The sequence below is a fragment of the Ruditapes philippinarum genome, unplaced genomic scaffold, assembly GCF_026571515.1.
Source record: "Ruditapes philippinarum isolate M1 unplaced genomic scaffold, ASM2657151v2 ctg2659_1_1_1_1, whole genome shotgun sequence".
NCBI classification, from domain to species: Eukaryota; Metazoa; Mollusca; class Bivalvia; order Venerida; family Veneridae; genus Ruditapes; species Ruditapes philippinarum.
Genome location: NW_026852469.1, coordinates 108,058 through 169,005, shown reverse-complemented (window position 1 = coordinate 169,005; position 60,948 = coordinate 108,058). Strand labels below are relative to the sequence as shown.

Genomic DNA, 60,948 nt, shown 5'->3' with positions numbered 1-60,948 from the left:
GAATAGTCAATTTCTAGTCTTGTCTTGCCTCGGTCAATAAGACAAATGTACTGCCTGTAAGTTTCCTATTGCTTTATAATTTCTAAACTTAAAGATTTTATGTCGGGACTTCACTTTTAAATAAATCATATGCTTTGTTATACTTGTAACAGATATCACTAAATTACCGTAACTTGATCTATTGGGTGTACTACACATAAGATATACCTGCACTGTTTTTGTATATCTAACGGTTATATCATTTGTTTATTTTATCTGTGTATTTTTCTATTTTATTGTTCAGTATCTGGACTATGTTAATGAGATATAACATGCGAATAGTTAAAGTGTTTAAACAATGCCTGAATAATATATATGTGATTAAATAATGGGTTTCTATAAGACATGCGGAACGTTATTTTGTGGATTAAAACATGACATGCTTAATTATGCACCTTGCCCACCCCCAATGATGGAGTATATTAACTTTTACGAACATGCATTGAAAAGAAATCTGAGTCACGTGGAAGTTTGTGACATATCCAGACGGTGCCGTTTGAATGAAACTCTTGTCGACCAAAAATGTATCACAACAACAACAGGGACAACAAATGAATGCAATGTCGTGTGTTTGATAATAATTTTGATACTTGTGTTCGTTCCCATTATAATACGGATTATAATGTAAGTAACATAATATAGAGAAGTGCCTATACAGCGTGATATATTTTCCAACTGTAGTAAATAAAAGTTATCAAACATTCTTAATGGTTCGTTAAAGAAAAAAAACGTTTACATGACCATGTTCAAGCCTGCATTAAAAAGTGTGAATTTAGAAAGCCCTCGTAAAAGAACTTCTCAATAACACCTTAATCAGAAATGTAAAGACATAGGTTAGGTAGGAAAAAAACCCACAAATTTTGAAAATATTCAATACATAAATGAATTTAGAAGTACATTTTTGCATGGGAAACATCTTACGTTTTGTAGATTGATCGCAATATGATTTGACAAGTACTGATTTCATCAAATTATACAATGTCAACATTTTCTATTATAGGATATTAAGGAGAACAAAATGTAGAAATGAGGTAAGTAAATTGTCATAATTAATATCATATGAATGTTGGCACTGTACTAGACTTTAGCTTGACTACTCGAAAAATTCGGAGAGCTATTGTTCTCACACTTGCGCCAGTGTAACATTAAATTTTGACCCTTAGAACTCGATCCTTGTAATTTTGCGCAATAAGCCTATGGCCATACAAATGAAATATACTTGTTTTGTTGTTTTCATGCGCACCACGTTCTAATAACACTTCTTATAACGTGCCATGCAGTATACACCGCTTATATGCTGTTTACGTAAATAACGTTTCATATTACATTGAATCTTTTTAAATACTGTCCGTTTGAGCAAAAGTAAAAATATTTAATCTTCTTCTTCTGTTATCACTAGAGCGGAATCAAGGAAGGAGGCAGGGCACCATGGGTGCTGCCCCCTCAATGACTACGACCATACATATCAATTTACACGAATTTAACGTACAAGTATAAAACGTTCTGATTTAAATCCTATTTTGTGACCTTTAATTAACTGGCGTGAAAAAAACAACATTTTCAAGTATCTATGAATTATGGAAATCGTTGAACTTTGGGGCACTGACACGATCTTTATAATCTCACTCTGCGTGATTGTGCATTCTATCAATTTTGGCGTAGCTACATCACTTATTAAAATCTATGACTTTTTTCTAGCACCAACCCCTGAATGATTAAATGATGTATATATCAATTTAATTTATTACACAAGTCAGAAAAAAGATCTGTAAAATCGAATCTGACGTACTACAGCAGGGATACATTTCAGTCTAGCCCAACATTTCAATGTGTTTAATAATTAATAAATTCCCTATTTTGGTTGTGAATTAGAGTAGCAATACTTGTCCCGTTGTTCAATACAAATATTTTGATCATTCTTGCATCAGCTAAAAACACGAATCCGTCAAAATCATGAAACTTATGTTACTTATAGTACTACATTGGAACTTGATGGTTAACGTGTTTTTTTTTAAAATTCATGTGGAAATTACTTATGACCGTGACAGATGTTTTGCTCGTGTTAAAGTAACAGGGAATTAACAAGGTCGGGTGAAGGTTAGGTCAGCGTCTGACACCAAGTGATTTTGTACAAACACGTTTGTCAGAAATCATTGTGTTGAACTTCCGTTAAATGTACCCTTTCCAACATATAGATTATCTTATAACCTATCTCGGCGCAGTTGTCCGTTCGGCTCGGCCTCTTGAAATGTATTAATGAAGCCAGTACATAGTGTATATCCAGTAACGCCGGAATGTAAAAATAATGCAATATTCGTGCAATAAGTAACACAGAATTTGTGCAATGAATGGAGGATACCTGGCAGGATTTCCAACGCGGTAAATAACCTGGACAATATATTCTTTATTTAACCAAAATGAAAAAGGAATAGCCACATAAGGCCGCGAGGACATTATTGTTATTTCCACGAAATTGCTTAGTTTTTGAGATAATTAGTAAAAAAGTTGGCTTCACGACCGTCTTGGGTGTGATTTGGGCTTTTTGTCGACTATAATTAGTACAACAATGCATACGATATCGTATAATTTCGATTTTCGGTAAGCAAGTTACATTTACTAAACTTTTGGTGACATAGAAAATTTAAAATAAGCTGATAAAATGTGATCAAGCCGTTTTTATGAGGTAACGCAGATGTACGTGAATAAAGTTTCCTTGTAACGGCGAAAAGTGCGATTTGATACATTAAATATCTAAGAAATTTTCACAAATTCTGCGTCACTTAATTAACGAATCGTGCGTTATGTTCACAATCCGGCGTTACTGGATATACACGGTGCTGTAGGAGATTCTGATTTTTTCTATGTGTTTCTCTATTATAGACAGATCATTCAGAACGTTTAACTTGAAAAATTCCACAAACCATTAAAATGCACCTGTTTTTATCGAGTCAACAACTGATAAGATTTTAATGACTTTTTCATCATATTTTAATGTCAAAATGTTGGCATGGTCAATTTTCAACGTTCAAAATGACCCATGGGGTCACATTTCAACAGGGTCAACATTTAATGTTACACCGTCGTCACACTTTGGTGCAAGTTTGTATCTTCTATAACTTTTGAATAATGGCACCTTTTGAACTAAGAAAAATTCTTCATTATCCTTCCTCTTGTTTTACTAACAAGCACTGAGATTAGGCTAGCTCGCCGTCTTACTAACAGCTCATGTTATGTTTTTTAAAAGTTATATTTTTACTAGAAATGCGAATACTTATGCCCCACACCCCAGCGGAATATGTGCAGACTTCTTGATTGGACAAGTTTTTAATTTACTGCGACCTTGACCTAATGACCTCATATCTGATCTTAAAATCTATAGTGGTTTTCTTCTAGTCAATACAAACATCCAAACCAAGTCTAATGATTTTAGGCCAAAGCTCTCTCTAGATTTTGGCCGGACAAGGTTTGAGCGGCACAAGCCATGGTGACTTTGACAGTTGACGTTTTAATCACAAAATCAATAGTGGTCTAGTAATGGCCAACATCAACATCAAATCTAATGACTGTCGGCAAAGCTTTTTTAAGTTATAACTATACTTTACTGTTGTTATATTTTAAGACGTCAATTCCATAGTGGCCTTGACCTTTATCCTCATGATCTATAAATCAATGTGTCATCTATCAGTCATAACCAACCTCCACACTAAACTTCGGACTGTACGCAAAATGTTTCATAGTTACTGACGACAAGCGATTATATCTATGGTGACCTTCAAACCATAAAATGAATAGGGGTCAGCTACAGGTCATGGCCATACCAAGTCCTAGGACTGTAGGCCTAAGCCTTCTTTAGTTACTGGTTGGACAAGGAATATATGACGTACGCACCCCATCTCATTATGTTTATCTATTCCCTTTATCCTTTTAGGGGCATAAACAAAATCCATATGATATTAACACACCTATTTCTTGATATTAGCTATACGTTCAAAGACACATTCCTCTATTTTACTTTAAACCGTTCATTGGAAAACAGCTTAACAATAAATTAAAAATGATACGCAGATATACGTAATATTCCGCCCTTTGTCCATTTAAGCGTACAATTGTAAGAGATTCATATTTACACATAAACTTATATCATCAGTTTAAGCCATCTTGGCCTATTTGTATAAAGCTGTCACATTTTTTTTTAAAATTAGAATATATCAAGAAATCAACCGGAGCGACGATGTAAGAATGTCGGTACAACCGACAGCAGGTACGAAGGTGACAAAGACTTGCATGAATACACAAACCCTGTTTGCCAAAATGAATTTGAAGCAGATTTCATGACAACAACATCATCTTCTAGAGAACACACAGATAAACCAGATGAGGTCGAACATAAGCCAGGGCAACAGAATTTATTTACATTTGAAATTGAAGATGATAAACATATGTTTATCACTCATCTTTGACATTTACTTTCAAAAAAAAAAAAAAAAAAAACTGTACCAGGGTAGGCCAATATATTTTTTATTTAACTCTTTATTTTTATGTTTGTATAAACTATGTTATGCTTCAAACTATCTGTTTTTCAATGATATTAATACCACGTGTGTAGTCAACCGATTAAGAATTTCATTTACATTAAGAATACCTTTCACGAGTAATTTAGTGTGAAATATGGCCTGTAAAACGGCAAGATAAAGGAGATGAAATTAGGGACTTTTTAAAGCTCGAGCAAAGGTTGGAAAATCTGCTATAAATGTTTATAACGATGCTTGTAGTTAATGACAGCAATGAGATATCTTATGGAACTATTTCGGGTTGGATGCATATATGAAAAAATGGACACTAGTCAGTTAAAGTTGCTTGTTAGTCTTGTAGAAGACCCTTCATAGTTACTGACAAAATTTTCATAAATTCAAGTCTATAATTCACAAGGATTTTCAACTACGCAGATAGCCCATATCACAGGGATATCAAAAGGTCGACTCATACGATTCTATATAATCACTTGAAATTTTGGCGAATAAGTGTCATATGAATACTCTATTTGGTAACATCCGACCAGAAAAAGTAGCAGGTTAAATCCGCAGAAAAACCAGTAGCTGCATTTTACAATATTCTCCAGATTTGGCACCCTGTGACTTTTTCCTCTTTCCTAGACTGAAAAAGCATCTTGCAAGTCATCGTGTGAACTCAGGTCGGTCATTTTTCAGTAAGTGATAGGGAATGTATGTATGTATGTATGTATGTATGTATGTATGTATGTATGTATGTATGTATGTATGTATGTATGTATGTATGTATGTATGTGTGTGTGTGTGTGTGTGTGTGTGTGCGTGCGTGCGTGCGTGCGTGCGTGTACGAGTGTGCGTGTGTGTTATTTTTTGCGTGCGTGCGTGTATTTTTATTATTTGGTGTGAAAGTTTATCATAAATATTAATGTATTTCTATCAAGTATAAGACTATGACATATCAAAACAAAAGCTTTTTTTGCTGCTGATTTTTTACTTATTTGTTATGAATTATACAATCATTTTTTTACTTGATTGAAAACATAATATTTAATCCCTTCAAGATATACGTACTATGCTTATATTTGAGTAAAATATTCTTATCACAGAAATTTATTGCAATCCATGAGATCCTTACTGTTTTTAATTTGAGTAAAAGAGTGTTCAAATTTTGTATTGAAAGTTGAATTCCCTATTAAAGGTCAAGTGAAGTTGGTCTTTTCTTAAAAAAAGACCAAAAAAAAAACTAACAGTTTTTAAATGACACTATATATTCATATTGCGACCACTTATATGGTATAGAGTTTAAAACATAACATATCTACATTGAATGAATCTGAGTCATGTTTATTTTATATTTACAAATAGGCTGTGTAGTAGTTATAAAACTAATATTTTCAACCATCAAATTTGAGCATAGTTTATCTTTAAGAAATATGGCAGTTTATATTAGATCATTTATCATTTTACAAAGGTAAAGCAGAACAAATGAGATTGTTATTTCCATACAAAGGAAACTGCCTTGACACTCTTTTAGTTTTATCAGACTGACTGAAATAGTGGTTTTTTTGCAGTTTCTGTAATTATTACAATAATTTGATTATTTCATTCTATCATTTATTCCTTTTTCTTAAAATTTGATACTTAGAACACATAATTCAAAAGCCAAAAATAACTTTAAATGGAACACTATTGACTTTTGAAACTTAAACTCTATACATTTAAATATTTAAATAACTTAATTTAATCATTCTTAGTATCATAATTTTATTATATTGCTTATTTATATTTCTATTTTTTTTATATATTTTTTTTCTCTCAACTAATTTCTATTTCGATTTATTTATATTTACTTTACCTCAGGGAAGGGCCTACTATACTGTTATTAGAACTTTTGGCCCAACCCTTTTGTATGTTCTGTAAAATTATGAAATTGTATACTGTGTGTACATTTATACAATAAAATATTATCTTTAAACTGAAATAGTAGTGGAGGAGCAGTCAATTTTCAAGAGGATATGTTTGTCTGGAGAGGTTATTTTTATCATACTTACTAACTCTCTTAACAAATTCAACCCTATCCCTTTTTTTTGTGTGGGTCACTGTTGGTTAAGCTTGAATACAGTCTCTACATATTTAATGAGAGTCTGTTACGGTTACAGTTTTATTTGAAGGACTCGTAATCATATCATTGATTGTTCCAAAGTTTATAGTATTTCGGTTCTTAAAATTAAGGGTTATGCCAAATTATAGTTTAGAATATTAATTAATTCTTCATGTTATTCTTCTAATTTTACAATGGCCAATCAGATTCCGAGATTTCAGATTGAAATTTTGACCAGTGAAATGTTAACATATATTCAGTTCTTCATTGTAAATTTTACAGGAAGTCCAACCGAAAACAGACGGTTTTAGTTGATCGTGATATAACGATTGCAGAATGAAATTGCCTACGGAGTGGTTAATATAACACCAAAACAAGGACAATTAAATGTATAAATGTTTCCTACATAGTATAAACTGCTGTAATATCTATATATACTTAGCAGGAATTATTCGTACATTTTTTTATATACTGGAATTCAAAATCAAAATCATTGATAACATACAATTAAATATCTAACAATGAGAAACGTCATTATTGTTATAATGATTTATAATATATTTCAAAATGAAGTTTTGATGATGTGTATTTTCATTTCCATATCTCCACTGTAAAATTTATTATCAAATATCTTTATAAAATTACGAACGTGTTAATTGTGTTCTTCTTCTCAACAAAAGATGTATTTCTAGCAAACCCCATAGAATATCGGATTAGAGTGAAACTGGTTTGCTTTGATCTAAAGCAGGTGTTTGCTTTGAACATGTGGTTAAGATTTTAGAATTAAAACTTCAAAGGAAAACGAAAACGGCAAGCACGTGTGTATACAAAGTTTTTATCAGCTTACTTTACTTTAAAATGAATGTTTATAATTAAACGAAACTTTACGATAAACACGAACGTATAAAAGAAAATTTCTTAGACGTTTTTAATAAGTTCCTTTCAGAGAGGAATGTTAGAAAAGTAACGAAGACAATCTGCAACTGGCATATAGTAACTTAATATCTCAAAATAGAAGAAGGCAGACGGAGCGATTCTGTTGATCAAAAAAACAGAGAACAATTGAACTCGAACAAAACAAAGCATTCAGGAAAGTTCAGAAATATAGATATAGGGTTGGCTATCTTTTAATTTATTTTTTACTTACACATAACACACTGTTTTTAAGGCATAACACTCAAATGCATTACCTTATGTTTGAATAATATGAAAAAGGCAAGAAATACTACAACTGCGTTGAAACAGTTGGTCGTAGATTTAAAACCCAAAGAGTCAACTTTTTTCTTCTTTTTTTCTAACAATAATTATCTATCTTTTTCGGATCCCTTTCGGATTAAAAATTTTTTAATCTAAATAATATAACTAATTTAGGTATTTATCGGCTACATAATTCTGAACTTTATAACAAAAAATGCTACCTGATATTTTGAAAGGCTAACTAAGTCAAAACTACACTGTAGTAGAGTTTAATATTTCACCAAAGGATCAACCAAAATACTTCTGGAAAAAAAACTTTAAAAATAGCCTGTCATTGTTGTTAAGCGTAAATGATATTTAAGTAGGAAATGGTCAAAAAAGTGTTTAAAAATACGAAGGGTAACATTTTTATCTATACATATTTCAAACATTTTGAACAGAAACGATCATTTTGCTTATGTGTTTTGTTAGCTGAATGCTGATCTTTGTTTCTTAGCAATATTCCATATGATATCTTCTTTCTTAAAGATGATGATATTAAAGATCATTTAGAATTTCCTCATTTCTGAAAAAGAGCTTTTCAAATATCCAAGCTTTAGTTTAGAAAAGTGTCTATAACTTGTAAACCGTAGACACTGCTCAGAGGAGTTTCCCGCCTGATGAATAAAATACGCGAAAGAAGTATCAACTGATACAACATACAAAATTAAAAGGAATCACAAATTAATTATATTTGTTTTTCTAATCATTATAAAAATGCATAGACTTGTTACACAATTAAACGAAGAAGACAATTTACACGAAAAACAAAAATTGTTAAATATTTATTTCATTTCTCTAGGGCCCGTGAATCGAATTAATGGCAAAGTCAATAATCTACAAAAGAAAATTGATATACACGAAATCCTACTCAAGAAACAAAATGCTCTTTTTTATAAGCATATGAATATTGAAACATAGGCTCAAAATAAATTTATTTCGTCAAACTTTAAGGACATAATACATATTTATTTTAAATACATTTATGAATCCATCTCCGTAAGCTCAGATGGTTATATTTGACTTCAGGGGAAAAGAAACAACAAAAGTCAGTTGAATTGAAAAGTGTCATTTTAATGATAAAATGACGGGTAAAGTGAAAATATAATATTGCATAAAACATATATAATGTGACTAGAAAGAATTCAACTGTAAAATGTTTTCCTTGAAAGACAAAGTTGGGGGAAAGAACCGCCATGTTAAATATATAGTATCAATGAAACAAACTTATGAAAACTAATCTAAACAAATTCACCAATAATGAATGTACCTTGCAGATTGGCATAACAATGTAACATTGTAAAAGGCAAAATTATACTAAAAATTGGGTAGGAGGGTGGGAAAACTTCTTTACTTTTAGTTTTTGTTGCATAAATTAGTGCAATGTAATATATATACATTGTGAATTTTACACTATGGTCAAACAACACTAATTATACTATGGTCAGACAACGCTAAATATGTAGACACGGAAATTATCCCTACCGAGATGCCTGACTGCAAGATTCATAAAGCTATTTATTCTTCAAATAAATGCCACCCCCGTAAGCTCAGATGGTTATAATTACTTGAGGGGAAAAGAGACAACAAAAGTCAGTTGAATTGAAAATTGTCATTTTAATGATAAAATTACATATTTATTTTAAATACATTTATTCATTATTTTTCATTTAGATATTTTTTAAAGGAAGATGTAAATTATTGTTCTATCTATATTCTTGTAGATTCTGACGGTACAACAAATGAAGTGTTGTTTAGAGCTAGAAACGTAAAGAACACATCTCCGTCGTCAGGAGAGGTGATCATATTTCAAACGGTGTTGACGAATATTGGATCTGCATATGACCACCAGTCCGGAATGTTCACAGCACCTGTTGCAGGACTTTATATTTTTACTCTTCAACTTTGTATAGCAGATGAGCAATATATATACTTTGAAATTGTTGTTGATGATGAGCCGATATTAAAGAGTGTGGGTGTTGATGATTATAATAAATGGAGCACTGGAGATTCGTTCTCTACTGCCGCAATCTTGGAGGCCGGAGCAAAGGTTTGGGTGAAGTATCATTCTGGATCTAAGAAATGTATTTGTACCAATACAGACCACTGGAATATGTTTCATGGATTTTTGGTTCGACAGAATTAGGAAAATGATTAGATGTACATTAGTCAGTGTAGTTTTCAGCATGTTCATATTTCAAGCACAAGTTATGGTGTTTATATCTTATAAAACGATTTTATTATGTTGCACTGTGTAAATATCAATAATAGCAAAAGTGTCCATAAAAATACTAGACATCTCATTTATTGTTGGCATGGAATTATGTTGAAGATCGAAAAATCTTCTAAAACCTACGTTTGCCTAAATGATATCTGTGCTAGGAATAGCAAACAACCGTTTATTAATGTTATGGAACCTGTCGGTAATGTTTATAACGAAATTATTATGCAGAAAACTTCTTCTATTATTGAAGAAGATATTTGCTTTTAAACTTAAAGCATTCGTGTATATAGTATACATGTAAATATAAACGTCACCATTATCCAATGAAAACGATGTGGCAAACATACAGTGGCAAACATAAAGTAAAAAATTTTTTTTATAAATAACCTCAAAATTTCACACGAAGTTTTGAGACGTATGTCTAAGTGCATTATCAAGGAAATGTTACTTTTTGTAAAGCTATAATTATATAGATCTCTAGAATAATTGTGTTTATCTTATTTAAAAAAGATTAAATAAATTAGCACAATGTAAGATGATACATATATTTTGTTTGCTGTTTGAAAATAAACTTTTATCAAGCTGAAAAACAATAATTCGACATTATAACATGTCTAAAGTTATATGATAATTTACAGCAACTCACGTGAGATCCAACGTTTTGTGTTTTAGAAGACCAGGTTGCGTTGTATTGGTCAATAAACAGGAGTGAGCCGAACATATTGAATTTCATTTTTGGTTAGATTTATAGCCAAAAATATTCTAAAACAAGTATGACATAGTTGTTATTGAATGTCCATTAGTTTTCATTAAGTATATTTATATTTGTCATAGTTGGAGAAAATGTGTAGTGAAACTAAGTTTTTTTTTAAAATTGGTTTCGAGTTATTTTAATGAACAAGATAACATGATGAAACAATAAAATGAATGGAATGATGAAATCTAAAATCATTACATGGAATAATTCAAGCTGGAAGCACAATAATGATTTAAACTGTTTACTCCTTGAAATTAGTTCAATTTGGGAAGGTAATAACTAATATTAAAGGCAGCACCGACAGGAATTTTCAGTTTTATTTTAAAGGATTTGTGTTTATTATGTATTTTAGGTGCCTTTTTACCACAATTTCAGCATTTTTGAATAATGATTTATGGAAACACATAACGACAGTTTCCGAATTTCGACATACAGAACATTCACAGTCGTATCTTCTTTATAATCATAGTATACATCATTTAGTCAATAAATAAGAAGTACTTTTGATATTTGAATGAAAATGGAAAAGACACTGTAGAATAAGATGTTCCTTTCATTTATTTATGTCTTAAACAGATTTATACATTTTGGAAGTTTAAGTTTATTGATGCTGATCCGGTCTTTCTTTTTAGATTTTTCTTTTCTATAAAAATAAAAATGGCAACAATGACATAAATGCTATTACTTACGAAAATGCATACTTACTGTCTTATTTACGGTGGCATAGAGGGGACATCAACAATAGTTTATCTATCAAGTGCGCACGCGATGGGGGACATCAGAAATATTTTATCTATCACGTGCTCACGGGATGTGGACATCAGACATATTATTTCTATCACGTTCGCACGCGAAAACTACTACGTGCGCACGCGATAGCTACTACGTGCGTGTGGAAGTGGTTTCGTATATTGGAAGTAATAATACAAAGGCGTTGTGTAGGTTCGATTTGTATTGACTCTCGATTCAATGTGTACAAAATCTCAACAGTAATATATAAACAATAACAACATACGTCAGAAGTGACGTTGACGTCAAATAGCGCGGTAAGACGTAACGTAGATAATAGCGTAAATATATGTAGTTTTCTTGCGGACATACTGGGGGCCGCGAAATGTTTAACACTTATTACACAAAGATTTAAGAATATTTAAGCAGTATGTTCAGAAATAACTTATCAGCAATATCAAAGAGTAATTTAAATAAGTAAGTATCGTCTCTAAGCATTCATTTGTCAAAATATTATGGTTATTATCGTTATTAATACAGTCTTTTGAAGTGTCACTATGCATGAATATTATTTCATAGTTAAAGTTCTGTAACTTCCAAAGGAAAAAGTTTCACTATCGGTCTATTGGTAACACCACTGTCTGTTCTAATTTTCGCCGACCGAACGAGTCCATCTCTCCCGTGCACGAGTTGTTCAACGACCGCCAATTTCCATTGTGCACGTGGAATGTCATCGTGAACTTGTACTACGTCACCAACTGATATGGATTGTTTATTTTTTCCGGATGTACGATGTTGTTCACGAAGAGCAGTTAGGTAATCATGTCTCCATCTCTTACGGAAGTCTTCTATGATTTTAATCTGAACTCTGGCACGTTGTGTAATGTTCTGTTGTTTCCCAAGGCTCAAACTTAGGTCCGTTTCATCAACAGTGTCATGATACGGTAATGTGGTAATGCGTCTACCATATAAAAGATGGGCTGGTGTTAATGGTTCTGGTTCTGGGCGATTGCCGGACGAGACATATGTTAACGGACGGTCATTCATAACGGCTTCTATCTCGGTTATGACAGTCTGCAAAGAGTCGTATGTAACGTAGGTACGGCCTAGGGTTTTCTTGAGAGCTGTCTTTGTGAGTCCAATTAACCTTTCCCACCACCCTCCATACCAAGGTGCACGCTTAGGTATGAATTTCCACGTGGTACCATGACTTGAAAGTGTGTCATGTACATGTCGGGACTCGAACAAACGTGTTATATGGTTGGATGCAGCCATAAATGTTGAAGCATTATCAGAGATCATGACATGTGGTAAAGATTTTCGGCTGCTGAATCTTCTAAATGCTTGTAGAAAGGAGTCTTCTGTCAAATCTGGCACGAGTTCTAAGTGCACCGCTCGTGTGGAGGCACACGTAAATAAACAAATATATGCTTTTGTTTCAATTCCGTCTTTAGTTCTGACATAAAGTGCGCCTGTAAAGTCTACACCTGTCACTGTAAATGGAACGGTATCTTGTACTCGATATCTGGGAAACGGAGGAGGATCTGGGGGTGAGTATGCTTGGCCAACGACTTTCCGGCAAATGACACATTTTCGAAGAATTGTCTTTACACATTGACGAATAGCAGGTATCCAAAACTTCTGTCGTATATAAGTAATTGTAGAATTTACTCCAGCATGTAGTATTTTTTGATGGTAATGAAGTACAATCAAACGGGTCAACTTATGTTTTGATGGTAACAGGTAAGGGAATTTCGAACTCTCGACCAATGGGGCATTGTGAATTCGACCTCCGCAACGGATTCCGCCATCGTTATCTAAAAATAGTCGAAGTTGTTTGACAAGCTGTGAGCGGGATTTACTTGATCTCATGTTGCTGATCTCTGCTGGATAAGTACTGGACTGACAGTCTATTAGCCATAATTTCTCAGCTTGAAGTAATTCATTGGGGGACAGGGGTTCGAGTCTCTTTTTAGAACTTTTGCTGTTTTGTATGAATCTCATCACATATGCAGTAACACGTAATAGTTTCTGGTATGAACCGAATCTGTCAATATCAATAACTCTATGAATGCCTTGCTCGCTAGTTGTGGTAACAGTACTGATAGTGCTAGGGTCTGGACTGGAAGTGTTGGTTTCATGACCGGAAGTGTCATATAAGGAAGCTGTAAGTACTGTTGCATCTTTTGGATTCCATGTAGGTCATTTTGATTGATTGTTGATCCAGGATGGTCCATATTGCCAAAGGCTGTTATTGACTAACTGGATCGCTGTTATACCACGGGTAAGTAAATCTGCTGGGTTAAAGTTGGTTGGACAGTATTTCCATTTCCGGTCCCCGGTCAGTTTTTGTATTTCTTCGACTCTGTTCCTCACGAAGCGGGGTAAAGTTTTAGCTGTTTCTAACCAATGTAAAACAATCTGACTGTCTGACCAAAGATAGAAATTTGTGTGTTTTAATGTCTTCTTTATGTGGCTTAAAAGTCGAGCACCTATTACAGCTGCCATTAATTCTAGTCGGGGTAACGTAAGTTTTTTAAGAGGTGCCACACGATTCTTTGCCATAATTAGTGATGTATTTTGACCATTGGAAAGGTAAGCTGCAGCTCCATATGATGACTGACTAGCATCTACAAACACGTGTAAGGTAGTATGTGAATGGTCGTCTGCTTGTCTAATTTTCTCGTCTGCTCCGGGAAAATAGCAACGTCTGTATTGAGTGGTGGATAGTGTAGTCAAATCTGTAGCAAGATTTTTCCACCTCTTTTGTATATTTGCTGGAAGTGGAGTATCCCAATCGAACTTCCCAAATTTGTTGCAATATAATCTTAGCACGTACCGTAACCGACTAAGTAGACCAAGAGGATCGAACATTTTTGACGTATGTCGCAAGATTTCTCGTTTCGTTGTAGTATCTGTGACTGGTATATAGGTTTGTTGGAAAGTCAACATATCTGTTTCTGTATTCCATCGCATTCCAAGTATCTTTGTGATTTTATCTCTATCTTGTAAGTCGTAGTTTAAGGCTAAATTTCGTAGTTTCTGGCTATTTTAATTCCAAGAGCGTAAGTTAAAGTTTGCAGACGACATAAGCTTTCGTGAATCATGGAAGTAAGCAAGTGCCTGGTTTCCATCTTCAAAGCTTGACAAAACGTTGTCCACGTACAAATCTCTTCTTAAAATACTACTGACCCATACATCACTGTTACTTGCTAGATGTTTTAAAATCGTTGCATTAAGAATGAACGGGGAACATGTTGCACCAAACAGAACTGCTTTAAACCTGTAGGTGATCAAAGTACTGTCGGGATTTTTGGAGTCACTTAACCAAAGAAATCTTGTAACATCTCTGTCTTCTTCTGCAAGCTGTATTTGTAGAAAAGCCTTCTCTATGTCGGTAGTAACAGCATATCTGTGTAACCGAAAACGGATAAGAATTTGAGTGAGATCGTTTAGCTCTGGTGGCGTAGACTTCAAACAGTCATTTAAGCTTGGTTGGTTACGTGACTGATGACAACTACAATCATATACGATGCGTATCGGTGTTGTGACTGAGTCTTTCTTGACGCCGTGGTGGGGAATGTAATGTATCTTGTGTTGGGGTGTGATACCTTCGTCTACCTTCTCAATAAAACCTCTCTTTTCTTGATCATTGATTATTTCTCCATACGTTTGTAGACTACTAGGATCTTGACGTAAACGTCTGATTACGTTTTCAGTGCGTTTCTTGGTGATATCATAATTCGTTGGTAAGATAGCGTGATCTTCTTTCCAAGGCAGTTTGGCTGTGTAACGTCCGTTATTGTAGGTGATTGAATCACGCTGGTAGTTTTCTAGGTATGTAGCCTCAGGGTTCTCTTCTTCTTGAGATATACCAAGAGACTCAAGCTTCCAAAATCTCTCAATATCAAAGGAATCTGGGGAGGACGTTAGAATGTTCAACAAATGGGTGGACGTTTCTTGTGCGGGAACTGGAGGCTGTTGGGATGTGGACGCTGTAAGTGTAGAAACCGGAAGTTGGTGTTGTATTGACGCTGGAAAGTTGGAAACCGGAAGTGGACCGGATAAAAGATATCCAAGTCTCGACTGCACCGCTGTTGGACCATTCCCTCGGACAACCTTATCTTGAACAATTTTCCAATATGAATCTGCTCCAATCAGTAACGATATCTCAAAATCTCTGTCATTTGTAACTGGATGAGCTAGCTTTAAACCATGCAAGTATGGGAGGGCTAATATATTCTGATTAATATTTCGCAGCGGTACGGCTATCTTTGGAACAATCAAAACATCAATGCATATTTTCTCATTGTCGTCTGTAATAAGTTGTATACAACATTACCTCATGTGTCGTACTCTTTGGCTAGTATCACCAAACGATGCTAAATGAACGACTTCACTTCCGGTCTGCTTAATTTGTAGTTTCTCCGCTAATTCTTCAGTGATAAAAGAACGCTGAGCTCCCTCATCAAAAAGAATATTTGTTTCCAATGAAACGCTGTTAAAACATATCTGTGCAACGGCTGTCTTCAGAAGAACGTCATGTCTTAGCTCAGTGGTAGAGTGTAGAATTGCAGCCTCGGGTTGATTTGAAACACCGGAAGTAGCTGGTATGGTGAAACTTGCGGCATTGGGATTCAGCTTTGAGTTTGATTGCTTAGCAGATTTGTCACAGATACTTGAATGATGTTTGCGCTGACAGTGACGACATCTATTTGTGGAACGACATGCCGATACTTGATGTTTCCGTAAACAGTTAAACACAAATGTTCTCTTTTTACAATGTCTATACGCGATTCATAAGATGTAACCTTTCTGCACTCGTTTGGGGAATGTTCATCACTACAAAAAGGACAAACTTTCTTGAAAGTTTCCCGAAAATTGACGTCTTTCTTACGTTCATTTTTACATTCATTTGTACTTTGTCTAGTTCCAGTAAAGAATGATGCTGTGGGAATATGAACATCAGGTTCACGGTTGATAATATCACTAGTAGAAATACGTGCTTCCGTGAAAGAAATTTCTTTACAGATAGCTGACCTTTACTCTTGTAATTCCCAGTTTACACTGCGATGTTCACGTGCCATATTTTGCTTCATTATGCCTGGTAACTTCTCTAAAATTATTGGTATTAATAAGCTACCGTAAGATTCCTGTGACTGCCCAAGTGATTCTAAACCTCTGATAAAAGTTTCCATTTTATCATAAAAACATTGTAAACTTACTACATTGTTGCTAGGTCTTGGAAGTTCAAGCAAGGACTGCATGTATCTATAAATTATCGTCTGTGGTTGTCCGAAGCGCTCCCTTAGAAGACTCACTGCCTTTGAATAGTTCGCATTCGTCAACGGAAACCCGCCTATACACCGTGCTGCTATACCTTGAACCAGAGATCGCAAGAAGTTGAACTTCTGAACGTCCGATAACGTAGAATTCAGATGAATAGATGACTCATAAGAGTCCCAGAAAGTCTGCCAGTTGGTAAGATCTCCGTCAAAATTAGGTATGGTAAGTTTTGGGAGTTTATGTTGCGCAAATGTACTCGAACTCGTATGTCTAGGTTCCTTAGGGTTTTTTTCTTGATCAACGGAACTATTGTTTGTTAAGTCTTGAGTATGCTTCCGGTAAGTCTCGCTTAATTTTTGAATCCTCAGATCCAAATCGTATGAATATTCTTCACTTTCCACGATTTCTGTTTCAATATCGTCACATGATTTTTTCATTCAATCCTTTAATTATCGTAGCTTTCTCTGTCAGATAATCTATGAGTGATGAAATTTCTAGAGATGACATTTCCTCATTTTGATCAATTGCTGCTAATTTTCTCTGAACAATTCTGCGATGACCTTCTCTTGTTGAAATAAGCTTCTGTAGATTCATGATTAGTCAATAGCTATACAAACGGCACCAATGTGGAAGTGGTTTCGTATATTGGAAGTAATAATACAAAGGCGTTGTGTAGGTTCGATCTGTATTGACTCTCGATTCAATGTGTACAAAATCTCAACAGTAATATATAAACAATAACAACATACGTCAGAAGTGACGTTGACGTCAAATAGCGCGGTAAGACGTAACGTAGATAATAGCGTAAATATATGTAGTTTTCTTGCGGACAGTGCGTACGCTACTACTAATACGTGCGCACGCGACAGCTACTACGTGCGCACGCGATAGCTACTACGTGCGCACGCGATAACTACTACGTGCGCACGTAATACCTTCCATTTCTCAAATGGACAGGGAAGTGCTTATTCATTAATTGTTTGAAATTAAAAGCTTTCGCGTGCGCACGTTATAAATTGTACGTGCGCACATAGTAGCTATCGTGTGCGCACGTAGTAGTCATAGCGTGCGCATGTGGTAGCTATCGCGTGCGCACGTGGTACTTTAATATTTTCCGATGTTCCCCATCGCGTGCGCACGTGACAGATAAAATATTTCTGATGTCCTCTATCGCGTGCGCACGTGATAGATAAAATATCTCTGATGTCCCCCATCGCGTGCGCACGTGATAGATAAAAATTTCCGACGTCCCCCATCGCGTGCGCACTTGATAGATAAAATATTTTTGATGTCCCCCATCGCGTGCGCACGTGATAGATGTCCCCTCTATGCCACCGTACTTATTGATACAATTTATCCACGTTTTTTCTCATTGATGCTTGATCAATAACTTGACATAGTAGCATTGCCTTAAATATGAAATAAGTTATTATAATGGACGATCTTTTAACATCGTTGGTAGACTGGAGACAGATCGTTGAATTGTGTCATTCCACAGTAAATCACGCGTCTTGTTCAATGGCAGCTTTGCAACTGAAAAAGGAATTTTCATATGCATGAGTTCGATATGTTAAGTCTATAATCTAATGTTTTTGCCAGGAAAGAAAAAAAAGACAATAAGTAAGATCAACAAGACAAAGGCAACATTCACAGGATGCAGCGCCCGACACACCAAAGTAGGGCACCCAGAAGGCACCAACCAAAACCTGGAAAGTTCGGCAATTTACTCAAATTAAACCCAAACTATTATCATTAAAATAACTTGATCATTTTATGTGTATATGAAGAGTGACAATTTGAAATCTATGCAGATGTGAAAGTCATCAGACAATGCTTTCTGTTTTCCAAATATCTTGATTTGTTATGCATATGTCGCTTTTAGATTTTATATCATCAATATATTGTCATAGGAAATGTTTTATATTATTGTATATTATTTGCACAGTTTAATTGTTTTGGGCAATTAAGCTATACTTTGCCAGACTTTGTACTGTAAAAGTGAAATCGCTTCATTCAAGTACAATAATAGAAAAAAGATACACGTGACTGATTATTCCATATTTACACATTTAACTATATACGTAATTGTATTTGTTTATGAATTTCGACACTACTAGTAATTGTATTTTGTTAAAGTATATTTTTCAATAATTGTTTTCTCATCCGATATGTTGCACCAAAGTAATTGCTTAATCATCTATGATAAAACATTAGCTAGAGCTGTGGAGAAAATAAACTGTTGATTTTCGATTTCCATGTTTTACATACATCAAAAGAAAATCTTTTGCTGTAAATATGCTTAATACATAAATATTTACAACTTAATATTCGGAAGAAAATTGGTAACATAAATATTTATCAAAGCTAATTCCGAAAACTAAAATGTTGCTTTCTAATTCATTGGTAAAACCATGGATTATACTTACACAATCTGAAAAAAATATGTTTACAAAAAACAAATGCTAAAAGGGTTGTTTGCAATGTTCGAGTCCGGTTGATTCTAAATATTAAGCCAAAAATTATATACTGTCAATTATCTTTAGTTAAATAAGCATCACAAAAACAATGCCAAATAAAAACACATCTTTGCTTTATTGATAATAATACATTTAAGAGAAAAAGGACAAAAAATGATGCTCAGTATCTGTTTCCAATAACAAAGAGAGTCAGATTGACGGAAATAAAGGTTATAGTTCCGAATCAGTTTAAATTCTGAAAACAAGCATCTATAACTTCAATTATGTATAATCTTACTTTTCTCGTACATTATTCACTACATTGAATCTGCATTAAATCAATCTTTTTTACCTAAATATAAAAAAATTAAAAGCAGGACACGTCCATTAAACATATTCACAATTGTAAGGGTAAATGTATTAAAGAATTTTGTTGAGCAAACATTTTCGATATGATTTAATGCAATATACAACTTAAACATTAATTTCTTTAGTTTGATATTCCAACAAATCGATAAAAAGTATTGAAATAAAACAACCATATTGTCTAGCGTTGAAATACATAGTGAACCTCAGAAATGACTATATTTGGCAAACATGGGTTTAATATTGATTTTATAGCATTTATGATGCTTGTCACCAGAAAAATGTAGTGATGAATGTGAAATTATTTGTTATAAAAGTAGCAAAATATCAAAATATAAACCTAAAGTAAAGAAGTATTTTTACTTCCAAACAAAGTACCAAATCACTCTAAATGTACTAATTATATAATTATATAAAAATATATGCTGAGAAATAGAAAAACGTATATAATTCTTATTATTTCAAAAACGTGCCATAGCAATTACAAACATGCAATGTTAACAGATAAGTATGACCAGCCTTTTTGATGATTCGCATATAAATCGCTCCCTAGAGTAAACGTTACAAGGAGACAACAATAAACATTCCAGCCAGCTACTATGTTCCGATATCTAGTAATATTTAATAATACAAATGTAGTATGATATAGGCTGCACAAATATACTTTGAATAATTTTCGAACATGTTATAGCGATGGAAAAAATTGAAAAATTTACTGAACATTTTGACCGGCCCTTATTATACTTAGCATATAAATCTCTTCCTCCGCAAAATGTTTTAGTAATATTTACAGAAAGTAAGGATAACAAAGCCCTGTAAGATACGATGTTCCGATATCTAGTAATATTTCTGTGCTCTTCTGCTTTGTTATCAGCAGAACCATCTTGTTCAAAATTTCATTATGAAGAGCAAACATTAAGAAAGATGATAATGGTCGAGATTTTAGTGGACAAACTGAAGGCGGACATTGAAGAAACAAAAGGAAACGTTCATGACACATTGGCTAACATAACAACTGAATGCACCGAATCTGCCGAAAAGCTTGGACAAGTTACCTCAAGGATTGTGGATATTGAAAATATTCTGAAGGACTTAAAGGATGAAAAAGGTAATGTCGGACATGTATTTTATTCATTATTAAAAATTTATTTTCATCTTGTGATATGAAAATTATCACTATGATAAATCGCCCGGTCTAAAGAAAATCAATCAATCACTCATCATATTCCATTCGTGGTACCGCTACTCATGAAATATTTATTTAAATACCACTTGAATATCCACTATATATTATTATTGTGTAAATCACTTAATTGTGAAAATAAAAAGTATATTTTTATGTAATGAAAGCGCATTTAATTTGAAATAATTTGTCATAAAAGTAGCAAAACGTATATTGTACTAAAAGAGGTATTTTACGTTAAACCGTTTCCACACTCCCATATTTCAAACGTCATTATAACAAATACACATTCACTATTTGTTTTCGTTGATGGTTTAAGCACATGAAGGGAAACGTCATGTGATAATCATATTTAAATGCCCTTAGATTCAACAAATAACTAACAATAGTGTTAGAGTGTTGGATTAGTGCTTTAAGATTTGATTATTCTTTTTTATGGTGTGTAGTTTTTGGGGGCGCATGCGCAATGCGCCCCCAAAGGAATAACGACAAATTCAGATTTACTATGGTTTGAACACAATTAGTCAGCTACCTACGCTAAGCAAAATAGTTCCAAAACTTCGCAGTAACTCCCAAAATCATAGTTCCCTATCTATTTTAAAATTGACTGGCCAATTATGTACTAAATTTTGCAATCGTCTTTTAAAATTGTATGTATATTTTTGCTTTACGCGATTTTAATATTACTACGTCAGCGGTCGATCATAGCCAAAGTACTTGCATAAATATAGTACAAATTACATGTAGTCACAAGTTAATTCAGTGTCATAGAAATCAAAAATTTAGCAAGTAATGGAATACGGATTTCAGATCAGCTAACTTTAAAGCTTATAGGGCCTAATGCTTCATTTAAAAGTGTAAATTTAAGAAAAACATTGCATGCGTATGAATACGAACTATTTTCGCTTCCCGCAATCGCCATTGTTTACAAGTTCATCCGTGAAAAAGTTTTGCTGATAATATAGAAGTTCCACGTGTAAAAACGAGTTGTAAGTTTTATATTACAAAAACCTTATCTCCCTTTTACCTAACTGTTGAATAACTTTGCTTGGTTTGCATTTATCAGTGGCAAAATCGTCGTCAAATCGTTGCAGAAACATTCACAGGGTATGACTTAATACAGGATATGAGATATATCCGCGGATATGATTTTAAATACCGGATATGACCTATATTTTACAAAGTAATTTTTTATGACTTTTTTTTTGGTACGATGTTTTATAATCATACAATGAATTTACATGCAAAATAGCGTTATAATATAATAAAGAAATTATTACTTTGTAAAATATAAGTCATATTCGGTATTAAGACATACCGATATTCGCATTCTGGCTGCTTACAAAAAATACAACGTTATTCAAGATGACTGATGTTCATGTTTTTATTTCATAACGTTGATATTTAAGTTTCAATCTAAAGCTGTATTTTTTACAAATTTTCTTCACAATCGGCCATTTTCGGGTGAAGCTTTTTTTGTACTGAATTGACCTTATCAAATTTTAAGTTTAGCAGTTCCTTCCCTTGAATGTCTGGAAAAGAGTCAGCTCGGCGCTATACCAACTTGGCCCACTTTACTAAAATATATATAACGTATTTACTTTGCTTTGCATGTTGTTAAGGTAAATGAATAACAAGGTTAGCTTTTAAAAAAGCTAGTAGCGACTCGCTTCGTAATTTTTTTCCAGGGGTGTGTTTAAATGTAAAAATGACAGTTCTGGTAGCTGAAGAGACTTCAGCGAACATCAAGATATAATCTTAAAGTGACATATAAAGTTATTGAAGTCAGTTATCTCAGTTTAACAAAGAGGAATATGAGTATATATGAAGATGCATGGAAACAGATAGAATGAAGTCCCGTTGTCTATGGACATTTAATATATGGCCTGTTGACATTGACCAGAATATTTTTAGATAGGTAGTCTCTTATACGCAGTTAAGTTGTAATATGTTATTTAGTATTGGAATGAGTGACAGACAAAGATTTGTACAAGTTCTCAAGGCATTGGTACATACTCAATATTAAAGCTGGAGGCATTGAAGTTTATATCAATAAGACTTACAGTTTCACATATTTTCCCTAAGCATTTTAATAAAAATTATGTCCACTTCATCTTGGTATAACAAATCGATATGATGTAGATACATAATCAAATTTTAAAGTGGTAAACAAGGCAATACCACATGCCAAATATTTAAGGTTGAGGCATTAATAAGTAATGAAGGTGTGCGTATGTACTTCTATATAAGAGGTGTCATTGACATATGTATAGAACAATATAAACAACTATGAAAGAGTAGTCCTGTAGTGTTGTTTATGTGCTTTGATTTCAGATATATCATTTAAAGAGAAGCAAAATTACACATTAGGGACAACAGATAAATAGTGATCCCAATTCCTGTTTATGCTCACCAGAGCACAACTTGCTCATAGTGAGCATAAAAGGGAATTATATTGTAAGAGGGCTTGGTATAATGATCATCTCCTGTGTAAAGCCGGCATACAGGGCATTTTTTGCCAAAATTGTGAAGGGGCCTGGGCCTGTTCATTTTGTGAAAAAAGTGTGATATGTCATAAAATTGTGAAAAATGACATTATAAAATTTGCCATTTAATGAAATTTTAAAACTGAAGATGATGAAACTTGATAACAATTTCTGTAAAATCTGCTTTGAGCTTGTACTTTAATCTGGTAAACATGCACAAATGCCATATAACTTGATTAAAACTATTTACATGTTTGTAATAGGGAAAAATCAAGTTTTACCAGAAGGTAAACAATGAAACTTGAAGACAAAGTCCAAAAATTTTATGAAATCTCTTTTGAAATTGTGAATTTTTTCCCACCGCTTTGTGAAAAAAAGTGCAATTTTGAATTGTGAAGGGGCCTGTTATCGGCCCCTGTTATAGAAGGAAAAAATGCCCTGGCATAAGAAATATCTTTTTATTATTATATAATTATACATTGTACTTCTGCCGAAATAAAGTATATCGATATATTTAGAAAAAAAGTTATTTATTTGTCTTGCATATTCTATAAAATTAATATACATATAATAAAAATGTGTTTCCTTAGATTTATTTTGTTTGTAAAGTAATTTTCAAAAAAATATGAAACAAAAAGGTGTTTACTTAATATCATAAGCGTCTAATTAATTGCAGGTGGTTACTAATCAAATTTGAATGAATGAGTCAATCATAATTATCACCTTATTAATCGGTATCCTTAACATACACATTGATTGATAATTATAGCCCGTAACAATAGGAGTCTTTTACCCATTTTAGAAAGTGGGCCGAGTTGGAAAAGGGGCCGAGCTGACTTTGGGGCCGAGTATGTTCTAGGGCCGAGCTGACCCGGATTGCCCTATTATTCTTTACAGTCTATTGTGTGTAGGCTAAATTTAGGAGACACTTGTGAAAATATGCAATAAAAATGAATATTTACATTGAAAATACAGGAAATGAAAATGAACATTTAACTTTATCAATATTTCTTAATGTTTTATTGAAGAATGTAATAAATTAAAAGAAATATTGTATTAATTAGGAAAAGTTTTTATTTCAGGTGTGTGATTAAAGGCTTGTTTGTTAGATTTCAACTGTGGCACAGTTGGTTGTTTGCTGAGAAGCTGTGAAACATAATTATACAGGCCATTAAGGTAAAAACGTGTCATGTGTAACATAGCATTTCCTCATCAAAATGCTTTAAAAAAATTAATTATAAAAACATTAATAATTTCAAAACTTAAAACATCTAATAGTCTTATTTTAATTTGGAAACATACATCATCTTAAGTCTTATCTAAAAATGTTAATGTATAACATCAAGTCTTAACTTAAAAAATAAATAAGTAAAACTAACTTAAGCAAAATTCAGGTACTAGCTGTAAAAATATATATATGTAAACTATATAATTATTTTGTATTTAAAAACTTACAATTAACTATAAAAAATAAATAAAATAACATCAACACTGAACTTTTGTGTTATAAAATACCTTCATTTAACAAAAAAAAAACGTGAATAATAATACACCAGTATCCCACACACACCAACCAACTAAGGGTTTCCGTGTAGGGCGCTCACTACGCCAGCAAGTAGAAACTAGATTAACTGGTCCTTTATCTGAGCAGTACAGCATAGATGGTTTTTGTGTATTGTCTTCCAATTTGGGTCAGGCCTCACATGGGATAGCAATTTATTACTAGGAAAATATTAATGTCTGTCATTTTACTTGTTTTACTCATTCTGACATAGAATGTGCTTTACTGTGTTTACAAGACATAGTTATTGGATTTGTTTATTGTCCTCCAAGGTGTGCTACTGTTGCATATTTTTCAGGGTTTCTATTCAATATTTTGGAAATTGTTTCAAAAGAGTTTAAAGTGACTGGAATTTTAAAAAAGCTTATTTTAATGGGAGATTTCAATTATGATTATACTGAGAACAAACCAGTTGCTAAAATTATACAGGAAGTACTCAGTTCAGTTCAACTCATTGATTCAGTAACTACTGATTATGGCAGCTGTCTTGATCATATTAATTGCGGCTTGCCTTTGAATAAAGTGCAAAAATTTGGTACACTAGAATCTTATTATTCTGACCATAAACCTTTATACATTTTATATCATACTTGAATGCAAGTCTTTTGAATAAATGATTTCACAATAAGTGGAGTGATGAATATTGAATTCATAATTAGTTATAATTTCCATAAATTGTGTAAATAACATTTGCTCAATAGAATGAATTAACTGTATTGGTCAGTCATTTCTACATAAGTTCTGTGTGGAATGACTCAAAAAATTGCCTCTTCTCAATTTTTTAACATGCTTATTAGTCATAATTTCATAAGATGTTATTTAACTGTTATTTTAGAATAAAAAGATTAAGGCCTTTACTATCTATTTTCAGTGGTACCAAAAAGATGGTAAGTTGGTAGTGTTCAGTTCCGGGCAAGCATTTTCTTCAAGTAAGACCATACATTATATATGTTAGAAAGTTAAAAAGGAAATGTTAATGGTTTGAAAATCTTTGTGCATTTACAACTTTGACCAAATAGTTTCTCAAAGTATTTATTTGACATTTAAACTGACATAATTAGTGGCATATGTTTCTAACTTTTTCTTTTTCAGGAGGTTTTTGTCAGATTGATGAATGTGAAATTAAGAGGACCCATTTTGAGAATGCATCAAGAGAGATAGTCTAAAATGTAATACTGTCAATGTGACTAACCTTGAAGTAAACAGATGACACAATGTTTTTTCAATGTCATGGGCTATAATGAAGAGGTACATGATTATTTGTATACACTTTCCCTTAATAAATAATTTCTAAATATTTGACATGTTTAAAGGCCAACACAGGACTCAAGGCTTATTTAAAATCAGTAAGCTTGGCACTAAGAGCCAAATGTATATTAATTATTTCAATATCATTTCATCATGCAATCTGTTGTTAATTTAGGAACAAAAGTCGATAGCAAAAACATTTTAGCCGTGTCATGACAAAACCAACATAATGGGTTTGCGACCAGCATGGATCCAGACTAGCCTGAGCATCCGTGCAGTCTGATCAGGATCCATACTGTTTGCTATCAGTTTCTCTTCTTGTAATAGGGTTTGTAAGCGAACAGCATGGATCCTGATTAGACTGCGTGGATGGGCAAGCTGGTCTGGATCCATGCTGGTCGCAAACCCATTATTTTGGTTTTATCATGACACGGCTCATTTGTGACATGTAATTGACTTAAATTGTATTTTGAAATTCAAGTTTTCAAGGCATTTGACATTGAAATAGTGACTTCATGTAGTAAGCAGTCAGTAAAATCTAATCATCTCATCTTGACTTAGCTCAAACTGTATATAGATTATCAGAATCACTCACATTTACAAATTTATATGACTTTGAAAAGTTGTGTTACTAAGCAAATAAATAGATTTAATTGGGGTGACCATAGTCAAAGTAATGTACCTAAACCACTTACCTTTAAAGATATACTATGCTCATCAGTAAAATATTTTAATCATAAAAATTTATTGAATTCTATGAAACTCTTTTTGAATATGTCTAATTTGAATGAAATAATGAATTAACTATGCAATGGAAGCCATGTTCCTTCTTACGAGACAAAAACAATTTGGTCCTTTCTTAAAAAAAACTGTCAGTTTCATAACAACACTATATATTTATATTGTGACCACCATTAGCATGTGGTGTTTTAACATTACATAGCTACTTTATGTAAACACAAAACATGCTTATTTTATGTTTACAAAGAGACTGTGTAGCAATTATCAATGTTCTATTATATTTAATATGGATTCTTTAATGTGAGAAAGCAATCCAGCTAGCTTTAAAAAAAGGAAGTGGTTCTACTCAGATGCTCGTTTGTGAAATAATGCACAGAGGGTTTGAGCACTGGCATTGGTCGCGCATTTTTATGCCCCCGCCATGTAATGGCCGGGGCATATAGTGTTACCCTGTTCCATCCTCCATCCTTCTGTCATTCCGTCATCATCAGTTTCCGTTCATTATCTTAAGAACGATTGCACACATTCAATTTAAATTTGACATATGGATATGCCATGAAAAAAATACAGGTCAAATTCGAATTTGGTCATGGTTCAATGATTTTTGGCAGAGTTATGCCCCTTTTACTTTGAAAATAATATGAAATTTCAGTTTCTGTTCATTATCTCCCCAACGGTACAACACATTCAACTCAGAATTGACATATGGATATGTCATGAAAAAATACAGGTCAAGTTCGAATTTGGTCATGGTTCATGATTTTTGGCAGAGTTATGCCCCTTTTACTTTGAAAAAAATATGAAATTTTCAGTTTCTGTTCATTATCTCCCCAATGGTACAACACATTCAACTCACATTTGACATATGGATATGTTTTTGGAATGCCCAGGCAAAGTTCGAATTTGTCATGGTTCAATGAATTTTGACAGAGTAATGCCCTTTTCACTTTGAAAATGATATGAAATTTACAGTTTCTGTTCATTATCTACCCAACAGTTTTACATATTCAACTTAAATTTAACATATGGATATGTCAAAGGAATGGGCAGGTCAAGTTGGAATTTGGTCATGGTTTGATGATTTTTTGGCAGAGTAATGCCCCTTTCACTTTGAAAATAATATAGATACATCTTAGGAATAAGCAGTTTTAGTTTGAATTTGGTCGTGGTTCAATGATTTTAGACAAACTTATCTTTCCTGAATGTTGGAAAAATTTTGAACTTTCAGTTTCAGCACTCATACTTTTAGCCATTATTTTGGCTACAAATATGCAATATGCTATTTTTAAAAGGTTAAGACTGAATCATTTCAGTGCCTTGAACATTGTATGAAAATGGTTTGTGTTAACATCGAAAAGTTTTAAGGGCTTTGAACTTAAAATGAAAAAAATAATTAATGCACCATCTGAAATTTTGGCTGCATGTGGGGGCATCCGTGGCATGATGACACATTTCTAGTTTGGTTTTATACCTTTATAAATCAGAGTAATTCTAACAGAGAAATGCTGAAAAAAGTTAACATACAAGTATGGAATATCTCGGTCAGCAATAAACTTTTTCAAAACTCTATTTCAGAAAACAGAGATGCTTGTTTGACAGTTACAGTAATAGTAGGAGTTATGAGGGAAGATAGATTGCAGTGATAACTATATTGAGGCACCACTTCATCACCAAGAACATGAGTCGAGATGACTTATCAATGTTTTCAATGTGTTTGAACACCCATTTTGAATAATACAGCTCAGAGTGAATTCTTCAAAATAATTAATTCTGTTTTCAAAGTTTTTTATTTAGATGTTAGTTGATCTTGTCAAGTACTTTATTTTTTTATGGGGTGGCAACAAATACTTAAATCAATACTCGAGTACTCGGTCATTTTTCAGATCGAATATTTGGTTACTCGGATGATTTCCAATGATCTTTAAATTTTTAACACACAATATCAACACCGTCTGCATGCTATCTTCATTTTCTATTTTAATTCATAGAATTTGTAGCTATAAATAGGATTGCAAGAAATACATATAATAAAATATAAACATAAAAAATGTCAATGACAGCATTTATTATATACCTATGAATTTTCTTCCTAAAGTACAGGATAATCTTGAAGCGCAAATAGGCTTCAACTGTTAGAAAATTCTGTATTATGTTAGAGACAAATACAGTACCATATATGAAAGGACTGGACTATTTTTGACGTTGGTTCTGATCTTAGCTGTGTATAACGTAGTATATGGAAACGGCAACCAAGATAATAAAAGGTGTGGCTGGTTTTGCACAAATTAGGTATTCATCTGTCAGTCATAATTTATTTCTTGACAGCTACATTTCTTTTTTTGAAATTTCTTATATAAGTGTAGTATAATGAAAATCATTTATACTTCAAACGAAAAGGTATATTATAAAAGGAAAATTATGTTGTAGTAGCTTTCTGGGGCTATTCATTTTTCTACTTGCCTACTTGCAATGTTGGAAAATTGATATCTAGCTCGCCCTTTGGTCTCGCAAGATATCAATTTCCCACCGCTGCTTGTAGCAAAATACAAAGCCCCAGAGGGCTACTACAACATAATATTCAGTATATATATATTTTTTATAATTAACAAGTTTGGGCTATCCTTGAGTTTTTTTTCTATTCACTCAAGTTTGAATTTTTTTAAATATATTTATATGAATGCATGCAGCTTTGAAATAGTTTTTACCTATGTATATTTGGCAGCAATTTCACATGTAGCTCTTCGGAAAAAAAATCACTTGAGCAAAAAAATTATAAAGGCATAAAGTGATACCCCGTTCTGTCATCATCAGTTTTTGTTTTTTTTGTATGGTTTTTGTGTCGCCTCTACGGAGTAGTGGCGATAGATAGGGATCACTTCTCCGTCGTCTGTCCGTTTGTCCGTCACAAAACTTGTCCAGACTACTCCTCATAAACTACTGGTGCAATTTCATCCAAACTTTACAGGAATGATCAGTACCAAGTCTAGTTGTGCATATTGTCAGCATTTTCTGGTTCAATGATTTTTGTCAGAGTTATGGCCCTTTGATAATTTTTAATTTTAAAGTTTGTCCGGACTACTTCTCTTATACTACTAATGTAATTTCAATGAAACTTTACAGGATTGTTCTGTAGCTCAAGTCCTTGCTCATATTGCAAGGGTTTTCGGGTTAAACGATTTTTGGCTGAGTTATGGCCCTTGATAAAAAGGTGTTTTTTTCTGTGTGTTGCCAGATACACAAAAGCTTGTCTGGACTACTCCTCATAAACTACTGGTGCAATTTCATCCAAACTTTACAGAAATGGATCAGTACCAAGTCTAGTTGTGCATATTGTCAGCATCTTCCTGTTCAATGATTTTTGTCAGAGTTATGGCCCTTTAATAATTTTTATTTATAAAGTTTGTCTGGACTACTTCTCTTATACGACTAATGCAATTTCAATGAAACTTTACAGGATTAATCTAAAGCTCAAGTCCTTGCGCATATTGCACGGGTTTTCTGGTTGAATGATTTTTGGCCGAGTAATGGCCCTTGATAAAAAGGTGTTTTTTCCTGTGTGTTGCCAGATACGCAAAAGCTTGTCCGGTCTACTCCTCATTAACTATTGGTGCAATTTTATCCAAACTTTACAGGAATGATCAGTACCAAGTCTAGTTGTGCACTGTCCGTCTGTCACAAAATTTGACCCAACATGAAATTGGCCATCATGAGGCGATACATGTGATTACTGATATTTTGTTCCAGTTATTTACAGATGTTTGTATGATTATTTGAATAAATACAGTAAAAGTACACTGATTTTCGTGTTATACACTACAATCCATTGTATTATCTTAAAAAGTTTTCCATGATATATACATGTATATTTTTATATGGAATAACTATATGGTCTCAACCATGACTTCGTGGGTTTTAGGCTCGACTATTTGAAAAATATGAGAGCTATTGTAGTAACCCAGCGTCCGCGTCTGCGTTGGTTAAAGTTAATTTTAAAGTCAAATATCTCGATTATTGCTTGAGATATTCAATTGAAACTTACAATAGTTATTTATAGTAACAATGTACAATCAGATTGAGAAGTTGAATAACTCTGCCTACAATATTAAAACTTCACATGCATTTAGGGTCATAATTGTACATGTAGGTTACTGACCAAGATCCATAATTTTATCTAGCATTTAAGCTGATTTTTCTCCCCTTTTCAACTAAGAGATTAATGGTAAAGTTTTGCTTGTAAGCATGTTATCTCCATAACTACTGAAGGGTTTGTGCCTTTTTTTGGGAGAATTTTATGCATTCATGATAATAAAGCAGTGATTTACTTGATAAAACATCTTAATCCAAGCCTTTGTACCTTTTCCGTCAGTTTTATGTGTTCATATACTCAATTAACACCCTTTTGACAACTTTTTTCGAATAGTCGAGCCTTACTGTCCTCAGACAGTTCTTGCGTAAGTATTGTCACAGGGTGAGAAAAATGTGCAGTCTGACAGGGACTCGAACCCGGGACCCTCGGAATACCGTTCCGCGGCTCTACCGACTGAGCTTTCCGGCCGCTTACACATCTTCTCCCCTTAATAGTGAACAGTTCTGAACCATGACAGTATAATAATAACTCAACAAAAGTTTGAAGGAGTTATATTTCACAAGGTATACAATAGCTGTCGGTAGGACAGTACACTCAACTTTATGCTTAGTGCTTGACAATAGAAGAACCTTGGTTATTTAAAATATTTTAAGTTCACAAAAGGACCAAATTTGTTTTAAAAAACCATTCTACAGATATAAGCATGGGAGAGAGTCCTAGCTAGTATGCTTGCAAAGAAATGTATAAATTTTCAATTTATTTCAAAGCCAGATGTCTATGGAATACGAAAATATCTTGAAACCATAAAGGCAATCTTTAACATATGGATCCTGATCGGGATCAAGTGTGGCAAAGTTTTAATGCCATATGTCAATGGACTTCGGGAAAAAAATTGAGGTGATAGACGCCGACGTTCAGATGACTAGGATAATTTACTTATTCTTATCGAATAATCGAGTAAAAAAATATTGTTTTCTGCTTTGAAAGTAGGAATGGCATCTGCTTGTAACAATAGACCACTATACAATCAACATAATGCGCCCCAGCAGTGCTTTCAGCGCTTTGATTATGGAAATTATCATTTTATTTAATTGCAATCTGGTCAATATTAATCTGCATAGTTTCTGTCTTTTTGTATTTTAACAGAAACAGCGGAAATAATTCACTTTAGTGCGAGAGGAATCAAGAATGCGTCACCTGCCGCAAAAGAAACACTGGTGTTTTCATCAATTATGTCAAACCATGGATCGGCGTATGACAAAACAACCGGAATATTCACGGCACCTGTTGGTGGACTTTACATGTTTAATCTTCAACTTTGCATCAATCGGGACAAATATTTGTATTTTGAGATCGTTGCCAATGACCAAGCAATTTTCAAAGGCCTAGGACTCGATGATACAAGTAAATGGTCATTATGCCATTCATATAGTACTTCTACCATACTTAAAGCATTGGATAAGGTTTCAGTTAAAGCTGCCAGTACAAACGGGAACGCTCTTTGGGAAAGTGACTCCGACGCCTGGAATATGTTTAACGGATTTATCATTCTAAAATAGAAGATAAATAAATAAATAAAATAAAGCTTTGAAGAATTGTTAAAATGAGACAAGTAAACTAGGATGCTGCTGATTTGCTAAAAACAAATCTTTTTATGACTTCACCTACTTCTTGCTGAAATTGTTTTAGACAAGTATGTTATTTGAAATAATTTGTATAATGATGAACAAATTCTAAGAGATATCAATTCATACTACCGAACTTAAATAGCTTATCTTTTATGTCAGTTGAACAGTTGTTAAAGTGTTAAAGATTGTTATAGATTTATTTATATGTTGTTTCAGCCTGCATTCTTATATTTCACATTCCATATTTTCATTTTGGTAAGATCACACAATTTTTACCGACAAATATAAAATCCAGGTCTTAGAAATTAAGCATCATGATTTCGTAACGCTACTAATTACAAACAATTTGTTTTGTGAAATTCTGTGTTTCTCACTCTTATGATTAAGAAATTTAGTAAAGTTTATCTGATCAAAGTATGACATATATCTGTCGCCTATTTTATTATTTTATGAAAAGTTTATTTAGATAACATGCATATACAGACTGTGAGCAAACAGATGTGAATATTTACCCTTTGGGATTAAATGCTTTTGATATCGTTGTCAAGTACACGTCAAAACTGGTACGCATTTGGCAAATATGACAGTTATTGGTGTATGTGACGCTTCTATCTGTATACAAAGTTATATAGTTTTCTTTGGAACCAGAGTATACATTCTCTCTTGATTGTTTGTGTTTGTTTGTTTGTTTGATAACAATTTTTTTTAAATTTGAATTAAGATTGGTTGTGTTTCTTTTAGAATATTTAACAAAAAATAATTTAACAGTACTTGTTTATATAAACAGATAAAAATCTTATGGATTCTCACCAGAGTAAACATTCTTTCTTGTATGTTTGTTTTTGCTCGTTTGTTAAGAATTTCTTTATAAACTTGAATTAAAATAAAATGTGTTAACTTTAATATTTTTGTATTAAATGAATAGTATTTTTTTCAAATAATAGAATCTTACAGATTCTATGCTTTCGGTTTGGATACTATTAAAGTATATAATAATTAAAAAGCTTTTGAAAAAAAAGCATTTCTAAGGCATAATGGGCTTATAAACAGGTTATGAAACATCTATAGACTCCGGTCATTTTTTATCATTTCTCGTATTACACATAGGGTACGTTGTGTTACACGTGGTTTATGAGAATAGAATTGTTCGTTGTTTTAAGAATATTATACTATTAATGAAATCGAAAATCAGAGTATTTCAATATCAAAAGAGACATTGACTTTTCCATCTTTTAATTTCATGTTGTTTTTATTGATAATTATTATTCATAATAGTGAATAGCAAAGAAAAGTGTCCGTTCTAAACAAAATTATGTAGAAAATGTATAATATACCAGGCATTAAACTATTACACTTCTTATAAAAAGTTTACTGATTTTCTTTGGTTAACATTTGTTTGATGAATTGAACCAATTATGTTATTCATCAATCTAAATTAATGTTTGGTAGAAATTATTTTGTATTTTCATTTGTAATTTCATTTGAAAACTTTCTTTAATATGAACCTTTGCTTGGGTTCTTAAGTACTAATATCGGACCAATATCGGTAAGTATCACTAAAGTAATCCCTTAAGTATCTTTTATAACACATCACTAGAGTAAAGACGAAAACAAGGTGTTGATTTTCCATTATCATGTTTAACATGCATCGAAGGAAAATATTTGGATTGATGTGTGCTACAGGACATTGTAATTTGATATAAAAAAGAAAATTGCGAACATATATTTTATCTCAATGTATCTCGAAAACAAAAACGTTTGTTTTTTATCCCTGGGTTGAAAGTTATCTTATTATCTGTAAAAATATGTTTACAAATTACAGAACAGAACAGAACAATACATTATTATCTCAAATCAAAAGACATATGAGATTTCAGAGTAAATGCAAATTTCAAAACACATGACATGTGGTGTATGCAAACAGTATTATAAAGCGATATTTTCAGTAAATTTAAATATTCATTTATTATAATAAGTACATTGATGAGGGGAGTGGGGGGGGGGGCGATGCGAGAATTATTCCAAACGGTGAAGTCGTATATTTATACAGGTGTGAAAATGGTATGAATCTTAAAACAGACTATAGACAGTTGTAGGAGTATTGGCATTCGTGTCTATTTCAGTCTTATCTGATTGGTTCAAATTTGTTGACCTTGAATTAGATCGTGCGAATCGTGACAGAGTTAAAGTGTGTCGCGCTTCTAGAAAGTATGTCTTTATTTACTAGTACAAACAAAAAACAAACACGGATTAATGTGCGTACTTGTCAACAGAAAAAAGGTATTTTGCGCAAAACTAATTGTTTAACCTTTTTTCTTATGATATTAATTTATTAATTTGTGTTGCGTTTTTAGACTTATGCCATGTTTAGACAGGTAGGGAAGTGGTTGGGAACATTAATTTGATTTGCAATGTAGAATCGGGTTACTAGTATATATTGCGTTATTATACAGTTTGCATGTTATGGCATTAATATACATTCTATATAGCATATTAAAGATGACAACAATAGTCAGCGTGAAGCAAACATGAAGTCTTAATATGAACAGATAATGGCAATTGACAGAATTTCGAAAAATATAAATAAGCATTTTTTTCCCTGACAAACATTATATTGCATGATTTGTTACAAACATTACCTCCATATTGTTTCAAATAGTATTTAATGAATTTACAAAGTTTTTGTAATTGCATAGGACTTGAATTCGTTAATAACATTTTAAATTTTATAATGTTTGGATTCCTATAATAATATCTGTTAATATATTTTTTTCTGTGGTCATCAAAAAAGGTGCATTTCAACAGATAATGGAGTTCATCTCCTATGTCATTTAAACTACAAAGAGAACATTTTCTCTCAGAAAAATCTGTACCTTCCCATCTGCCGATTTCTATCGGGAAAAAATGGTTTCCTGTTCTAAATTTAATCATATTTATAAAATCTCCCTTATCAAGAGTCAATAAATAATTTTCAAGGCATATATTTTCTTTATATATAGAATAATTTCTCCCTTTGCTTGAATTTTGTAGAGTTTCATGCCACATTTGATAATTCTGATCTAAAAGTACCTGTTTAATAACACATTTGATCGTTTTGCTCTGAATATTTGTCTGATTTAGCCATAAGTCATTCCTACCAGTATTTGAAAGTATACTTTTAATGTAGCTGAGCCATTTAAATTCAAAATCTTGGCAATTAATCATATATTGATATATTTTGTATGCAATTTTATTTCTGTTTCCTAATATTAATCTGTTCCAGAAACCAATCATCCTGCATTTAATTGTAATATTAATTGGGTATCTGCCAGATTCTGCATATAGCATATACAGGGGTGTACTTGTTCTAAGATGTAAGACTTTCATAAGGAACTCACAATGTATTACTTCTGTATGTTTTTACATAAAGGGATGTTCGCAAAGTTCAAGCCTAGTTGATACTCAATTATGTAAAGCTGATACAATATATTGTCAATCATCTTAATTAATATAACATAAAAATCCAAATAAATATATTGATATGCCGAATTACAAAATCATGACGTTTCGAGAACAGATGAAGAAATAGTGATTGTCAATATTTGCTTGCAATAACAAATGTGTCAATTTGACTAAAATAAAGGTTGTAATTACGCATTGCTAGCAGGTATTACTTCATTACGATCTGACCTAACTCTCTATTCGGATATTGTTCACTGCAATATTTAATGCAGTGTCTAAGTAAGATACAAATATACAAAAGCAAGACACGTCAGAGGTGTAAAAGTAGAAGAATTATGTATCTAAAATGTGGCCGAACAAATTGGTTCGACGTGCAATACACCATAAGAGACTTATTTTTTATAATTTGATCTAGAATGATAAAGCAAAAATTGAGATAAAAAAACAAACATTTTGTCTGATATGTCACTTTATAAATTTCTTAGGAATAAATTTGAAAAAGCATTACTCTTTTTATTCCTTTAAACTTTCCACCGTATCATCTTAAATAAATTTTTGTCACGTGTCAGAGTAATCACAAACAGTTAGTAATGTTAACAGAAAATTATGACCAGCCCTTATGATGGTTTGTATAAACATCGCTACCTAAAGTACAGATCTTTCATAAACTTTACAGGGAGATAATAATAAACATCCCAGTAAGTGACGATGTTCCGATCCCTAGGAATATTTTTCTGCTCTTTGGCTTTGTTATCAGCAGAACAATCATGTTCAAAATTTCACTATGAGGAGCAAACATTAAGAAAGATGATTACGGTGGAGATTTTAGTGGACAAACTTAAGGCGGACGTTGATGAAACTAAAGGAAACCTTCACGACACATTGGCTTATATAACAACTGAACGAACTGAATCTACCAAAATGCTTAAACAAATAACATCAAGGATCGTGGATATTGAAAATATTTTGAAGGACTTAAAACCTGAGAAAGGTAAAGTTTGACATGTACTGTTTTTGTGTTTTTGAATACGGAAACGATTTATATCTGTTCAAGTAGTTTTCATATTAATAGTAATCGTTCAGGTAGTACAGTAGTTAATCAGACTACTTTTTCGTCACACAATAATTTTGTACGATTGTGTAAGAATCAATTTTGGTCACAGCGGTGTTAAATAAGAGGTTTATATACGGAAAGGTAGGACCGGATGGTGATAGTCGGTCCGAGTGCATTATTCATTCCAGATTATCACTTTCCACGTGTATAAATGTCTTTAATACACTTGATAGTAGCACTATTTTTAATAAGATCTACTTGATGTTTCTCTATTGAAATTCCTGTATCTGTACTCTACAGTACAGTAACTTACAGAGTGTCTTCCTTTATGTATATTAAAACTTACAAAGTTCAATACGGTAGAATCTAGTTTCTCACAATAAAACTGATGTATTTTTCCCTTGAATTGTCAATTAAGCTGTGTTTGCTCAAATTACGTTTAAGTTCTCATAAAAAATCACATGATCCGAACTTAAAATAGAATAAAATGGAAACCCCAAAGAACGCCAAAAACGACAAATTGAAAATGTTGCAAGCTCGGTTGAATTGAGCCTGTTCATGGTTACTGTAAAATGCAAGTTAATGTCCACACCCCTAGCACCGGCTTAAGCAATATTCAGTTGAAATGGTAAAATTTTGAATTAAGAAATATCTGCATATGTGTTCATACGGCCAGTATTATGGAACCTTCAATGTTACATGTTATTGCTATTCCGTGGTCCTCAATTCAAGGAATGCGTTTGCCCTAAACGAGAAAACCATGGGCAGAACTAAATAAAATGGAATTTTGAGTGGGGATTTGAGGTGATGGAACCTGTATATCACAGACAAAACGTAAAACGACAATTTTATAAAGCAGAAAACATTCCTAAGGGTGATTATACAGTATTAAAGTAGGAATGCTGGAACCAACCAAGATGAAAATGGTCCAATATAAGAAACTAAAAAAACACGTAACATGTACATACAGTAATGTTGTGCTGAACTTTCTTAAAAAATGGAAAAAATAACATCTTTGATCATAAGTAAGGGCGACTTTATACGGCCTCCATATCGCATAAATAACGTCCTCGGCATTTATTCATAATAACCACGGACTTAATACTAATAAAAAATAATTCTACGACGTGGCTTTAGATGTTTTAAATGTAAACAAATCTTTGAAAACGTATAAGGAATGTAATAAATATGACCATCATCATTTAAAGCAATATTTTCCTTGATTATATCTCTTGTTAAGTTATGATGAAACAAAAGAAAACTAACAAAAAAAAAAAAGAAAATGTTTTAAAATGAAATAAACCAAGCTTGATGATCAAAGCGTATACTCAAAATAAGCCGATATACGCCCTTGTCTTAAAAGGCTTTGTCGGAGGGAGAGGTGAAAAATGTTTTATTTTGGGAAGTTTTAAATCGTTTTCACCGTTTTCTTCCTGTGCATGTGAGAATATTTGTTATAATTGTTGAAGTATTTGATTACGTTCAATCAACTCGTTATTGATAGAGTTATGTCCATTATACGCATATTTTCAGCAAAAAAATATTAGTGGTTTCTGCAGAATAACTTTTGATGAATTACATATTTTACAGGTTTAAGGGTTGTAATTATTGTGATTGTTTTGGCATTAAATTTTATACAAACATAGATTTAGATTGAGTTTACCTGCAATCCATTTGTGATAGAGTTATGCCCATTTAAATGATTATAACAAATTCAAAATCATGCACAAGAATTTTCTTAGACGGCTTCAGCACATGAAAGAGAAAGATCATGTGACAATGATATTTAATTGTGCTTTATATCTAACATTCAACACAAATAACCAAAGTGTTTTGAGTGTTTTAAAAGCGCTTTAAGATTTTATTATTATCATTATTGGTGTAGTGTGTATGGAACTTATCATTTCATTTTATTGCACTTTGGTTGATATTAATCTTTATAATTTCTGTTATTTTTTGTATTTTCACAGATAAAGCAGAAATAATTCACTTTAGTGCAAGAGGAATCAAGAATAAGTCACCTGCTATAAAAGAAACACTGGTATTTTCATCAATTATGTCAAACAATGGATCAGCGTATGACAAAACAACTGGAATATTCACGGCACCTGTTGGAGGACTTTACATGTTTAATCTTCAACTTTGCATCACATCGGACAAATATTTGTATTTTGAGATCGTTGCCAATGACCAAGCAATTTTTAGAGGCCTAGGACTCGATGATACAAGTAGATGGTCAACATGCCATTCATATAGTACTTCTACCTTACTGAAAGCATTGGATAAGGTTTCAGTTAAAGCTGCAAGAACAAATGGGGGCGCTCTTTGGGAAAGTGACCCTGATACTGGAATATGTTCAACGGATTTCTCATTCTAAAATATTAACAAAAAAAAAAACAACAAAAAAACACAAACAAAAAACAGCAAGACAAAATATTGCTTTGAAGAATTGTTAACAAGAGACACGTAACCTTAAGTGCTAAAATCATAAATCAAACCTTTATATGACATAACCTACTTCTTGCTGGAATTGTTTTTGACTAGAATTTTATTTAAAAAATGTCAATTTAGACCACCAGTGGCTTTACAAGAAGATCATTTAATAATAATCCGGTGCTCACAAGACACTGCAATACCTTTTATAAAGACAATGTCAAAGTCTATTTCCTTCATCTCTCCTTTGAATATAATATATGTGTATTAGAATGTTTTTATTGATAAAAAGGCATAACTGGTTGCCATAATTTGTGATATTGCTATCACAAATTATTTGTTCAATGTAATCGACAAACCTGGTTTATTTACTTCGTGTTTACATGTATCACAATATCAAGCGGAATTGCCTTTACATTGAAATTGCCTTTCAACATTTCTTATTTGCGTAGTTAGGCTCTGATGCATTTGGGAAATGAAGTATGTATAGATATCATGATGATGCATAACACATATTTTAATTTCACCTTTTTTACCTACACTTGTCCTACCTGAAATTTTCTTTTGAGGGGCGGAAAACGGAAATAACGAAAACTCATATGGTTGAATCACATATATAGTTTGTTGATGTTTTCAAAATATTAATTGATTAAATACCATAGTATTTACTTGAAATGGGTTACAAGTGTATTAAGTACTCTAGGTACAAGTACTGTGTTTTTCTGATTACCGTTAGTTACGTTGCACTCAGTTATCAGTATAAATGCGAAAAGATTCTGTACTTGTACTCATAATTTCTCAAGTACTGTTTCTAAAATACACGCTACTCTCATAAGCTTGTCAAGTATGTCACTATGCGATAATAATGTCACTGACGTTTTTATTTATGAATTTATAAATGTTTCCGCTATTTAAACGTAATAAATGTAGAGTGATCCACACACACGAGCGCCTGCATGCACGCACGCACGCACACACACACACACACACACACACACACACAAACGCACACACTTAGGCCTTATTTATACCTTATGTCGAAGTCATGAACAATATGAAATGCGGATACTTATCTTAATTTATCAGCGAAGCACCTGAGCTTTTCTTCCTATAAAGCTGGAATGTCGTCATATGACCATTACAAAGTTGGTGAAAAGTAAATAAATGAATATTAAGAGTTATTACGCTAGACAAAATTTATTCATTTCCTTTTTGAAAATACTTATTTTGTATAAAGAATCTGAACTATTTAAATGAAATTAACAAAATATGTTCAAAACATCTTAAGAATATCAAAAATGATCACTAATTCTTACGGTTTATTTGTAACACGCACCGGTCTTTTAGATGACATGATAGATAATGTTTATACCGAACATTTTCATTCCTCTAAAGCAGACACTTTGTTTTGACTTTCTGGCAAAATCTCAGAAATGACATAGGAAACTTCTACTGAAATTTGATTTGAAATTTCAGAAAGTATCACATTTTTCATAGTAAATATGAAAATAAATATGGATACGTAATACCCATAAACTGATACAAGATCAAGTGATGTTAAAATACTTGTTTTACGTTTTGATATTCTTTCAAAATGTATTTCCAAGGTATGCCATTGTCTTTTTTATCAGAAATAGGTGCAGGATAAGTCAATAAATTATATAATTATCAGTCATCAGAATAGAGGCCAGGTGAATTCATAGAACAATTGAATGTCAAATCTTGCAGGTGAACGGCAATATGTGGGTGTGGAACGTACACAAATAACATGAAATCGTTTCTGGCACAGCGGAAATATATCACCATCACTATTGTCTCGACAGAAATACATAGAAATAACTTGATTATTAGTACTTTGCAGCTGTCAAACAAAATGTGGTTCTTTAACAAAACATGCCGTTATTAATCGCCACGTACCAGTTGTCCTAAATCTATGTTGTAGTTCATAAACAATCACCTGTCACGTAGTATAGATATCCTGGTAAAGTAAGCTTGTATACAGATGCCATTTATTTACATGCACATTTGATGCCGATGCTTTAAAAAACATGTATAATGAGAATGCAGCACAGGTATCTATATAAATGTCTCCTTTTCTTGAAAACATATTACTTAACACTGTACATGTGAACGGAATGTATTGATGAGTCCGCCAACGACTCTATCAAAAGAGTTAATGTTTTAACAATGTAGTGCGCAATGGCATGCTGTAACAAAACACTGTTTGCTTTTATTACACTGTCATTATAAAGGGGACATGAACACTTGGCATCGATAGATTTAACTTGAATTGATAAAATAACAACACAACTATTTTACTTTAAAAATGCACCACAACTCTGATCAAGCCTATCGATGTATACACAACATCAGTTAACATTGTGATACCTGTCAATTATCGGCATGGCAATCTAATTTAAATTGCTATTTTCTGTGTTTGTGTGTGCTTTGTATATATGTTAAATATATGTACTGTTATCTTCTGTTCTAATGATATTTTCAACCATCCTAATTATCGCTTTGGAAAGGCAGATGAAAGGCGTGTAAATATTCAGATGATATTCAAAATAAACATAATATCTCAGTCTGTTCATCGTGAAAGAAATACAATATTAGTGACATACGTGTTAATGAAAAATATATATTAAATAATGGTTATAGCAAGCAAATCTGACTCACTGTGAAGACATTTGAACAGCGTGAAAACATTTCAAAACGAAGCAATTTTCCATTTCACTGTTTCGAACACCTTGGCTGGTAGTGTTTGATTTACTGTTAAAATTTGCTGTTTTCCAGTTCTTTCAGTGCAAAGGTAAAAATTATACCAAATTGAAATGGGATATTATAGCGTGTATTTTATCTCCAAATCTATTTGTACCCAGAAGGGATAAAAGTTCATCTTATTGAGTATCATAATTATAAAGCTTGGGCGCTCATTTGGTAGAGGTGGGAGATGAAACAGCTCAAAAATTTATTCCTGAAATGAACAAAGATGAATTTGCGAAACAATATGCAGCATGAAAAACTCACCGATGTTGACATTTTAAAAGTTTCATGGGCGATTCTAAATCAAAGGGAAAGAACCATGCATTTAACTATTTTACTGGTTATTTTACTAATTATAATAGTTTTATTCGCACTTGAAAATTTCAGATTACCCAGAGTGCAAGCAGTTGTTGGTTCGATCATTGTTTTACAATACATATATCAATACCAGAGAAGATCCAGTTTCGTTATTGAGAATATTAAAAATTAAAAAGAAAATGGAAAAAACAACAACAACAACAACAAAAAAAAAACAAAAAAAAAACAAACAAAAAAAACACCACGAAACGTATGAAATTAACTCATGTCCTTTCTCTTTTTCGACTTTTATCCAAGCTTAAATGAAGCAGTTATGCTTACAGATTTGTTTTAGAACATTATTGTCTTTTATGAAAATGTGCTATATATGTCAAGTATGTAAGCTGCACATTGTTAACGTGGTAATCCGCTGTCTCTTTCATATTTACTGTTACACGACAAATACAAAATTAATGGAAAGGGGCATGTTATATTAAATTCAGCAGTTATTCTACTCTTTAGTCATCAGGAAGCAGGCTTTTCCTTACAGCCAGTTTTAGATATTCTCAAGTATACGTTAGTGGGAGAACATCATTGAAATGTTTAAATTGAATTACTAGTATTTTTTTCAACATCGTGCTACACATACTCGTACATTTTGATCGTTCGATTTTATTTTTAACAATATATATCAATGATTTATAATTTGAAAATACGGAGAAAAAAACATTGAAACTGACACCCTGAAAATCGTTCTCGTTCTTTACGGGACTTGAAAATGTTATATGACTTACGTAAGGACGGGTTATAATGATAGCACTTTTCATATACGGAATTACGACTTTTTGAAGTTTAACTTAAACATTGTAAACTTACATACTTTGTACTTCACTAATGGACCAATTTATTGTTAGTATTCCACCAGCGGACTTAAACAGAAATACACACAAGAAAATGAAATTGGATTCCCTTTTGTACGGAGGATCACTTTACCAGTAAAGCAAGAAAGTCGCCTTATGACATATATTGTCCCATTATTTAAGTTATACAGTCAATGTTATTATTTTATCATGTTGCTTCTAACCGGTATTGATAAAACCAACCGTAGATTGATAAAACATACTTTCCAACAAAATATAAGGTCATTTATTAATTGTTGTCTTTGCCAGTGCCTGTATTTTGACATCTATTTGTATATCTTAACACGAAATCGATACTCTATCCATTGAAGTTTGGCAACGATGCCCTAATTAAAACATTGTCGCATCGATCGAAACGTCGTCTGCTTGAAAACCAATATTCAATTCGTTGGTAAAATAATATATTTGTTGATGTTACTGACCCGTGTTTGCCAATAACCTTAATGCATTCCTTAACGTTCCTTTTATTAGTTTACTTTTTTTCTTCCGGGTATTAATTTTTCCATTTAATTTCTAATTTTTATTAGTGACATAATATTAATTATGTTTCACAACTTTTCTTGATCACATTGCTTTTATCAATTATGATACATGTCTAAAATATTTCAAAGTCTTATAGATTAGAAGTGGTTCCATATGGAAATAATTATATTAATTAAAGCAAGTTTAACAGCAGTTTGTTTTAATCCATTCACTTTACATCATCTTATAAAATTGATGTAATATTATTGGCGTATAAGGTATTAAGAAACAATTCCGCACGAATGGGTTGATATTAGTTTGATGTTTAATATACAACTGAGCCCAAACTGTTATTGCTAAACAAAAAAGGATATTAACAAAATATGGTCATGTATTGTTGACTGATCGAGACTTACATTAAAGTAAATAAATTGGAATGTTTGAATTGCATTATATGTAAACTTAATCAATATTCATCGATAAATCAATATACACTAATGGTATGATAAATATCTCCTAATCTTTGACATGTGACATCGAATTCTTAATCAGTAAACACACTTCTACAGTATCTCATTTGCAATTTTACAACGACGGCAAAGAATTATGAGAAAATCTTGTTGCTGCCAACGCCAGCGTCTATGGACATTATTGATTATTCCACGCAGCGCAGAAGCAAATATCGACAAAATGTATCTCAGTATTTAAAGCTTGGAACGCTACAAGACAATCCAATAACGTTTTATCGTGTCTTAGAGGACTTTTATAATAATTCTGTATCGAATCAAGAACGTTGCATGCAGTCGGAGTATTATTGCTGAAAGAGGTAGGGTAATTTATTTTACAATAATTCAGAAATAAGAATGCATGTATACTTTAATTATTATTTATTTTATTTCTTCTTTGTGCGTTTACTTGATGTATGTGAATTGTATTGACTTAACTGTTTACAGAACAGAATTGAATTAAATAGAAAAGAGCATGACCAAGTAGAACAGAATACAATACAATGCATTAGTGTTAAATAGAAAGGAATGGATAAGGACAGAACAGCTGTTGTTTGTATATATTAGAATGGTTCTGTTAGGTAACGTTTCATGGAAAAAGAATAGCAAAAAGGTGTTGTATCAAATAGAGTGTTAAAGGTGTTAATACAATTATGTTATTGTATTAAGCGGAATAAAAAATAACTTTATTCTGGCATTTTTTATGTTTGTAGAGTATAAAAGATAAAAAATTGATTTATAACTCTCTCATTTAACGTTTGTCTTATCAACCAATTTCTTGTTGTTAGCTTATTTAGAATACAAATCATGTTTTTGTACCACTTCGGATACAAAAACACTCAAATCCAAAACATAACTAATTAGATTATTTATGATCACTTTATTACCCATACTAAATATTATATGCTTCTTTTCGTTCACATGTTATTGCCTGATACGTGTAAAATGGCATTATGCGTATTATGTAATATGTGACTATTGAAAAATAAAGTGTATTGTATTGTATTGTATTGTATTGTACTGTATTGTATAACATAAAATGTAACTGAAAATAATGTTATAAAGAAATGTTTCAGCACTTGCATTAAGTTTGCTTTCCTAATCTACAAATCATAGTCTTAACTTATAATAACAACTCTTATGATATAAAAAGGAAAGTTCGGCCGTTATTTAAACATAGACTGCTGTACAAGTTAATGACAGTGAAACAACAACTAATATTTATATTCAATATTAACAATTTCGAAAATGATTATATATTTATATATGTTAATTAGCCATAAACTTTGTATAAGAGTTTTATGCTGAATGAATTTATTTTATGTTATATATACATGTATATTAATATTGTTAACAATCTGTTGTAAAAATCGTCATATACTGACAATGTCAAATGTCTGAATAGATAAATGTGGTCATATCAGTTGATGTTTTACTTTTTACCTGCTTAACTACTTGCTGTATTTTTGGCAAAGATTATATAGAAGAAACGCTTCTTCTTGATATTGCAACTGAAAAAGAAAACAAACTAACAACAAACAAAGAAAACACGTTCTTTTACAAAGACTAGATTTTGGTTTGATATTTCATTGTATGTAAAAGAATCATGAGATATTCACCCAATTTACTTATCTCAAATTTTGAACTTCGTTTCCTAAAGACCGTAACAAATATATATCTCTAAAGGAATTATATTACTATTTTTTAATTTATTTATCAAAGTGCTAATATTCCTGTTGTCGTTTCATGTACATTGGCTAATAAATATCCATATATATTGATATAACTATTATATAACTATCGCGTAATATCTTGCTAACCCATTCACCTGATGTCGGATAATAAATATACCCATGCGATCAGTGCATTCCAAGATCAGCTGACACTTCCGTGCCGTCTGATCATAGGTCTAAACTGTTTGCTATACAGCCTGTACACATTTTTAAAATTTCTCTAAAGTGATGAATGACTATATCAAAATTGAAAAATGGACACGTCCATTTTAAATACTTAAAAGGATACGTTTTCATTATTTCAACTGTTATAGTAGTCAATGCCTTTCTGTACTTTTTAGAGTCGTTCAAATAAAAAAAAATGAAGAAAAAAATAGGAAATTACTTTTTCGTTTTAATCTAAACAATAGTTTCACCATTAACAATTAATGGCTAACCTGCCCGACTATAATCATAATACTATCCACGTGTTAAAACGTTTTGCAATATCTATAAAATTCCTTTTACTGTAATGAAGAATCATTACGTATCTCAGTAATTACAGCTGTATAGTGCTTTATTATTACAAAAGGACATTACTTTTGTAATTTCAACATTTATTTCTAAGCTAAATTCTCCAAAGACATGCAAGGAATGACGTCATAAGCACAGCTTTAAGTGGATGTATAAAGTCGGAATAACATATTTTTATTTGCACAATTTGAGAAATGTATTTAGTTTAATAAACAATATTTAAAGTTAATGGAAACAATTTCGTGTCATTGCAGGAGACAAAGATTTGTTTATTCCTACAGAAAATGTACTGAAGATAAACGCTGCTTGTGACAATGTTACACGTAGTTGTTACTTCGGTGTGCGTCATATCCGGTTTCCACGGCGTTCTTGGGGTAATAAGTGTTATAGTCGGCATTATATCAAGCATAAAGGCAGAAGTATGGCTAGCTCATAGTGTATCACCTATCTGGAGTGGAAGTTTTGTACGTTTTTAATTTTTAATCTAAAAAATCGTAGTTAAATATGTTCATTCTTGATTGAAAAATGCATTTGACAATTTTAATTCTAAATACTGCATAATGTTTGTGCCTGAAATAACACGTAGTGCACAAAGGGGCGCCTGAGGTCTTCTTCCTTCGGTAAGGAAATCTGGAAAAACGCCATATGACTAATACTGTGTTGGTGCAAAGTAAAACCCAACAACAACAACAACAACAAAATACATAATTTCATTAAAACCTTTATATAGATATGTGCTAGTGTATCTGCAAACTTAAAAGATCAACCTTATCATATCAAATATCTTAGATTTAAGCCTTGCATTTGCGTTTCTTTTTCTTTCTCCATACCGTTCTTATAGGAAGGTATACGCACAGAATTATATTTTGAAAAAAAAACCTGTTTTCTTTTCTTTTCAGTTTATAATAACTGGTATACTTGGAATATTCTGTGCCAGACGTAAAACGTCGTATGTGGTGAGTATATTTATTGATAACAACACCTTGGAAAACATGACATTTTGTTTTCCATAAACAGATAACATGTTCATTTTAATCATACAGACAATTGGGAAAAGGGCGATACATATTATATACACATTGTGAAATTAATAGCGATTAACAATGTTATATAAACACGTCTGGTTAATGTCAGTTTTTCAAGTTTCAGACGTTTATATTTACAATGAGAATCACTGTGAACAAGTGCAAGCCTTTGAAACATATTCAACACATTGGAATGAATTATATGAACTCCAATGTCATTCCGTGTTAGTTCAAGAAAAATGACAAAAATCAACACAAAAAAAAAACAACAACAAAAACAACATAACAATATCTTCTAAACATGAACTCCGATATTTTTAAATAAGAGATAGTATGTAAAAGTAGATCTACAAACACGTGATACATTTGAAGACGATAACGATATTCTTTTAAAATGCTTTACTGTAATTTTAGAAACACACAAGATAACCTAACAATCTGTTATAAAGATGATCTTCTAATTCTTGGAACATAACGTACATAAAACAAAGTCCTGTTAGCTATGTCTTTGCCATTACAATTTCTATTCTAATTATGAATAGCGCAAAACTACCTGATTTTGAATACTCATTGTCAAGCTAAAAACATCTTTACAAATTTTAATGACTATATTGATATGACTATCCATTTAAACTTATCTCGAGAAACAAATACTCTATTTAAACGATCTTTTCCTAGATCATAGATGTAACATTTCCATAACATTTATGCATATACAACATTAGTGTAATTAACGTAATGAGTTCATACTAACATTTCATTGCGATTATAGAGACTAAAGTACAAATATGTTTACAGAAGGTCATATTACGGTAGTGTTTACCTTATCTGATGATAGCAAAACATAAAACTGAGAATATACGAAAACATCAATAGTTGTCACTTAATCATTAACAAAACACATACTTTTGCGGATAGTTCGGAAATGCTCATTAAAGCTTGCACTGTATACATATTTCACGAACCAGTATTATCAACTAATGAGAAAGGTAATATTAACTTACTTTGGCAAATATCGAAATAGGTTTTACTTAAAACTAGTGTAAAGAAGCTTAAGGAAATTCTAATTTTCAAGGCGATCAATCAATAGAGATACTATTTACAAATTAATGGACTTCTCTGTGTAATCCGGTCAGGATTTATATTGGTTTTATCGATTCCTTGCAAACAAACTAATTAGAGAAATACATTGTATATATCAAGTAAACATAGTAATTGCCCATTTTATGTCATTTTATTTAAAGATACAGTAATGGATGTACGTCGGACGAAATAATAAACAGCGATGATATAAAATTAGCAAAGAATATCTCAAGACATTTAGATCGAGCTTTCAAGATTCAACGTTTCTTTTATGAAAAATCAACAACACACAGTTTCTTAGACAATTATCAATAGGTTGTATCAATATATTTTTTCTGGATAATTGACACGTTGGTGTTTCTAGGCAACGCCGTAACAATTCATGCCTTTATCTACATCACATTTAAAGTGTCAAACGAAGGATTGTGGGAGATTTCTAATAATGAAATTTAACCCATTTATGACACTATGACACCATAACCACGTCACATCACCTGTTAACGTTTAACCTTATATGGAAAAAGACAACATTTTCTTGAAATTACTAGACACTAAAACTGATTGCAATATAAAAACTATTTTTATTAAAATTTGACGCGTGGTTTTCTAGCACTATTTTTGTACAGTAATATCATCGGCATTTGAAATAGAAGATATTTATTAAAGTAAATAAATGTTTTGAGATAAATATTGTATCAAATTAAAGTTGTGGGAGAGAAAATTGCCCTTTTGCACAAAAGAATAAAGATCTGATCAAGAATTCTTACATCATTACATCAGATTCGTTAATGCCAAAGTTCATTTATTTTCAATCTTAACTATTAAATGTTGTGGTCTAATCAGACCATAGAAAGCTAAATTTATTTAGTTTAGTCAATGCTGAATAATTTTGCAGTTACTATTTTAAGTAAATTAAGATTTACCATTATTACTTGTAAAACCGACTTTAATCTTTACGGTCATTTAAAAAAGAAACATATGAGCCGCGTCACGACAAAACCAACATAGTGTGTTTGCGACCAGCATGGATCCAGACCAGCCTGCGCATCCGCGCAGTCTGATCAGGATCCATGCTGTTCGCTTACCAACCCTATTACAAGTAGAGAAACTGATAGCGAACAGCATGAATCCTGATCAGACTGCGTGGATGCGCAGGCTGGTCTGGATCCATGCTGGTCGCAAACGCACTATGTTGTTTTGTCATAACGCGGCTCATATAACATTTAATTGCCCTTTTAGCTTAAGAGAGCATCATTTCATCAGGATCAAATCACGATCGTCTGGATGTTAATTAATATCACTTGAAAGCCATCGTTACATTATCGAATAAAGCATGTTCAATGTAACTTGCTATGGCAACACCGTAAAGCATGTAAACATTATGCAATCTGAAATATTTTATCTATTCTATTGACAAAACGTCCTTCATCATATACAGTTATTGATAAAATATCGTGCCATTGTCATTAGACGTGAGATGTACAGTTGTTTACTATATAAAGAATTGATTCATAGCAATCCAGATTGTTAACAGAAGTTCAGTATCCACTTCTACGCAATTTGTTGTCAATAAATAAATAAGTAAATAAATAAATAAATAAATAAATAAATAAATAAACAAATAAATAAATAAATTAATTAATTAATTAATTGATTAATTAATTAAATAATTAATTAATTGATAATAAAACTAGAAGACAAGCTGAATAAAATTTTGTTTATTTCAGATAATGTGCTTCACAGCGTTCTCTGTTGTATCAATGGTCGTTTCCGTTGTCAGCATACAGTTACTCCGCCTTGGTCTCGTTAACCATACTACAGATGGGCATACCTTCCAAAAACAAAATAAAGACACCCTTATCATTATAGCTCTTGCTGTTGCCGGAAGTGAAATTCTCGTCTGCCTTTTATCAACGCTGCTGAGCTGTCGTATGGCAAAGGTTGCCAAAGAAGAGCTTTGTAAAAGAAGAGAAGGAATGTTTCATGTGAAGGTAGTTGGACAGAAAGATATTGTAGTTGTAACACGTCCGTTAACTGAAAAATGGGATGATAACGAGAGAGATAACGCAGATACAGAATTATAAACAGGATCTCATATTGTTATTAAATTTCTAGAAATGATAAAACAATAACTCAGCGGTCAGTTGCCACACCTTGTCCCTCATTTTTATACAATTTTATCTATATCACTTGAGGCAGAGTCATTCATACATAGATTGTTTTTGAAACACATTTGTTCCCATATATATATACACACTGCCAATTTTCACATAGTAATTAATGTGGTCCATTTATCGTTCCATTTATCCTACAAAGTTCAACAACAGAAGTTCTCTTTTCAATTATAAACAATTATACACAATAAAACCATTAGATTTAAAATGTTTAATCTTCATGTAGTAAATATATTTCGTTTTTAGGTAAATTTTTAAGTTTTAAAACTATTTCTAGAAATGTAAAATAAATGTTAATAAAATATCAACGACTTATGTGTGTGATAGTTTTTTAATTCCAATTATCCTTAACTCCATAAGCCATAATCTGAACAATTGAACATTTTTACGGACATAGGCGCATTTTGTCTACGGTTCAGACAAGACAATGCATATTATGTAGGTTTTTATAGAAAAATGCATTTGTTCGTTTTCAAAGGTAACTGAACAGTCTGTTTCATATAGAGCTAAACATTCTGTTAATGATAAAAATGCTGAAATTTCGACATTTCGAAGTCGTATCGACGAAAATGCAACAAAAAACAAATTGCAACGAACAAACGATTTATTAAGTTAAATACGAAACATGACAGTTCTTTTCTTTCATTTCTTCATTTTGTTTCAACAATTTTGTTCTTTTTATGTTTTTATTCTTTGTTTCTTTTAAGTTCTTAGTATTTTATTTTTTAGCTTCCCCTAACAATGAAATAGTAATTAAACATGCTATAACTTCCGCTAGAACAAATTGTAAAAAATATTTCGGATACATGCAAACAAAAAATTACGACGCACGCGACTTACAATTGAAATTACGTTATTTGTTACTCTTAATATCATATTTTTCATAATAACTGTTAACTTACTTTGTTCTAAAATGCGAATGTCTAAATATATTACTTCTTCATATTAAAAATATTGAATTTTGTTAACTTTTCTTCATACTTTTTTTTTTTAAATTAAAGTTTTTTTGTTGTTGTTTTTTTTTCTCATTGAAATATAAAGATTATAGATAGAAATTGTTATTTAGCCAATTAGAGCTTTATTGCACGAATATTGTACTTTAATTCTATGCACACTTTTAGTTCAGCTTTACCTTTTTATTTGCTTCTCTTTTAGAATGACGCAGACGAAAACGACAATGACGTCATGTATGCAACGTCGGAGTTTGATCCCGAAATAAGCATTGGAAAAACAGAAAATGGAGATCAAATATTCGATGAAATTTGTATTAGTGAAAGTTTAAATAATAATTGTTCTCTTTCAAAGTTAGAAAATGGGGAAACAGAATCAGACACACTATATGATCAAAGGGGAAACGTCGGAAGTTTGATATCTGAAGGTCGTCAAATGCAGATTTTTAGTATTTTACAAAACTGTGAAAACGAGCACAGCAATCCTCGACCGGAAACATGATTTTTACAAACGATTGTTAACTGTAGATAGGTGCTAGCTTTTTAAAAGCTTAAATATCAGTCGTCGAGGAAAAAGCCAAAACATTAGATTGATGATACTAAGTGTGATAATGTAAAGTGCTATTTAGATTAAGTCTTGTCATGTCATTAGATAATTAAATTATATTGTGTACTATAAAATACAAACATTGTTTAAAACAATGAATAGTAATGTGACATGATGAGGGAATCATAAGTGATAAGACACATACTTGACCTTTGCAGTATTATTGATACCGGCGAATTTGGCAGAAACGCCATGCAAGTGCGTTTCTGATTTACGACTACAGGCATAATGCGTGTATTCCAAAATGAGAAATAACGTTAACACAAATACCAGATATATATCTGGTAACTGTACATTGATGAAATGTTGACAAGAAGAACGTGTTAATATTTTGTAATGACTTTTGCACTGGTCAATTGACAATGTTCGTATAATGATGTTCATGGAAGTGCCGCTGACAAAGCTGAATGTGATTACTGAAACGCCTCTGAAACAAACTTTATCCGTCCATATTACAAGTTCTAAGAACTTGATTTGTTGTATATATTGTTTGGTTTTATTAACCTGTCAATTACATACTGATTACACGGTCGGTGCACACAGTATATTAATCTTCGGTAGATTTTCGGTAAGTTCCGTGAGATGTTCGCTGTACGATGGAATTTAATTTAATTTGTATCTCTCAACAAAGTGTACTCAGCGTTATAGCGCAATAGGGTAAAGCACGAGTTTATACTCTAAGTGCCACACGTGTTTTAAGTTCGAGACCGCGTAGGTCTATGTTTTTATTTTCTTATTTATACTTTCAACAATATTGGAGCTATATATGATTATTTTATGTTGTTCGTTTTGTTTTATTATGTTTACTTAATTTTGTTATATCTATATTCTTTTTAAATAACATGTTTTAAGAATTCATGTTTAAAATTAAAACGGATTTAAATCAATAAATGTCTTTTCAATGCTGTAAAGCACACTACAAACTGTTCCATTAAAATATACGGCAAAAATAAAGAAAGAGTACTAAAACAATGGCAACAGCAAGGATCGAACCACAGACATCTAAATTATCAGGCATTCTCTTAACCGACTGTACTATTGTGAATTAACGAAAACCTTCACATTAAGCTGGCTCCATGACTTATATACTCCACATTAATTCTCGTAAACTACACGGACCAAACCGAAGTGGGATCGAATATTTAAATGAGTTCTATAATGTATGCATAATTGACAGGTCAATAAAATCAGACTATAATATATATTAATTGCATGTGTTCTAAAACAACATATCTTGCCATTAGTATTGCCTTTACGTATATGTATTATCTCTTGACATATCCAATCCCTTAATCTGCATAATTTGTTAAATGGATTTGCCTTGCTTTTACGTAATTTAGAATAGTCCATTTAAAACTGGAGGGATTTCAATATATTCCAAAAATATTAAACTTGAACTACCAACGGTATAATGCCAAGTTATACCGCACTGATACACTGGCTGGCCTGGTATTAGAATGATTGCCAATAACTTTCAATTCCAACGGATTACGGGTGTTCAAATATATACGAGTATTTTTCAAAATCATTTAAGTCATATTGATATGTAGCTTTCAAAGTTGAAGTACCATCTTCATGTATTTTGTACCGAAATCAATTTATTGCCAAAATATAAATATATATATATCAAGTATTCAATGTTTTATACACATGTTTTATGAATAGAAATTGGCATTTTGTTTGTATTTATTACAAGGAGAAAGTCTATTATTTGATAATTATTGTATGCGAATGTGTACCATAGCAGAATATTTATTGAAATAAAAAGAAAACCATAGTGACGTTATTTTAATATATGATCTTTTTGGCATGTTGTAATAACTATTCCACACAGAAACTCGAACATTTGGTTAATTGATTACTGAAATTCATTATTTTACGGCATTACACGTGCATGCACATATTTGGATAAAAATTCCGAAAAATGTCTTAACAAACACCAAACGCTTGACTAGGTTTTGTTTCTACTGACAAAAAAGATAGTTCTACGAGGGCTGTTCGAAAAGAATTGCTTATTGTCCTGTATCTCGTGATCCACGTGGGACACGATAAAAATACCAATACATACCTGTATAGGGTAATTCAATACCTACACAATGTTATGTAAATGTTAGACTAAGTGTAAGACATACAATTTGCCATTTAATTACACGCAGTCATTGACCACAGTAGTAAAAATGGCTGGTAGAAGTGTCGACAAAAAAGATGAAATACGGGCTTACATCAAAGCTCGCTCAAAACTCGGTTGCTCTTTGAAGCAGTTGATGACTGAACTCTCTACTGCTTATGGGCCTTCTTGTGTGTCTTATGACACAGTCAGGCGATGGAAAAAGAAATTTGAGTCTGGTGTAGAGTGCATCAATAATGCACCAAAATCAGGTAGGTCAAAATCTGCATCTCGTAACGAAATCGTTTCCAAAATAAAGGATATCATTGAAGAAGATGCCAGATTTACAGTTCGTGATATTGCACGAAAGGTATGCATATCAATATCAACGGTTCACTTTATTTTGAAGAAGCATTTGAAGTCAGAAAGATTTCTGCTAGATGGGTGCCACATCTGTTGACCGATGAGCAAAAGAGGCAATGGGTTAAGGTGGCCAAAAAGCTGCTCCAAATGTTTCCAAAATATGACAAAAATAAGTTTGCCAATTTCGTCACGGGTGATGAAACTTGGTACTATTATCTAAGCCAGTCAGAAAAGTTAGCAACAAAATCTGGGCCACTAAACGCAACAAACGCCCAATAATTGCCAAACGGTCTTTGAGTGCAAAGAAGGTTTTGCATGCAATTTTCTTCTCTGGTGAAGGAGTCGCAATAAAAGTGCCGGTGAAAAAGGGCAAAAGTATCACTGGGAAGTACTACAAAGACGCAGTACTTAAGAAACTGAAAAAGTATTATAAGAAACGACTCTCTGTCACTGGTTATAAGCATATCCGTCTTCTACATGACAATACCCCCGCTCATACCTCCGTAATATGTTCGGCGTTTTTGAAAAAAGAAAAAGTAATTCACCCCAGTATTCTCCAGACCTTGCCTCATGTGATTCTTTTTTGTTTCCGAAAATGAAATCCTTCCTTGCTGGGCGAAAATACAAGTCTCGACAGGCACTTGGATCTGCCATTCATCAGTGCCTTATTACTGCGCCCAAATCAGCGTACCGTGACGCCTTCAAGAAGTGGACACATCGGCTGAAACTTTACATTTCTAGCCACGGGGAGTACTTCGAGGGCATGCGATGAACAATTTTAAGCTAACTTGAAATTTAAAGTCTCCAGATAGAAATAAGCAATAATTTCGAACATCCTTCGTATGTCATCTTTGAATACAAAAAAGATGACACGAAACATAGTAAAGTAGGAAGGATCATAAGAATATAATTAGGGAAAATGATCAAAGGGATCAATATAAACATGATAATTATCATAAAGATCACATATTTCATAACTGCTTTGGTCAGTGTCTTGTTTAATTTACAGAAATTCATATTCATTGAAACAGCACAAATGATTTTAAAAATATGTATTCGTCCATAACAATTTATTCAGAATATTTTTCTTCGGCAAATTTAAAATATAGTCATCCCTGTTAGATGCGCCTACTGATAATTAGAGGGCTATTTTTAACAATGTACAAATCAATATGCTTTCGTTACAAAATAGGGAGAACCACATTAACGGAGCGAATCCCCCCCCCCCCCCCCCAAAAAAAAAACCCAGACCTTTCACACAGACAAAGCGCCCAGATCACCAAAACACAAGCGATGTTATTCAAGACTGATTAGTATCATAGGAAAAAGGTAGGGTCTAAATGAAAAGGTAGGAATGAAGGAAAAGTGGGAGGGTAAAGGGAATGGCAAATGGATATAATAAATATGAGGCGGAAATATGTATATTATTCGTCAACACATATAATGCGACACACACGCAACACAATTAAAGACGTGACCGCATGAAGCAATTTACTTTAAAACAAGATATACATAAGGAACACGTAGGGTATCGTTTGGAAACATTCAGTAGCAAAACAACTTTTAGGCATGAAGGTGCACCAAACCACCATACAATCATTGCTCTCACAGTTAACAACATAACAAAAATGAGCCGCGTCACGACAAAAACAACATAATGGGTTTGCGACCAGCATGGATCCAGACCAGCCTGCGCGTCTGTCTACAATAATTCCTCCAGAAATGTATTTTTATGTTCATTTTACTCGTTGGATTCACACGACCAAAACAAAATTGAAATGCTACTTTCCTGACATGACACATAATCATTTCCTAACAACGATGTTTATAAATTTTTATTAATGTTTCCATTGTAAGTTAAGTTCATTGTTTCTTATTTGATAAAAAGATATAATTATCTCCAAAATGTCAACCGCCACAATGCCTAGTGACACAGGATTTCCGGAAAGGTCCCAGTATGGCACAGGACACAAACAAAGCATCATGGAAGGGGACAAATAAAAAAACATCAAACAAAAAAGTCGCAAAAAAGTCAAGCAATACAGGTTATTCTTTGTACACGTGGTAGCGAAGTTTCCTTTATCAGATTGTGAATTCACCTTAGCTTGCTATCAACACATGCAAAAAATGATGATCGACACATGCAGAAAAACTGGTCATCAACCAATCGATTTATTTCTTTGTTTGCTGAAATAATAAAATAATTTTTAACAACGATCTATACGTCAAAATATCTGTTCTGAGTAAATATGACGAAAATACATAAAGATATATATGCATTTTCATTATTTAATTTAACCGAACAAGGTAAAGCTTACGAAACAAAAGAACCAAACTGTCTTACTTCTAAATCTTAATTATACAACGGTTTTGTTTCCTAGACCATGCATCAGACAAACCGGATAATATATCTTGTCTCGTTACAAAATGACGCTGATCAAATTGACATCCTTACAGTACATTAATCATGTCTTGTTTCATAAATAGACACCGAGAAATCAATTTCTATATAAAACAAATGTTAATGTCTTGCTTTCGTGAAACCTTCTAACTAGCAATCACTCTTCCCACGTATTCACCTTAAATAATGAGTAGATGGAGATTTGCAATCTAAATCTAAAAATAATTTTAAACGTGATGATGACAAAGTGCTATTTCTGGTTTCCTAATGTGATGATTGATACTATATTATTATTTGTTTTTATTAAATTCATTAAAAGTTTTTAAAATAACGTAAACAGCAGAAAAGAAAATGCATGCTAATTATCTAAACACTGGAAGAATCTTTTAATTTTCTAAACATACTCCTCAAAATTTGTGTGTCCTAGCACTGGTTTAAGCGGCATTCATTCTTCATCACTAACGTGCACTTGCTAATATCATTCATATCGATAGACCATTAAAATATAACAAATATTGCCGCATCCGTGACCTTTTTAAATACATTTAAAAAAAATGCCGCTCAGAACATGTATTATTATCATTAGGTTCAGCTGTAAGGATTTCCACGTCAGCACCAGCCGCAGACGACATTGCGAACTTGATTTTAACGTTTACTGCTTATCAGAGTGTAACATTTCCTCAATTTCATTCTACTTTATAGGTTTAAATGTGATTTTTACTGAACAATTTTTTAATATATCAAAACAATCAACGACATTTCTGTAAAATTAACAAAGCTGTATCGCATCTTTTAGGTTCATTCATATCTATTCATTAAAGAAAATGTCTAAAAGGTACACATTTGATAATTATTTCTAAGTCTAAACCTTTACAAATATACCATATTACGCTGGCTCATAAAATCCCTCAATGAATAAAATACTTTTATCTTACTTTGATATCTACATCTTTCATTTTATTTATAAACAGCAGAAGCCCCTATCTATTAAGCTTCTTCATATCTATAGGAAAATACCGTTACACTAACTGTTCATTTAAAAATATTTCTGATGAAAAGCTATCACACACGCACGACAACAAAGGCTTGGGACTTCTATTGATTGCACTTATTGACTGATTCCGCTTCTAAAGGTTCAAGACAAAACATCTCAAACAAATTGATTTATAGTTTTATAGACGCAAAAAGCCATGTTGTTTTCTAATAAGGTATTGATTCCAAGCTTAAAATTCCAGTTATTTCTGGTGTGTTTCTACTCTGAGGAAAGATGTTATACTTCAAATGGTTCGATTTTACAATCGGTATTATAATGTTACATAAAAGAAATTGTTCTGATTTTAGTATCTACAACTTAAAGAAGACTTGCATAAAAACAATGTATTGATTGATAAGTCGTGAATTCCGTCAAAATAGCAGAATGTTTGTTTATAAGATATACGTACATTATTAATATATATAATGTAAATATTTAATTCAAGAGGGAATATTTTTTCATTTTTATCCTTCATTGTCGCGTCGCATGAATGAATGAAATCAATGTTCTTTTAAATATTGTCGAATGTCAGCAATATCTATTTAATTAAACATTTCACAGAAGATCTAATAATAAAACCTTCGTACACAGCTTATTAGTACAATTAAACCATTCAATCATATCCATTTCTTTACGTTTTTACTCTTCAAATTGTTTAATTATTGGCAATAATAATTTCTTTAACCATTTTTGTTCACTATCTTTATATTAAACTCAATACTATATATCAAATTCTATATTATTTGTAAAATATAAACGCGACATCTTTACAGTTTGTGTATTTATATTGTACTGGTGATATATGTACACATCCAAAATAAAATTATGTTCTGTTCTGTTCTTTAAATATTTGAATATATTTGAAACAATCATTCCGATCATTAAGTGTTTGACAAAGTTTTTTTTTTCTTTACGTTATAAGGATTCAATTTAGAATAAGAAATGTTTGCTAAGATTTTTTTTCATGACATCTAACATGTCATCAAATCAATGCTAAGAAATATGAGGAAAAAAAAAGCTTAATAACTTGGCGAAATATCATATTTTAAGATAAGTAAAGTATAAATTTTCTTCAGCTGTCCTATCGCTGAATGACAGCGTTGTACATTATACCCGAGAAAACCGTGCGCTTCACTGCGCCACCTAAAGCGAAACAGGGGAAAATAATTTTCTTATACTTCGCTGCGTTCAAACGCAGAAAGTTATATTTATACCAAGTCATGAACACCAGGGAAACTTGCCGGTGTTTTCTACATGGTCATGGTGAATTTTACTTAATTTGTAAAATGTGATTATTTGCGGTATTGATAACGGTCGTAAATACAACCTGTTACGACACTTAAGTGTATCATTTACCTTTAATAAAATCTTAACGACGTAATCAATGCTCAATAAAGTCTTTATATAACCATGGAATATCACGATCATTTCATAAAACAAGTTAAACATGTAACAATGTAATCTAAACCATTTTAAGTTTAAAATGTTCTTGTCCGAACGTTGAGTTGTGCTTATCATTGGATGACCCCGATGCTGGAGGTCGTGAAAAATAAAAAACTGTGCCGTCGATGAATCAGAGTGTACTGCCGTCCATGAATCACAGTGTATTGTCGTCCACGAATCACAATTTGCAGCCGTCCATGAATCACAGTGTACTGCTGTGCATAAATTATAGTGTACTGTCGTACATGAATCACAGTGTACTGCTGTCCATGATTCATAGTGTACTGTCGTCCATGAATCACAGTGTACTGCCTTCCATGAATGACAGTGTAATGCCGTCCGTGAATCATAGTGTACTGCCGTCCATGAATCACAGTGTACTGCCTTCAATGAATGACATTGTAATGCCGTCCATGAATCACAGTGTACTGTCGTCCATGATTCATAGGGTACTGTCGTCCATGAATCACAGTGTACTGCCGTCCATGAATCACAGTGTTATGCCGTCAATGAATCACAGTGAACTGTCGTCCATGATTCATAATGTACTGTCGTCCATGATTCATAGTGTTCTGTCGTCCATGAATCATAGTGTACTGTCGTCCATGAATCACAATGTACTGTCGTTCATGAATCACAATGTACTGTCGTCCATGATTCATAGTGTACTGTCGTCCATGAATCACAGTGTACTGTCGTCAATGAATCTCATCCATGAATCACAATGTACTGTCGTCCATGATTCATAGTGTACTGTCGTCCATGAATCAGAGTGTACTGTCGTCCATTAATCACAGTGTACTGTCGTCCATGAATCACAGTGTACTGTCGTCCATGATTCATAGTGTACTGTCGTCCATGAATCATAGTGTACTCTCGTCCATGAATCACAATGTACTGCCGTCCATGAATCACAGTGTACTGTCGTCCATGATTCATAGTGTACTGTCGTCCATGATTCATTGTGCACTGTGTCGTCCATGAATCACAGTGTACTGCCG

The 60,948-nt window shown here is 32.4% G+C and overlaps 6 protein-coding genes and 1 long non-coding RNA gene across 8 annotated transcripts; 6 read left to right on the top strand and 1 right to left on the bottom strand.

Annotated features, from left to right (window-relative positions):
- Positions 1–214: 214 nt before the first annotated feature.
- On the top strand, positions 215–6,243 carry LOC132714088 (uncharacterized). The gene is made up of 3 exons (XM_060696837.1): positions 215–663; positions 1,040–1,070; positions 4,242–6,243. Exons 1-3 carry the CDS (start codon positions 368–370, stop codon positions 4,497–4,499), a joined length of 585 nt encoding a protein of 194 aa, XP_060552820.1. The 5' UTR covers positions 215–367; the 3' UTR covers positions 4,500–6,243.
- A 2,725-nt stretch (positions 6,244–8,968) lies between these two features.
- Positions 8,969–10,030, top strand: LOC132714059 (complement C1q-like protein 4). Its single transcript, XM_060696794.1, has 2 exons — positions 8,969–8,975; positions 9,609–10,030. Exons 1-2 carry the CDS (start codon positions 8,969–8,971, stop codon positions 10,028–10,030), a joined length of 429 nt encoding a protein of 142 aa, XP_060552777.1.
- Positions 10,031–12,173: 2,143 nt separating this feature from the next.
- On the bottom strand, positions 12,174–14,570 carry LOC132714048 (uncharacterized). The gene is made up of 2 exons (XM_060696783.1): positions 13,858–14,570; positions 12,174–13,641 (listed from the first exon to the last, which is right to left on the bottom strand). The coding sequence occupies exons 1-2, from the start codon at positions 14,568–14,570 to the stop codon at positions 12,174–12,176; spliced, it is 2,181 nt and encodes a 726-aa protein (XP_060552766.1).
- A 5,908-nt stretch (positions 14,571–20,478) lies between these two features.
- LOC132714083 (uncharacterized) lies at positions 20,479–33,443 on the top strand. Its single transcript, XM_060696825.1, has 2 exons — positions 20,479–20,810; positions 32,155–33,443. Exons 1-2 carry the CDS (start codon positions 20,528–20,530, stop codon positions 32,565–32,567), a joined length of 696 nt encoding a protein of 231 aa, XP_060552808.1. The 5' UTR covers positions 20,479–20,527; the 3' UTR covers positions 32,568–33,443.
- Positions 24,424–26,431, top strand: LOC132714077 (uncharacterized). Its single transcript, XR_009623519.1, has 3 exons — positions 24,424–24,547; positions 25,804–25,861; positions 26,025–26,431. It is a non-coding gene; the product is annotated as an uncharacterized LOC132714077 (long non-coding RNA).
- Positions 33,444–36,741: 3,298 nt separating the features above from the next.
- On the top strand, positions 36,742–39,882 carry LOC132714068 (complement C1q tumor necrosis factor-related protein 6-like). Its single transcript, XM_060696805.1, has 2 exons — positions 36,742–37,068; positions 39,102–39,882. The coding sequence occupies exons 1-2, from the start codon at positions 36,786–36,788 to the stop codon at positions 39,506–39,508; spliced, it is 690 nt and encodes a 229-aa protein (XP_060552788.1). The 5' UTR covers positions 36,742–36,785; the 3' UTR covers positions 39,509–39,882.
- A 4,710-nt stretch (positions 39,883–44,592) lies between these two features.
- On the top strand, positions 44,593–53,069 carry LOC132714141 (transmembrane protein 196-like). Of its 2 annotated transcripts, XM_060696922.1 has the most exons (5): positions 44,593–44,835; positions 47,016–47,225; positions 47,661–47,717; positions 50,597–50,860; positions 52,199–53,069. In XM_060696922.1, exons 2-5 carry the CDS (start codon positions 47,076–47,078, stop codon positions 52,493–52,495), a joined length of 768 nt encoding a protein of 255 aa, XP_060552905.1. In that variant the 5' UTR covers positions 44,593–44,835; positions 47,016–47,075; the 3' UTR covers positions 52,496–53,069. The 2 variants fall into 2 exon arrangements, with proteins under 2 accessions (XP_060552905.1, XP_060552914.1); XM_060696931.1 differs by lacking the exon at positions 52,199–53,069 and having other exon boundaries at positions 44,603–44,835; positions 50,597–51,366.
- The last annotated feature ends 7,879 nt before the right edge of the window (positions 53,070–60,948 follow it).

Excerpts from the sequence above, each read along its gene's own strand:
- LOC132714141 (XM_060696922.1), top strand. The coding sequence starts at position 47,076 with ATGTTACACGTAGTTGTTACTTCGGTGTGCGTCATATCCGGTTTCCAC. Across the intron at positions 47,226-47,660 it reads CTATCTGGAGTGGAAGTTTT|TTTATAATAACTGGTATACT; the intron begins GTACGTTTTTAA and ends TTTTCTTTTCAG. Across the intron at positions 50,861-52,198 it reads AAGGAATGTTTCATGTGAAG|AATGACGCAGACGAAAACGA; the intron begins GTAGTTGGACAG and ends CTTCTCTTTTAG.
- LOC132714048 (XM_060696783.1), bottom strand. The coding sequence starts at position 14,570 with ATGCGATGGAATACAGAAACAGATATGTTGACTTTCCAACAAACCTAT. Across the intron at positions 13,642-13,857 it reads CGTGGTATAACAGCGATCCA|ATTCGGTTCATACCAGAAAC; the intron begins GTTAGTCAATAA and ends TGATATTGACAG.
- LOC132714088 (XM_060696837.1), top strand. The coding sequence starts at position 368 with ATGGGTTTCTATAAGACATGCGGAACGTTATTTTGTGGATTAAAACAT. Across the intron at positions 664-1,039 it reads ATTATAATACGGATTATAAT|GATATTAAGGAGAACAAAAT; the intron begins GTAAGTAACATA and ends TTTCTATTATAG. Across the intron at positions 1,071-4,241 it reads GAACAAAATGTAGAAATGAG|AATATATCAAGAAATCAACC; the intron begins GTAAGTAAATTG and ends TTTTAAAATTAG.
- LOC132714083 (XM_060696825.1), top strand. The coding sequence starts at position 20,528 with ATGTTCCGATATCTAGTAATATTTCTGTGCTCTTCTGCTTTGTTATCA. Across the intron at positions 20,811-32,154 it reads GGACTTAAAGGATGAAAAAG|AAACAGCGGAAATAATTCAC; the intron begins GTAATGTCGGAC and ends GTATTTTAACAG.
- LOC132714068 (XM_060696805.1), top strand. The coding sequence starts at position 36,786 with ATGTTCCGATCCCTAGGAATATTTTTCTGCTCTTTGGCTTTGTTATCA. Across the intron at positions 37,069-39,101 it reads GGACTTAAAACCTGAGAAAG|ATAAAGCAGAAATAATTCAC; the intron begins GTAAAGTTTGAC and ends GTATTTTCACAG.